The sequence below is a fragment of the Ictalurus furcatus genome, chromosome 28 (assembly GCF_023375685.1).
Source record: "Ictalurus furcatus strain D&B chromosome 28, Billie_1.0, whole genome shotgun sequence".
Taxonomy (NCBI): domain Eukaryota; kingdom Metazoa; phylum Chordata; class Actinopteri; order Siluriformes; family Ictaluridae; genus Ictalurus; species Ictalurus furcatus.
The window spans coordinates 18959012-19030606 of NC_071282.1; the positions used below are offsets into that span (position 1 = coordinate 18959012).

The following is a 71595-nucleotide window of genomic DNA, read 5'->3' on the forward strand; positions in this document are numbered from 1 at the left end:
TTGAGAAAACAGCCCGACACAGATAATATTTAACACCCTCCCTCTATCTCTAGCTCTCTCTCTCTCTCTCTCTCTCTCTCGTTTCTTACCTTTTCTTTTTCTCCGCTGGCGACAGCGTTTCACAGCTTTCTCCGGTTTTAATTGTCTTCCTTATCCGGACAAGGTTGGACTTTTCTTCCTTTTCCTTTTTTTTTACATTTAGTATTTTCCCTTACTTTGTTTCATGTCTCACTTCCATCTTCTTTCATCTCATCAATAAACACACGCTGCAGCCTACCTTCGGAGAGGAGGAGGAGGAGGAGGAGAGAGGGAGAGAGAGAGAGAGGGAGAGAGAGAGAGAAAGAGGGGAGACCTCGGCCACTTTCAGCGCTGCCCTCCCATTATTCCTCCGCCATTGGTCGGAGACGCGATCAGGACACGCCCACTTCTAACTGCGATTGGGACACAGCCGCGGCGGGGTTATGCTAGGCTAACGCCGTGTGCTAAAAGACAGGATCCGACACAAACCACTTTACCCCAGTCGCAGAGTAAGCACGCCCTCCCATTTTTATTGTATTTATTTATTTATTTATTTATTTTGGAGGAGTGTCTTCATTGTGGATCTGAAAACGAAACCTCATTTTAACGTTTTGGTTCTATCTATCTATCTATCTATTTATTTATTTATTTATTCATTCTTTACCTCAGGTCAGAAAGGATGTCACGTCACTCGGTCATTCGTCGCTTTTATTATTATTATTATTACTATTACTATTATTATTATTATTATTATTATTGTTTGTTTGTAATGTTTTTAAATTTGCACACCTTTGTGGGCACGTGACCCGCTTTATTTATAGAAAAGTGTCACGCCTTTTAATAAGACACCTGTGATCATATTTATAAACAATAATATACTAATAAAACTCAAATGGAGTCCCTCTGTCCCGTCGTTGAGGTACACGGGGGCAACGGTCACTCGACTGACACACACACACACACACACACACACACACACACACACATATATATTTATATACATACATATTCACGCGCGCACGCACACGTACGTCATTAACCGTTACTTTAGATTGGGCGCGTGCCGCGTCATTTAAAATTCACCGCGCGCTCTGCGCTCGCGCATTGGGTTACACTGCTGCCTGTCAAATTAAAAACAGGGGTTTTTTTTTATTTTTTTATTTCCACCCAAACCACCAACAAGCTAGTCTGCCCTTCCTTTAAACCGTGCCTCCTCTACTTTCTACGCATTTCTATTTTCTCATTTATTTATTTAATTCTTTTTTTTTTTTCCCTTCTTCCTTCCCTCCCCCCTCGACGTCCCCAGCTGACCTCGAGGCGACGTAAGGGGAACGCTCGCGCTCTGGTCGACCAATCGGAGCGAGAGGACGCGCGCGGAACTTTGTTTTGCGTTCTCCAATGGATTTACAGCGTCGTAATGACGGACACCAAATTAATGCAATAGTGCTGCCCCGATCTAACCACCTACACCCCCCAACACACACACACACACACACACACACACACACTCCCCCCCGTAACCCCCACCCTCTCTTGTCTAGACAGTGACAGGTGTGTGTGTGTGTGTGTGTGTGTGTGTTGAAGTCTCCAGTCTAGACCAGGAATAATTACTCTTTCACACTGTTTTTTTATGTTGTTGTTTTTTTCCGCGTAACTTACACACCACTAATGCATACATATGCTAATTTTTTTTGGAATCGTTTTTTTTTTTTTTTTTTGCACAACATGCTACAAGGAGATCGTGTTTTAGCCACACAAAAATACGGCATTTCAATAAAAACACCATTTCGCGACACGTTATTACAGGTGACAGGCGAATGAGTCGCACATCTGAAAATAAAACACACACCAAACAACTGAACCGTTTTCACCCTGACCTTGACTTCCGGGTTTAGCAATAAAAATAAATAAATAAAAAATCGGTCACATCAAACATTCGCTATTGTTTTCATGCCACCATGATTGTTTTAATAATCTACTACTTAGTACGGAAGTGTGCGACACACACACACACACACACACACACATACAAACATATACATATACATACAGGGTCTGGCCGGTTGTCATGGTAACAGTGATTCCCGTAGTAGCCCCTTAAACGGTTAGCTAGCTAGCCAACGCCTACTAACTACCACAGGTGGGGTATTTTTTATAACCTACTTAGTATGTTTAGCAAACGATTTGGACCGTAACCTATATATTTTGTTGAATCTGCGCTCCCTCTGCCGGATTAAGCCGTGAATAACAGCGGGGTTTTTTCCCAATTATTCTTCTTTATTACCTCTCTCTCTCTCTCTCTCTCTCTCTCTCTCTCTCACACACACACACACACACACACACTCTCTCTCTCTCTCTCTCTCTCTCACACACACACACACACACACACACACTCTCTCTCTCTCTCTCTCTCTCTCACACACACACTCTCTCTCTCTCTCTCTCTCTCTCTCACACACACACACACACACACACACACACTCTCTCTCTCTCTCACTCTCTCTCTCTCTCTCTCTGCCTCGGGTTCACGGAGGGACACGAGCACCGTCTGCCCTACATAACACGCGCGCGCCGTGATGTCATCTGAGGACGACGGTGTAACCTAGAAACGGCGATTTTCTTCTTCTTCTTTGCCTCTGTAATCTTATCACTGTGTTTCATAAAGTGATTTTCACTTCATAAAAAAAAAACATGAACTATTTTTTTTTAAGTATTTTTTTTTAAATATTGAAATATATTGAACTGTACCTCTGCGAGGTTAATCAGATTCCTCAGATCACAACAAAGTAGTCCAAGTCAAGTTTATTTACCATTTACACTATACTTGGTCAAAAGTTTGTGTACCCCTGCCCTAACCATCACACACATATGAGCCTGCTGAACATCCCGTTCCAGATTTATTCCCCTTTTTGCTGTTATACAATAATGCGCTCGACTCTTTCTTCTGGGAAGGTTTTCCACTAGCTTTTGGGGCGTGGCTGTGGAGATTTGTGTTCATTCAGCTACAAGGGTGTTAGCGAGGTTGAGGTCAGGCGCTGATGTTGTGATGGTGAGGAGACTCCAGTTCCAGTTCTTCAGTCGGGTTGAGGTCAGGGCTCTGTGCAGGACCCTCCAGTTCTTCTACCTTCTTCCAACCCTCACACACCACGTCTTCATGGAGCTCGCTTTGTGCACAGGGGCAGTGTTCGGGCCTCTTAGTTCCACTGAGGGGAAACTGTAGCCTACTCTACAGCGTACAAACACGTTCTATAGGCCTACAACTGTGTGCTTCAAACTTTGTGGTAACAGTTTGGGGAAGAACCACATGTGGGTGTGATGGTCTGGGGTTTCCATACTATTGTGTTTACACTGAAATGCTTATAGCAAGGCTCAGGTAATTGTTTACATGCAACAGATTAGAGAAACTAGACACACACACACACACACAAAAGGAAATAAACAAATACACTAAAGTAAGGCGCAAAGTGAGCAATTGACAAAGGAGATGAACTGGCTATATAACTATATAACATTTATATATAATAAAATAATATTAAATTATTTTTCTTTCCTTTTAAAAAAATGTCAAATGTCCATTTTATATGTTAGTAAAAATGAAAGATTATTATTATTATTATTATTATTATTGCACAGATTTTATCATGAGTATAGTTAAACTATTTAATTATTATTTATACGTTTAACTATTAAATACATTAAGCAAGTTAGATGAAAAGTATATATAAATATATATATAATATAATATATATATTTTTAAAGATGAACATTTCACTTATATTCAGTTAAGACTTTATTGACTGATATATGATGTGATATTGTATAATATTATTTTTTTTTCACACTGTTTACTACAGTACTACATGATTTTGAGCTCCACTTTTCTTTATATAAACGCATACTCCAGGCCCTAAATAAAGGGTCTAAATGAGATTCAATCCGGGAATTTTATTTTATTTCCGCATTCCTCGTGCCTAGAGATTTGAAACCGTTGACCGTTAAACACGCACGCGCACGTGTTAGTATGCAAGTGCGCGATTTGAAATTTAAAAAAAAAAAAAAAAACCACCACGTCGGTATCTTGTTACACTAATGACATCATCCAAGTCTCTCGTGCGCGGTTGCCAGGGGTTACAGCCTGACATTTCAGTCGCTATAAACAAACCTGCAGGAAGCCAAACTGTGAAGAACACCGTGTTTCTGTGGTTTTATTTAATTTCGGAATCAACTCGTCGCTTTAAAGCGATCATAATTAGTGTGAAAGGGTAACCTACTTCATTACAATACCTTAACTGAAGACAGAGTGACACATTACGTTAGTTTTATTGAAATAATCCAGTCAGGGTTGAGTATTTAGAAGAAAAGTTCTCAGCTAATCACTTTTGGGGATTTTTTTTTTTTTATGAATTTTTTTTTTACAGTCGGAAAGACTTTTCACCTTTATCATGGCGGATTCAGATGTAGGTACCGCGGAAAAAGCGGACAGCTCTGCAGACCCGTATGAGAGAGCAGTGAAGTATCTGGAGAGCCATAACATTCTGCAGATATTTCAGGTAGGAGAACGAGTGCCGTTATCCTGACGATACGGGTTTATTACAATCCCAAACGTGTGAGGTGGAAACTCTGTCATCGCTGGGAACGCCCGTTTATTATTCAGAAATCGTAGCAGCGTTTTATTGCCCGATAAAGCAGTCCTGCACAAGATTAAAGCGTTCCTGAATTCAAAAATCAGTGTTTAAGAGTTGTTGGGGTTTTTTTTGTAATGGACACTAATATGACAGGATATGTAGAAGAAAAAAAAATGATGTTGGAGATATCACTTTTACAGTTCTAGTTATCACTTCAGGGGAAACAAGCGAAATCTTCCATGACTCATCTCGCACTAGTCTTGTGTTCGTCCAATTACATGCTCTCTAGGACGTGTATGTCCCGCCCGAGGGGGCGTGTCTTGCTCTACAGTAGCAAATTAAACATTAGCATTAAACATTCCCTTTCCCAGCTCAGAATAAACGATTGGAGTTGATTCATTCGGAAGAGGGTGGAGTTTGTGTGAGTGCGTATCTAATGGACACTCCTCGAAAAAATAACCCTAACCCTAATCTCAACCCTCTTTGGGCTGTTTAGTGTCAGAACGTCGCTACTTCAGACTGATGGAGAATTCTGTCCTTGTACAACATCAGGGATTCTCCATCAGTAAGAGTCTCCCGGCGGCGACCCTGCGGCTCTCCGTCACTGTCGGCACCTCTGGCGTCCGACCTCGTCTCGAGCACATCGTCTCGTCTCATTGTCTAGGACAGCGGTTCTCAAAGTGGGGTCTAGGGACCCCAGGGATCCGTGAAACATAGCCAGGCGTCTGTGATTTATTTATTTATTTTTAGTTTTGTTACTGTAGTGGAAATCACAACCACATTATATCAACGTTATTATTTTGATGGGTCCAAGCACCAAAGTCAACTCGGACCTCACGTGTTCTATCAACGAACGTTGGAATAGAAAGCTCTACGGCTCTAATAAATAGAAATAATATTACTCGACAAATTGAAATAATGTTCATGAAATAAATTCGTACGGGGGGGGGGGGGGGGGAGGGGTCTGTGGAAGGATTGTTTTTCAGTTAAAGGGGTCCCTGGCTGCCGAAACATTCAGAACCCCTGGTCTAAGATATTGTCCTGGTTAAAGTGAAAGCAGCTGTGAGAAATCCTCCACAGCTGAGAAAAGACTGCGGTTAGACTCTTCTCCGTATCGAGCTAAACTACCGTCAAGTGTGTTTGAACCGGGCGGGGCTGTGCCGTATCTCGAACACTATTGGCTGTCGTGTGAATCAGTCAACACGCCATCACCCTGACTTCCTGTTTCAAAGGACACACGCTGAATCAGATCACAGTCCTCAAACCGTTTCAGGAGGACTTTAACTGTGGTCTAAATGAAAATGAGAATTTTGTTTCAGCAACGCTTTCGAGGAAATTATCAGGATGCGAGACGTCCTAGTCACACCACAGCCAGAAATCATCGGCGAGATCATAAGCAGGTCTGCTGTACGCCGAGCGAGCCCGGGTTATTACTCATCTCATTTTCTCATTTTCTCTCTTTTTTTCTCTTATCAGGAAATCACAGAGAGCCTGGTTTACGACAGACCTGATGACCCCCTGCAGTTTATGTTAGAGCAGGTACACATGGATGTGTTATGAGTTCCCCAGGCAGCTCAGATATTTGTACATCACAAAGCATTTGCAGTGATGGATGTCCACCGACCCAGTGATTTAGCCCATAATTTACTTCATAATTGCTAAAAAAAAAAAGAAAAAAAAAGAAAAAAGCAGAATTATTTGCCAAAAATCCACAACGCAGACGTGTTCAGTTCCAACCCCAGTCCCATACTTCTTATTTAACCAGATCAGCCGCGTTTCATCCGAATCTGAATTCTGCCAGAAGCAGAAGGCGGATATTTAGGAACACGGTTGGTGATTAATAGCCTAAACTTTCGCGAAACAGTCCCTCAGAAACGTTCAGACGTTTGTTGTCTGACGTTTTTTTTTTTTTTTTTAGTTTTGCACTGGAGCTTCACGATTCATGAATCTGACAAGTAATGGACGTGTATCTCACCGACAATATCCCAAATTCCTCCACAAATCTTCACGTATCTCCATCAAACCGCAGCGTTAGGCTTCGTAATCGTATTTGTTTAGATGGCCTACGGGGCGGAGTGATCCCCAATACAGGATGCTGATATAGGGCTGGGCGATACGACGATACGATACAATATCGTCATAAATTATATCACAATACACTTACGCTGAGATATCGAGGTATCGTGATACACTGAGATATCGAGGTATCGTGAGAGCTTCTTCTTCTAATTTTTCTTAGACGGCATTTTACCAAATCTGACTGGACGCAGCTAATTTGATGGTACACATTTTATACTGAACCTCTTTTAAAAGTTACAATGTTTATAATTTTTTCATCTTTTTCAGTTCAAAGTGACTTATTTTGGTAAACGACTGTAAAAGGTTTTTATTTAGTGACTTACTGTTGTGCTGGCGGTTGGTGAGCAAAGCTATATATCGTGATACTCATGTATCGTAAAAATGTTTTCACGTACCGCGGTACGGTATTCCTGTCATATCGCACAGCCCTAGTGCTAAAGAACAAAGCAGGTGTGGGAAAGCTAGCCTCGGATCCTGAGCTCGGCTTCCTGTCCGTGTGGAGTTTCAGTGCATGTGCGCCCCGTGTCCGTGTGGGTTTCATCCAGGGTTTTTCCAGTTTCCTCTCACCTTCTAAGTAGGTGGATCGGTGATGCTAAATCACCTCTAGGTCTGAATGTGCGTGTCAGTGTCCCACAATACACCGCTGTCTCATCCAGGGCGTATTCCCGCCTCACACTCAGGGACGATCCCGGGATAGACTCCGGATCCGGCACCATCCCGACCAGCCACGGAAGATTAGTGAAGGATAGAAAAAGAGGACGGACGCCCCCGTTAATAAACCTTACGTTAGTGTCGTTCGGCTCCACGCTGAAGTTCGGTTGATGTTTACAGACGACAGGAAGTCCCACTGTGTCATAAACCACATCAGCACATTTGGAGAACTGGATGCGGTTTGAGGCGGATATTAACACCAGAGGTGCCAGCTGTGGCATTTTAAGATTTTTGGCCTGTTGCTATGGCGATACAGGAGACATCTAAAAACTAAGCCTCTCTGCTTTCCCAGACGAAGCAGCAGTCAGATAAAGAAACGGAGATCAAATTTGCACCGCCGATTCAGAGGAGGGGAAAGGACGCACGGCGGACGCGTTCGCTTGCAGCAGCAGTTCGTTTCGCTTCACATCGGTGAACTCTGACGTGTAAATTCACAAGCCAGTAGAAAGCACAAAGACGGGACCGACGACCGTTGTTTTTTTCTGTTTTCTTTAAGGGTTTTTGTGCAAAAATTCCTTTTTTCTTCTTCTTAGTAACGTTGTAAAGTAATTTCTGTTATGTGTGAGCTACATTCATCTCATAGCTCCAGTACGAAATAAATAAATAAATAAATAACAACAACATGGACGCACAGAGCCCAGAAGATTTCAGACAACAAATGTCTCAACTGTCCAACTGCACTGCTTTTTTTGTTTTTTTTTTTAACAGACTAAGCCTTTAAACCAGATTATATTTATTTCTTTCTTTATTCTTTTTTTAATGAAAGCATTAATAGGTTTATTGCAAAGCTTTAGCCTTATAAATGTGAGAACTGGAGTTTTTTATTTGTACACAATTATATTTTTACTCTCTATTTTTTTTTTTTTTTTTTTTTACAGTTGCAGAAGAAGATCCGAGCGCGTGACGAGTCGAACGAAGCTGCAAAAGCTGAATAGTTTTCTCCGAAATGGGGTTGTGCAGCATACAATGAAAAGTGTGTTAGCCACGTATTTGCATACTGGAATTATATTCACTGGGATGCAGACATAATTGCAGCTCCTTTTGTAAAAAAAAAACTAAAAAACAAAAAAACAAAACACACACACACACAACCCCCCCCCCCCCAAAAAAAACAAAAAAAACAACCTGATTTATTCCCTATTTTGCTTTGACAATCCTGTTTAGTTTCTTTTATGAGATATTATTTGTATTCAGACCAGAGCGACTCGTCCGCAGCGTCTTTTGCAAACCTGGCGAGCAGGCCGAAGAGAACTTCCCGAGAGGGAAAATATTCTTTAAAACACCCGAGCAGGATCGGCGAAGTTCTGCAGGTGACGAGGAAAAATCGATCCGTCCGAAGAACATGACGAAAGTAGATTTGTACTAAGAAACTGGCTTTAGGTTTGCAGTGAAAACAAACACTGGCTCACACACTGTATTGAGATTTGCATGAGGGTATTTTGGCTGTAGGAGTAAAGGAAGTCTTTGTTTGTAGTAGGTTTACCTTTCAGTGTATCGCTCTGGTCATCATCCTGCGCTTTGAAGCTGCATCTGCTGTTTCAGCTGCGCCACATAAAGCCCTGTTAAGTACATCCTTTCTATGTGATTTAAGGGGAGCCAGGAGCGCAGGGCTGAAAAACAAGAGACGTGTCTCCGTCCTGGTGGATTAAGCACGAATGAGAATTGGATTTCGGTACGTAAGGTTAGAACAGACCGTTTTCTCTCTCTCTCTTTCTTTTTTTTTTTTTTGGTACTCAGAATAAGCGCTTCTGACAACGTGCTATTACTCAGGAACATCATGAATCTTAATAAGGCCTGCCAGGCACCGTTCATCAATCAGGTTATAGGACTCGACCGAAGTTTATAACGATCGTATCAAAGCTGTCGGATGAACGGAATCCTGAAATGAGTTCGCATTGGTGTTTTACATTGCATCGATTTGTCAGTTTCTACGTAGGCATGCGCTGATAATCAGGAGTATAGTGAGTAAGGAATAAAACATCGTCGACATCGCCAACGTCGTGCTGTTATAGGAAAACAATCAGCGATGAGGTTACTGTTAGCACCCCGACACTGACTGTTGCCCTACACCAGCACGTCCTGAAGTGCTTTATTCCTCTTATACCACAGTACTAACTGTTATACTAAGCAAACGATCATACAACGTTTTACTGATGGAAGAACGACACGTCATACTTTTTATCCATTTGTAGTTACACGTAATGTGAAACAAGCTAGTTCCTGTTATCACCTAGCAGCTATAAACGGTCGTTCTTTCACCAGCCTCTCTCTCTCTCACTCTCTCAATCTCTCTTTCTCTCTCTCTCCGAGTTACCAAGAAAGCGCAAAGAAGTGTAAACGCCTCAGTCCTGAAGATATCACAAAAAACATACAGCGTTACCTTTGAGTGCTGACACTGGAGACTCCTTCCGTGAATGTTAAACAAACCGTCACCGTATCAGCAATTACACACTTTTAAAAAAAAAAAAAAAAAAAAAATCCCGTTTACAGGAAGCGTCCCTGTGAACGAGGGGAACGATAACGTATCGGAACGAGCGCGTCGATATTAATATAAAGCAGCGACTTGCAGCTGCGCTACTGTCAGAGCCGCTGTTACGGAAACTTCATCAACACAAATCAATCCCAGCTGAATTCAGCAGTGCTGTGGGAACACATTGAGTTATTTATCATGAACAATATTGTTATAATAATAATAATAATCAAATAAAAAAAAGAAGCCTCCCTGCAATTGCAGTCTAAAGTTTGTCATTTTGGGCAAATCTTCAAAAGCTCGACTCCTCGGACTTTCACAACAGGTGAATAAGCGTGTGGTAAATTTCATATACAGTACAGTAATAATATCCTAAAGCATGATGGACGTTAACTCTTAACACATTTCTTTAAACACTGTGCGTAGATGTCCTCTACGACGATACTTCCCTATGCAGCTGCTTTTAAATTCCACTACTTAAAATCAAACAGCGTGGAACACATGCACATTTCATACAGTAAATATTAAGTATATTTATTTGTGTTGTTTACAGTGGATACGTATAATAAATCCAGTTTAAGAAATAAAACTTTTTTTTTTTAAATTACACAGTTAGTGTTCTTTGGTTACAGTTATTGACAACATAAACATTTCTTTCTTTTTGTCTCCTTACAGGAACATATAGAATGTACATTTGTGCTTCATGTCTTTCTGTGAAACATCCCATATGTTTAATACTGTATTATCAACACGCCCTCGTCGACTTACAGCACAAGAGAGCACATTTTTAAACACGGCCTCGTCGACTTACAGCACAAGAGAGCACATTTTTAAACACGGCCTCTGCGTTTTCCTCACCAATTTGTACGCTCTGTGCCAATTAGCTGATTCCATAAGATTCGATATTCCCATGCTGACACCAATCTCAACAAACTTTTGGGAGGTCGGACGGTCGGGGGTTCAAGCCACAGCACTGCCAAGCTGCCACTGTTGGGTCCTTGAGCAAGGCCCTTAACCCAGTCTGCTCCAGGGGGCGCTGTTTCATGGCTGACCCTGCGCTCTGACCCCAACTTCCTGACATGCTGGGGTATCCGAATTTCACTGTGCTGTAATGTACACGTGATCAATAAAGACAAATTATCATTAAACTTCACTCGAACTGACAGAGCAATCCAACGACCCTTACGCTACAATCCGTCGTACACGGAAAAGCCCGACCTCCGACACGGAAAAGTGCAACGGAGCAGTCATGCGACTTTCAATTCCCCGACGGGAACTCGGACAACGTCCACCGAGCCCTATCTCCATCAAATTCCGAGACTAACCATACAAATACGATTACGCTCGGCGCATCCGTGGGTTTTTTTTTTTCCCCGAGCCGAAGCACCGGAAGGCGTTTCGATCACGGCTCGTGAGTACGCCGGATTGCAGCGTTAAGCCGTGAAGCAGACGAGAGCGTGTTCAAATCAGCGTCAGAACCTTCACTTTCTTCTGCTTTCCATCATTCTGTTTCTCTCAAACAAAACATCTACTTCCAGATCCCAACCAGCGAATTCAAAGCAAGGCTTATCCCAGCAAAACTCGTATTTTTATACACTGTAACAAAGCAAAATGTGTGTCCTTACTATAAACTACTATAGCAATTTCCCCAGGATCTACATCTGCAGCTGTAACGAGTCGTTTTTATACAACAGTGACGTTCTCAACACTGAGAATATGAGACACAAACTGCATAAATAAATACACACGATGAATTTCCAGGCAATTTCTTTTGTACAATCAATAGCGTTTTTCTTATAGATATTTAGTTCTATGTCTCAGTATGATATTATATCACAATATACCGTAACAATAAGCATACGCAATACTGTTGACCTTCAGAATATCGACTCCTGTGCTCCATTCAGAAGGAGGTGGTTAATGTAGCCAGCATTTATTTATTTATTTATATTTAATTTATTTATATGGGCAGCATTTGAGGTTTATATTTTTCATGGATTTTTTTTTAAAAAAAAAAGAAAAAAAGAAAAAGAAATGAAAAAATGCATCAGAACGGTGCCACCAAGGTTCATGTCTGGTTACGTAAACCTCAGTGAAAAGGAATTTCTCACATTGTGAATAATTAATATGGGCATTCAACATTTATACGCTGTCCTTGATGGTGTCATGATGACAAGCCGTTTGTGTCGGTTAAAGCTAGACTCGAATGTTCCAAGATGAAGATGAAAAGAAAACAAAAATGAAGTATAAAATAACGATTACGAATCGAGACTTCAAGGTTTTAAGGCTGCATGTAAATTTGTGCATATTAATTGCACCATCGTTATAACGCTGCATATTTGATGTATTGCCACATCCCATATTTACTCCACTGCAAACAAAAAGGAAAAAAAAATATATATATATATCTCAATGCCTTTTTCTCCCCGTTTTTCTCTCTTAAAACATCGACATGACAACACTATAAGCAGGATATATATATATATATATATATATATATATATATATATATATATATATATATATATATATATATATACTTTTTTTTCATTCCATTTGATTTCAGTTATCAGGTATCCAATCAGATTTGGGCTCTCATTCCATAATCCCTGAAATGGGTATGCAAGGAAGAATTAAATACACACATCGGACGATGTAATACTATTTAGAAATCTGACCCGAACGACAAAAATCCCCTGAATTATTTGATTGCTTGATCCGTGTAACACTTCTTTGTAATTCGGTGGAACTTCATCTTCACCGTCTTCACCATTTCGAGAGCACGTGAGCCAGAAACGTACAGCAGTTAACACTAAACGTATCTTCAATGCTACTTCACTGAAACAAAATAATAAAATGCTTTTGATTTATCTTCAAGGGCTCCTTGATGTGATAAAGTTCCTTAGCAGCAGCATTTTACAACAACGAAAAAGTCCTACATTTATCGCCTGTAGAATTAAACGGCACCTTGTTAGTCGAGAATGTTTTGGTCAGCAAGTAGAATATGGTGCAGGAAATAAACAGGAACTTCTTACATTCAGCAACTGTTCTCTAGCTATGACGTGAACATTCACGAGTCTAACAGGCGGCTCACTCGATCTGCCGACTGCTCCTGTTGTCGAAAATCATAGACCTCCTCTGGGGCTGGTAAAAGCAGCTTGTAGAGGTTTCCAATCTCTGTCCGCTCTTGGGCAACGTCATCTTGCTTCGTAGGGTGACCCCGTCGGGGGTTTTAAGGTTCTCTGTGAGCTCCTTAGAGAGGACGTCAAGAGGAGATGTTTCAGCAGGACTCTTGATGGGTGACAGGACAAGTTTTCCGTCGTCCACCGCTGGGTGATAGTCCATGATAGGAAAGGGAGGACTGAAGAGAATGAGGCTCTGGGGTCTTGGACGATTCCGGAAGGAAGACCTTTGAAGTAAGGTAGATCTTTCTGGTCTGGGACAGTCCATAAAGGAGTCTCCGTTGGCAGACCGCTTCCTCCTCAGTACGGGAAACTCAGGGGCCGGCGCTGCCTTGCACATGTCGGGTGTTTTTTCCATGGACGCCTGTCTGTGGATCCTTGTGACCGGTTTGCAGTTTTCCCTTTCCTCTTTGGAATCCTTTACTGCCTGGAGAGGAGGTAAAGTATCTGCTTTCTCTACTTTGATCTTCTCAGGTCCACTTTCCCGTTTGTCTTGCTCATGGCCGGCCTTCTCCGGATGAACCGGATGTGGTACGTGGCTGTACTGGACTTTCGGAGGTACAACAGGCACCGCTTTGGCTTGACACGTTTTGATCATGAACGCAGTGCGCACCGAAGACACGCTAACCGGCGCTGAGTTGCGTCGCATGGGTGCTTGTCGGTCCCTTAGGAACATCTCCAGTTCCAGAGACAACCCATCGTGCTTTGTTCCAGAAGGGGTGATTGCCCCCCTCTGCAAAGAGGAATGGTCTGCAAGATCAAAGTTCTGCTGATTTGAGATGTCCCTGATGCACCGGTTTCCCAAATCCAGGTTAAGGGAGTATGGTCTGTGTTTCGGAGCAATGTTTTCCTCGTTCCTCACGGCAACGCAGGGCTCGTGAGAGACCTGTCGTTGAAATCTTTGAGAATAGACCGAAGTCTTTGGTTTTGGTGCACCACTGTTCCTCCTTGGGATTCTGGTAGTCTCCTCTTGGTGGACGGTAGTCTTGGCTTGTGGAGGCTGTGGAAGGTCCTGTTTCATCTCCTCTTTCTCTCCGGGTTCTTCAAAGGTATCACCAGGTAAGAGCTCAGTTATGTTTTCACAACCTGACTCATCTGCTTTTTTGACATTGGAAGAGAGCTCGAGACCAGGTTCACGGGTTATAGCTGTATTTTCTGGTGCTTTCCCTGCTGTAGGTTCTTCATCCACAATCTTCTCGTCTTTTTGTGATTGATTGTGATTGATGCTCGACTCGTGAGATGTTTTGATTTCAGCTCCCGAAGCTGGCGCTGGTGTTTTAAACAGAGAGAAAAGATCTTCCAGTTTTGTTGAGTGGAGCGGGCTTGTGACCCACTGTTTGGCGGTGCTCAAGTCTTCCCAGGGCTCCACTTGATCCAGTCCTGCCAAATGACTCCCCCAAATATCGTCATCATCTTGACTCGGAATTTCTATAGTGAGGCGTTTTTCGTCCGAGCATTTCGAAAGCCTTTCAATCTTACCCTTTACTTTGGATGTTAAATGAACAGTAATACTGCTCGTTTTCTTCTTGTCGTTTTTACCGTCATCATGGTCCTTTGGTAAGTCTACATTCTGGTCTGTAGACGAGTCAGGAATTTTAGCACATGGTTCGTTATCAAGACTAGAACCATAAGCAATGGCGTCATTGTTTCCCGTGGCTGAAGGATCTTCAGGTGAAGAAACTGAAGGCCAGGGATCAGCATCTTGGAGAATATCCGTCTCCTTCAACTGAAGGAAGGGTGAGAGCTGCAACTTGTGTGCCATAACGTCCAGTGACTCAAACGAATCCAAGCTCTTGTGATCCTTTTTATCGGCGACTAGGTAATTCCAGTCAATGACGTGCCTGGATGGCGTTTCCGGCGATAGCCTCGACGTCGTGTTAAAAAGTGTAGCACCTGAACGGTCCACCATGAGACCTTTTATGATGTCTTTGAAGTGTTCCTTCGAGGACACTGGGTGAGTAGGTAAACTGCTTCTTCTTTTAGCTTGAGCAGTAAGATTCAGAGCACCATCATGTCCAGTGATTTCGCTCAAAGAGCCACTTGTTTTCAATTGGTCCTTCGGAACGTTGGTTTCGGCCTCGGTGATCCTGAGCTCTGGATCGATCGACTCTATGGCCTGTACGAGACAATAAAAGTGGTTCGATTAGTCTACGTTGGGATTTAGACACTAATCTAGACTATTTAAAAAATATCTTTAATATAATTCATTCATTAATTGTTTAAGATAATACAGTTACTTAATACAATAGTTCAGGGACGGATTACTGACCGCGCCTACTGGGTACGTTCCGAGGGTGAATTAAAAAATGATCTTAATCCTAGTGAAGGGAATTTAAAAATTTGGGGAAATGAAGTTGGAAATGTTATAGGTGTGTGAGCGGTCAGTTGGTTCCTCACTGTTTTTTTAACCGCAGAGAAGCGGATGAAATAAACATCGATAACCGAAAACCAACGTTATGTGTGTGTGTCGATGAAAATAACACTGGAAAAAAAATAGAAAGAGAAGACAGAAAACATCAATTTTCCTTAACGAAGTCCGATTAAAAGCAAATTAAAACGTGCAGTTCGTAAATGAAGACCTGCCGTGAGGTCACGTTGTTAAAGAGCTGGGTCTTGGTGGATGAGTCTGCGGGCTGAAGAGTAAAAATGAAAATGCTCATAATGGATGTGCGATGTAGTCGTTTGTACGTGTTGGGTTGTGGGGCGATCAGGGCTCGATGGAGAGGAAAGCTCGGTTAAGGTTCCTGCCCTGGGGTCCAGGATTTACTAATCCCTCCCTGATAGTTATGGTAATGAATGTAAGAATATCGCAGAAAACTCATTAAAGTAGACAGCGATTGCAACACTCTTATATTCTTGAAAAGGACGAGGAAGCAATGTGTAAATTGGTACGAGGAAACACTTGGAAATGCTCTTGTTAACTGTGCACTCTCATCGGCTTCACCCTGACTCACGCCAGGCAAACAAGGACCTAAGGACTAGTAGATTCCTGACTAGAAATAATGATATTATTATCACTCTTACCAGTTGGTCCAGTTTTTTTGGCTCAGTGAGCTGCGTTGATGAGGCGTCCAGTTCTTTCCCAGAGGATTGAGGCATTTCTTTGTGGTTTTCTGTTGCTTTAGACTGAGATGGCATTAAGTTCTCTGACATTTCTACAGGAGGCTTTACCTTCACATCACTGCCTGAAAGAGTGAACCGAGAAGAAGGTCTTCGTTAGACAGAGATTTACATTCTTTCCAGGTCATAATGATTTGTTCTTACTGTGGGACGATAACGATTCTTTGCTGCTACTGCTCCCAACAAATGCTTTATTAACATTTAAAAGCAGCTCATTACATGAAACGCGTTATCTGTAAATCTAGGATTATTTGAGCCACATTCATGTGCACATTTGCATGCACAGACACGCACACACACAATATTATCTTACTCTGTGCTGCTGTTTCGGAGGGGACCACCCCGGTGCTCCTCTCATTCATTCGACTCTCCTCTGTGGGGACGGAGCTGCTGTTGCTATAGATACCGTATCCGCCGCTGTTGCCGAGCGGGTTCTCTCTGCCCCCAAATAGTCTCTCCCTGTCTCGGAAATCAAAGCTCCCACTGTTGCCGGGGTGTGGCTCTCTAAAGCTAGCACTTCCCAAGCTTCCCAAACTGCGCTCCCGTTCTTTCCCTGCTACCCTGCAGGGGGTGCTGTTGGAACTGATGACCGCAGAGACGCGCAACGGCACGGACACGGCGAACGGCTCCGAGATGTTCAGCGCCTTACGTTGATGCCTCGGCGAGGACTCCAAGGGGAACAAGCTGCCCGGAAAAGACGGCCTCGACGAGCCGTTGTGCGAGGAACCGGAATACAACATCCGGCGGTTTTTCGGGGACGTGGGCCGGCACGTGGACAACTCGTCCCCTTTGAAGACCTTCAGCTGCTCAGGAAGCGCGCGCTGTAACTGAGACGAAGCTGAAGACGAAGAAGACGGAGAAGATGACGACGAGGCGTTTTGAGTTTTCCCATCCCCGGTTTCGCCGCTAGCTTTTCGCAGTTCAAACTCCCAGTTCGGATCCTGTTCGTCAGGATCGTAGTTGATGTCCGAACCCAGGGTTCGGGATTTCACCACAGGAGCGAAGAATCCGTTTTTTCGTCCTGCCGACGCGGCTTTACCGTCATCTGAGCGGGATTAGAATAACTGGGTTAAAATATTTGCAGTTACACGTGAGATATCGTACAGGTTTTGAGGATTTAAAATGTTTGGGGGTTTTTTTGTTGCATTTAATAAATCGGATGAGTGAATAACGTCCTGAAGTGCGTACAGACGAAAATCTTGGTGCTATATGATTAAAAATATGGCACTGTTTCACTTCAGAATATTACAAAATACTGATTAGAGCACAGGTGTGATGTATGTAAATGAGGCTTTTCACAGGACACCTGATGCTCCGTTGATTGTTTCTGTACCACTTCACACATACAAACGCTAACAGTACACTCTGTACAGTACACTCTGCACTTTTCACAGGGTTTTTTTTTACCCCCACTTGTACAGAATCCAGTATTTAAACATATACACAATGGAGAGTGTGGGTTATTTCGTGCTCATGGGGTTGTGTTGTAGCTCCACCTGTTGGCAGCGAGCAGAGGGAATCCATGCTCTTGGACGGCCGTATCCCGGTCTTTTCTGTGGAAGGAAGGAAGGAAAAAGAATTGTCTCCATTTTATGTTTCAAAAGCACATCTGTTTAACGCCGTGTGAAATTACACATTATGACTCCGATAATGATGTGTGACCGCACATCTTATTAGATTTTTAGACGCCATTAACATTGAGTAATGAAAGTCAAATTCTCTCTTGAAGCTCTCTGATACGGAGAGGGAAGGAAAAGGAAAAGGAAGCAGCGGATAAAAAGGGTTGGGGTTTTTTTTTTTTCAACATCAGATACGTGTCATTTCAAACGTCCAAACACTCCAAAGCAAAGCAAGTCTTTACTCCTTTCCTTTTTACAGAAATTCTTTCGTTCTCAAAATCCCCCAATCCTTCAACCGTAATTAGCGTCCAGTGTTCGCTAGTGATGGACGCAGAAAAATTCATATAATCAGATTACTTACTATTTTCCCCCCCCTTCATTTTCTTGCATCGTAATTTTCTTATTACAGCCAGGAACCAGACAGCAGCCCTACATGTGCGGCTTCAAATCTATTGCTAATGTGAGAAAGAGCACTCTGTCCAAATACGTGCTTAAGATCTGCCATAAAGGATGTGTCCCTATTATGAGATTTTGTTTAATCTTAACATGTTAATCACCTGCGTGTACCTGCAAGACAAATCACCTGCGTGTACTCGTTTCAGCATTCAAGAGTAACAAACTTTTCCCTTCAGTATGTACCTTTCTGAGTACGTTTCTTTTTCCTTTTGTATATATATATATATATATATATATATATATATATATATATATATATATATATATATATATATAAACAGCAGGCTATGAGATTGTTCTACACAAGTGTAATGAAATTAATTAAAGCGGTTAGATTAGATTAGATTAGAAGTAGTCCGATGATCCGATGCGTTTAGTGTTTTAAGTAATATAAAGGATTATATTACCTTTAGATTACGTTAATGCCTTTAGTTGTACCGGATCACATTTCCTCAGTAATTCACCCGACACTACTTGGGTATTAAACCTGAACACTTTATCTTTAGGTATTAATCAAATATCGGAGTGAAATTCAATAATCGCTCCATTATGAGCTAGGCGTTAGCTTAAGATATCTCTCAGCTGGAATCTATAGTGATGAACCCTAACCTTTATTTTCCTCTACACATGTATACGCTTAAACTGACCAATCAGCAACCTGCATTTCATTTGAATTTCAATATTAATTTTATTTGTACAGCACTTTTAACAATAGACATCAGCTTTACGGAAATCCAGGTGTATGTTTAGATCCCTGAAGTGAACCATTCTGAGGTGACAGTGGAGAGGAAAAACTCCCTGAGGCGACATGACAAGACATTTTTCCGTGGCACTTCCCTCCCCTCACCCACCTTTTTTTCTTTCTTAAAATTCCTGTCACTTTCACACAACACACAGACACACACACGCCATACCTGAGGCGTTCTGCGCTCTCATGAACACGCTCCCATTGCGACTCAGCTTCCCCTTGCCGTCAGCGACGGATCGACCCAGACTGAAGATGGACTTCCACTTCTTCGACTTTCCAGAGAATTTCCTCCTGTTGTTGGAGATGAACACATCATTACACCTCCAAAAGACAACCCAGGCATCAAGCTCACGCGTGTACCTCACATGTCTGTGAAAAAAGGTTCTGGATATTTTTGGGTATACGAGGCCTGATCCGAAAATTCGGAGACTTAGAGTTCACTACTGTTCAGTTGGAAAGATGGAGACATTGAGCTCCAGTGAAGTGTGAAAGAAGCTAAATCGTTCGTCTGTCGGAGGTACACGCCATTTCTCCACACGTTTTGGGAAAGAGACCTTACAGGCAGGCATTCTTCTTACTCCTGTCACGATAAGCAGAGAAAGAAATGGAGTGGAAGAGTGGAAAATGGTCAAAGTAGAATGGAAATGCTGTCATCACTTTTGCAGGATTTAATTCACATAAGAATGAAATATATTAGATCAAATGCACATGAGCTGAGATTACTTTTATTGTTGAGCGTGAATGTAAAATATTAAAAACTCAGGAATAGCGTTCCAGAGAACATTAGGAACGCTCTACAGCTCTAAAGATACTTTTAAATTCAGACCAAAACCTTGTTTAGCCTGAGACATTTATATTTCTCAGGGCTTAAAAAAAAACAAAAAACTTCTTTGATATATAATTTGTCATTGTTTAATTATTTTTAAATTGTTTCAGTAAAGTCCTTTGATCATTTACATATTAAGCACCTTGAGATATTGTTCTAAAAATGGAATAGATTGCTATACAAATAAAGATTTAGCGCACCTGGTGGTGCCTTTCTATTATCTGTCAGAGCACATTGTGCAGAGCAGTAAATGGGCCGCAGTCAGTAATTTTACACCTACATAGTGACCTATGTGGCAGGTAGACCTGATAAACATGCAGCTTTGTGTATATAGTGAGTTTGTGTGTATGATGTTTGACAGGTGTGTGTGTACTGTAGGTATATACAAGTGGGTGTAACAAAAGGTTTAAAATAACAATGACATTGAAAGCCAAATTTTTAGTGCACTTATAACGAACAAGATAAGTGGAACCAGTTTGTTTAAGTGTGTGTGTGTGTGTGTGTGTGTGTGTGTGTGTGTACAGTAAATATTCTGACATGTTTATATATGAACATGGTGCTCCCAACACTGTACAGATTATTATCCAACACAGGCCCAAAATAGAAAAGTGGGGACGTTTGAAAGGTCCCTATAAAGAAAAGTGGGGACATTTGAAAGGTCTCGATACAGAAAAGTGGGGACAATTGAAAGGTCTCGATACAGAAAAGTGGGGACAATTGAAAGGTCTCGATGCAGAAAAGTGGGGACAATTGAAAGGTCCCTATAAAGAAAAGTGGGGACATTTGAAAGGTCTCGATACAGAAAAGTGGGGACAATTGAAAGGTCTCGATACAGAAAAGTGGGGACAATTGAAAGGTCTCGATGCAGAAAAGTGGGGACAATTGAAAGGTCCCTATAAAGAAAAGTGGGGACATTTTAAAGGTCCCTATAAAGAAAAGTGGGGACATTTTAAAGGTCCCTATAAAGAAAAGTGGGGACATTTGAAAGGTCTCTATAGAGAAAGGTGGGGTCATTTGAAAGAAAAGTGGGGACATTTGGATTGTCTCCATAAAGAAAAGTGGGGACATTTGAAAGGTCTCTATAGAGAAAAGTGGGAACATTTGAAAGAAAAGTGGGGACATTTGGATTGTCTCCATAAAGAAAAGTGGGGACATTTGAAAGGTCTCTATAGAGAAAAGTGGGAACATTTGAAAGAAAAGTGGGGACATTTGGATTGTCTCCATAAAGAAAAGTGGGGACATTTGAAAGGTCTCTATGAAGAAAAGTGGGGAGAAATGGGGACATATTTGTCCCTTAACATTTTAGTTTACTTATCTTTTGTTTATTTTTTGTGTGTCATTCTACATGTCACTGAAATTGTCTGTTGAACAAAAGTTTACATCTCCCACTGTGTTTTACATGAAAAACAACTTCATCTTCATCCTTCAATCCCATAATGATAAAAACAAAAAGTGCCTTTCAGGGTGTATTCCTGCTTGCTGCCAGTGTTCCCAGGATCCACAAATGTGGTCCCTATATAACAAAATTGTGTGTGTGTGTGTGTGTGTGTGTGTGTGTGTGTGTGTGTGTGTGTGTGTGTGTGTGGGAGGCATACTTGCTCTCACTAAGCTCTATAACAGTGTGGTACATGGCAGCGGTGCTGGTGTCGGGAAGGCTGTTCTCTCTGAGTCGCTCGGTTCTCGCCGGGTGATTGGGAGCGAGCGATCGAGCCTGAGCTTCCTCCAGACTCATCAGCTTCATCGGTGGACACTGACTCACCGCCGGCAGCGTAGCGTACTTCTCCACACACATTACAGCTGCACCTGCACTCACACACACACACACACACGTCAGAGTGAACTGTTGCATATATCACGTAGAGTGTAATGTCTACTCAATAAACATTCTGAGACACATCATTCAGAGCAACGTGATAAAAAAACAAGGTTACTATATAACGATAATGATAATACAACAGGATTGTAGAGTGGAACGCTGCACACATGGGAACCAAGTTCCAGGATATGGGACAAAATATTTAACAAAGCAATGGGAATGGTATGAAAATTTGTATTAACACTGCAGTAATAAAATAACTCATACTTTAGTTATTTGGTTTAAACAGTAATAAGCGTCGTGAATGATGAATCCCGCTCGGCCGACTTTATTAAACAAATCAATAACTCGCAACACAGCGACTTTAGAGCGCTCTGAGAACCGTTTTCAATTTACTGATAAAGATGTTCTGGTAGAATCTGGTAACATGATGGAATCATAATAAATATACATGATTATTCGCACTGTATGTAAATACAACTGAAGAAACACTTTCCATAAATACCGTAGCTCATAAACAGAAAAACAAACGAACAAATAAAGAAGAGCCTGTGCAGATTCCTCTACGTTATTATTGTTAACGCTAGCTTGTCTTTTTATCTTTTTATCCATGTATTTACTTTACATACTTCTTATTCCTGACGTCCATTTTGCATGTAAAGTTGCACGTAAACCATAAAGTTTGCATCCTCTATGGTTTATGATTAAAACATGTTTTTCTTACAAAAATAATATTCCAAAATGTTAACAGTGGAACGTGGGTGCTGCAACACGACAAACATAAGGAGAGAAAATAAGCTAAGGTCACGACCTTCCTGCACGACACTAAATTTCGATAATATTCTATTTGTTTTAAGGGTGTGAAAACTTTTGCACTTCACTGTATTGTAGTTGTTTTACAAACTGTCGAAACTTTAAAGTTCTATTCTGTTATTATTATTATTATTATTATTATTATTATTAATATTATTATGTAGTGTATGTCAGTTTATATGATGAGGCGTAATCTGGTTCATGTCGATTTAAATCTCCACACCATCACGACTCCACATTCATTCGGACTCGTACTCAGACACGGTCGCTACCTGTTTGTGCTGCTGCTGGATCTCAGCCCAGTGTTTTTGTGCTGTATTTTTGGCTCCGAGTCTAATTTCATTGTTTTAAGACCTCCTCCCTTAAGGGCGCTTTTTCTTTTTTGACCGCCATAATCACCGAGGCAGCCGTGGCTCAGCGGTGAGACTCAGACGCTCTGAGGCTCTGCGATATTGGCCTGTAGGTTGTGAGTTTAAATCTGAAAGCCCTGAATCCTGACCTGGTATTTATGAAACTGAGGGGTTTTTACCTTTACATTAAAAAAAGGTGAATAAATGTAAATGTATATAAGATGGAGTCATACTAAACGAGTGAACGAACCTTCTTTCGGGGGTCTCGGTGGATTGGCTCCGGGGTTAAAGATCTGCTCCGTGTGATTCAGGATGAACTCCACCACCGACTGCTGAACCCGAACCTCCAGAAAGGCCTCGTCACCGTTACACGCCGACACCTCGATCTCCTTCGAGCTGCACACATGATTACTCCTATTACATGTGTTACACACGCGTTATAACATCTCACGGCACGTGACTACTATAATATAATGTAATATCATATCAAATATAATATATTTAGAAATAATAATATACAAAGTAATAAAGAATATATAATAAAAGAACATTTCAAATCAAATACAAAAAAATAATTATTCAGAAATATTTTTAAATGTATTATTTCAGAATATGTGGTCAGTTTAAATGTCAAAATAATAATAATAATAATAATAATAATAATAATAATAATAGTTGTTTTTTTGTTGTTATTATTATTATTATTATTTTTATTATGACCTGATATCATATAATAATAGAATATATATTGTATAATAAAATAAAAGCAATGATTGTTGTTCTTTTCTGACCGGAGCAGGTTAGGAGCCCAGACCAGGGCCAGGTTGCGTGTGTGCATGTTGGTCTGGTGGCTGAGGGTGGCCAGGTGAGCCAGGTGCTTCACCAGGTACTCCAGAGTTCTGACAGCACACAGAAGGAAATGTCAGAGATCTCAAGTCCACGCCAGCACTGATCTAAAAGTTTATTATTAATATCTAAAGTGCAGGTGTTCATTGTGTAAGTGAACGACAGTACAAAGACTTGCAGTGTATTACAGGTGTTTTTACCTGAAATGAGTGATGGGAAGCTCCTTGATGACGTGCTGAATGTTCTTGAGCTGCTCATGTTCCTCTTTAACCGACACGGCGTCCTGCATGCACAAAATGTTGTCCCGTAATATTTACAGTCTGACGTGATGCACACGTGTTCGTTTTACTGCCGTTCCATACGCTACCGTCGTACATAACAACTCCATGCTGCTTACATACATTTACATAAATTAGCATATGCGAAATAGTTTGAAAGATAGAAGCTATATAAGCATTAGCAAAGCTTTTTTTTATATAGGAACAAAGGTTACTTATAAACATGCACAGTACGTATCCACAGCTTAATATACATACTGTATAAAATCTCTATAAATATACACAATAATCAACAAAAAGCTTAATAGAGATAAATAGTATAATAATAAGTATACAAAATACACAAACATGAGTAAATTCCTAAATTTGAATTAAAATTATTAGATATCAATATTAACTCGTAATTAAATATTAAACAATATGAATGTAATATTAAAAACCCATTCATGTATTTTTATATGCAAATTTTATGTAAATTATTTGTTATGAACACCTAACGTCTTCCAGAAGCCAAGGAGATACACTAGCAAAACATTTAAAATATTTTTTTTAAATATTATGAATTAAATGTTTTAGAAAAAGGTGAACAAATATACAAGCACTAGCAAAAGATTTTGTATATATAGCGCAAATCTATATATGAGTATTAGTTTTTAAAAAAAGATATAGAATAATAAACAAAAGCAAGATATATTAGCATATTAGCAGTTAAATAAGGTGTAGATCATATAGATATACAGTTAGCATTAGCTTTACAGGATTCACAGATATTAGCAAAGTACACATAAATGGTATATAAGTATATAAATGGTATACAAGTGTGTAGGATGTGATTAATATTAATGGCTGTGAAAGTTCCATCTAAAGTCTAAATGACGCTAATTATGCTATACAGTGTACGATGAGGGTTTTTAAAATTACACTACACTCCTAACACGTTTTATCTGGTTATACCAGGTGTTTTGTTTGTATTTTGTTTGTAACGTAACGTCACACACCTTCGGGGGGGGGATCCCACCCTATAATTATGAGTTAAGCGAAGACAGAAAGCTGTAATTAGCGTAATTCTGACGTGACGTGAGGTGAAGGCTCCGTGGTATCCTGACTCACCGTGAATTTCTGGTAGAGTTCGTAGGTGAGCAGCGGGTTGGGCAGCTCCCTGAAATACAGCTTACACAACGAGCCGACGCAGTGGATGTCCTGTAGATACACTTCCTTAGTGAGGTCGGGACTCTGCTCTGAGCTGAACTCCTGCCTACACACACACAAACACGCACACACAAACACACACATACACACACGTTAGTTCAGTTCAGTTTAACGCAACACAGTGAAACAGTTTTTCAGGTGAAGATCAACATGTACTATAAAACACTGTGTCGTTACACAACTGGAAAATGGCAACATTAACATCTGAGGAAGCTAGCAAACTAAAGCTAACACAGTGAGTGAAAACTAACATCAAACTAAAGCTAACACAGTGAGTGAAAGCTAACGTCAAACTAAAGCTAACACAGTGAGTGAAAGCTAACATCGAACTAAAGCTAACACAGTGAGTGAAAGCTAATGTCAAGCTAAGGTGAAGGTTAACGTCAAACTAAAGCTAACAGGAACTGTTAATCTGTTAAATCTGATTTCTCTCTAATGACTTTTCCCTCCATTTTGATCTAAAGTGGGAGGAGCTAATAAATGCTGACCAATCACTCCAACGTTTAATTGTTAAGTTTTGTTCAAAACTATCCTTTTTAAGCTTAGCAAATAACAGATAACCGAATACATAAACACTAATTTAAAGAGCAAAAGCTAATCCAGTGAGTGAACCACAACTAGCAAACAAAAGCTAATCCACTGAGAGAGAGAAAGCTAACTAGCAGACAAAAGCTATACCAGTGAGAGAAAGCTAACTAGCACAACAAAAGCTAATCCACTGAGAGAGAGAAAGCTAACTAGCAATCAAAAGCTAAACCAGTGAGAGAAAGCTAACTAGCAAACAAAAGCTAATCCACTGAGAGAGAGAAAGCTAACTAGCAAACAAAAGCTATACCAGTGAGAGGAAGCTAACTAGCACAACAAAAGCTAATCCACTGAGAGAAAGCTAACTGGAAAACAAAAGCTATACCAGTGAGAGGAAGCTAACTAGCTTGTGAGTGAAATCTAACTTAACCTCATAAACATGCTAAATGGCAAAAGTATACACAATTAGCGCAACACGAAGCGTTAATATCAGCCCAAGCATAACGATTCAGCGCTTTTGTAGCCCGTGACCTCTGACCTGAGGCGCTGGATGTTGGAGGTGATTCCTGAGAGTCTGTAGATTCCGTCAACGATGCCGTGCTTCTCGATAAACTCTGCACACGTCTTCAGAACCTGAGGAACTGAGACACAAAGATAAATAAAAGAATAAATAAATCATACAGAGACAGCTGCTAGTCCACGTAGCATGACGCAGAGCCTGTACTACCCCAGTTCCCTCTCGCTTCTCCTCCTCACTGACTACTGAGAACATTAAACCCGCCCACGGCTCCATCACCAGCGTTTACTGGCACGTTTTCTGCTCGATTAGCTTCATGACTTTGGGCTGTGTTCTGTATTTAGTGCTACTCACACAAACAGAGGTGTGTCTCAGTGATGCAGAATTCAACCTCAGTGAGTGAAACCTACATAACTAGCGGCTAGTTAGCATTTTAGCACTTCCGGCTCTGATGTCCCAAAGTCAGTGGGTTTTTTTGAAAGGGTTTTGTGGTTAAATGCCTGAAAATAAGGTCTGTGTTTAACACCATTTTTTGTATTTTTCAAAAACAACATGAAGTACATCAGTAATACCTCACTCACCGAACACGCGCAGAACACGTAGCTTTCAAGATGGCTGCGCTCGCTAACAAGTGGCTAAATGAGACTACAGGGGTCTCGTTGTGTTTATTCTCACGCTATCACCAATTCAAACTATTCCAACTTGTAGATCTTATCGAGTTTATAGTAGTTTCCAGCTGTAGCGTTTTGTTTTGTTTTTTAAATAAAGGCTGAAAGAGTTGTTGGAAGCTTAGCGGTGGTGACGTCGGAGTTTAGCTTTTCACATGGAACTGTATTTAGGCTTCAAAATTCATTTGTGAAGATTATCTTGATGAACAAAACGTGTAAGAATCATAAACTGTTGTTGGTCGCGGAGCTTAATATTCTCTGCAGTAGTGCAGGGTCAAGAGTGAAGAACCGTGGCGATGCTAACTTCCGGGTTAGCCTACAAAAAAGTACATCATCCCTCTGCAGAACTCTGTTTACTGCTCAATCACCATGACGATGCTTTTCATCCCTCACACTCAGAACTAGACTGTTTCAAACATTCACGTTTAGCAAATAAACACAAACCCGGTGAGTGAAAGCGAACTAGCAGACCAAAGCTAACCCGGTAAGACAAACGAATTAGCAAACAAAAGCTAATCTAGTGAGGAAATGCTAATTTAAATGTGTTGTTTGACTGCAAATCCGCTCAAGATGTGACGTAGCGTGACGTTCGAGGCGGATATTAAATACATAAACATAACAACATGATCGTATAAATCATCCCAGCACTACATGCTTAAAATGGCGTCTTAATCCGAATTTTAGTGTACGATAACGCCGCCTATTTAGCGTAGCGCTCTGACTCTTTATCCATTAAACAGCGAGCGTGTTTTCTGTAGAGAAAGGCAGAAATGAACTAAAATGTTGGGACACTTTATACATTTTCCATTCAGCTCTGTTCAACTCAATTTGTGTAGCGCTTTTAACAACGAACATGGTCACGAAGCAGCTTCAGAGAAGTATATCGGTTCAAGATATAGATTTTAAATGTATGAATTTATCCCTAATGAGCCACGGAAGAAACCTCGAAAGGAACCAGACTCAAAAGGGAACCCATCCTCATCTGGGTGACACCGGACAGTGCGATTATAAATAAATACACCCCTTCTATAAATGTGCTAATACTACATGGTCAAATAGTGCAGTTGTGTGGCCAGTCCGAAAGCTATCGTAGCTTAACTTTTCATATGAATTGAAAATGATCCAAAGCCATCTTCAGTAATCTGAATGATCTCCAGGCTGCGAGTGACTTCTAATCCGAGCGATTATTCCTTTAAAAACTTGAACGCATGATGAGAAGATGGAGGGAATGTACTGTCGTGTACTGTAGCGTCCGCACACATTACTGTACCGCCGCTTACCTCGGAAAGACTTTTATAGGTCAAGTAATATCCATTTAGAGTAGCAGGTCTGCCATTCACTCCATGAAACTGAACACTAAAGCTGCGAATTAAAAACGTCTTTTGTTGTCACATTAAGTTGTGGAGAAAAAACCCCAGAGTAAATCTTTTTCATGGTCGTTTCATCACGTCTGAGTTTTCATCCCTGATCAAGCCTCACGCTTCTATGCTTCAGGTGACGAAAATGAATTTATATATAAATATATATATTTATAAAAATGTATTTATAAAGCACACTTGTTGGCACTTTGTTAACAAATGTAAATATTTTGTGTGTAAAGTCACAAAAGAATCTGTTACTTCACCTGCTCTTCCTATAGTTTTATAGATTAATATAATAATTTAAAAATATTTTTTTCCCCTCAGTGAAGATTTATTAAAGCAGCTGCGCTCTAAACCATTTTACAAATTTGTTATTTTTTGTGTAAACTCTGATCAAACAAATATGATCCCTTTATCCGCCCCAGCACTCAGAGAACAGGCTCATGGTTAAGCGAAGAGGCACTCAGTTCAACGGCCATAAAGATAGCACACGTGTGTGTGTGTGTGTGTGTGTGTGTGTGTGTGTGTGTGTGAGGGCAGGATGTGTGAGAGCAGCTGGGAAGCAGAAATAGCAGGAGAGGAAGAAGAAGTAAATGTGTGAGGGAATAAAGTAAATGATAGAAAGCACTTAGGCTGCCTGTCTCATAAACCGTGTGTGCGAGTGTGTGTGAGCGAGTGTGTGAGTGTGAGTGCGAGCGTGTGTGCGTGCGAGTGCGAGTGCGAGTGTTTGTGTGTGTGTGGTCTCATTGCATGTCCTTCATTATAACTGTAATGATCGTTTAGCTCATCGCTCTGTCCTTGCCTTTTAAAAAGGTTTTATGATTTACACTGCACTAATTTAATTTGGAAAAAAATATCCAAAGAAACCTGAAAAACGCAAATATTAGGATTTACCTGCTGAATATGACTTTATTAAAATTAGTGGTTACAACAACAACAACAACAATAATAATAATAATAATAATAATAGAAGCCAGATTTCACTAACTCCCTAATGTATTTTTGTCCTTTGCTCATATCAGTATGAAACATACTGATTTCTTTTAAACGTTTATTAGCATATGCAAATGAGCTAAGGGATCGTAACGATATTGTCAGTTCAGGAAATTATGCTAAGTGCATTTTTTTTTTGTTCACATATGAAACATGATGTTAAGAAAACGGAAAGGATAACCATCATGTCCGTCATCATCAAAATCCCAGGAAACAACACGTCACCAATATGGAAGCAAAATTAAACACCATTACAGGAAAAATCAATAAAAAGTCAATTTCATAGTGTAAGTCAGTATAGAGATTTTTTTTTTTTTTTTTTTTTTAAACCTCAAAAATATCTAGGCAAAATATTTGGGTCTCATTTATTTATATTTATTCATTCATATTTCATTCTTTTAATGAACAGATTTTAATATTAATGCACACATTAATAGGTGTGTGTGTGTGTGTGTGTGTGTGTGTGTGTGTGTGTGTGTGTTTTGGTCATGCTGGTCCTGAATGTTTCACATTTCCTCCTTTTTATGATAAATAACATATTAAATATTTTTAATTCACTTAAAACCAACATTTCCTGGCATGTCATTAACTAATCTCAGTACCGTGGTGTATGTTGTGTAGCATAAATGTGCAATAATGTGTCTGCTCATATATTGTGAGGTGATATTTTTGACATATTGGCACATTTAAAGTTCAGTGAATTTATGTTGTTAACGTAAGTTATGATTAAAATCTGCATGCGTCGGTGATGAGTCGAATAAGAAAGTACATATATATATATATACACACAATATACAAATATATCCACATGCAGTAGGTCTTGGATGTTTAAATTGTTGAAGAAATGAAGGTAATGAATGAATTTAATGAAGTGTAAATGTAAATATTGGTAGTTTTTTTTTTTTCTTCTTCTAATAGTTTTAAAAATGGCAAATGTAAATGTAACGTAAAATTCGCAGGGACTGTCGAAGAGTTAAAACATTTGGAGGGAAATTCTGAGTAGAAACTGTGGACGATGACGTGTTGCTTTAAAGCTGATAAAAAGACATAAAACTGCGAACATAAAAGCGTTCTATTTGTTTATTAAACACGAAGCTGAAGAAGAACTTCTTTACAGAGGAGTTTTGATGAGGTTTATTCACATCCAGGTGTGTGGTGATAATGACCTGTAATTTATTTCAGTATTCTTCACACACAATATCGCGTTTGTGAACAGCAAGCATTTCTAAAAACCCTTTCTCTCTCTCTCTCTCTCTCTCTCACCGTGTTCCGGCAAATCTACAGTGTCTACAGACGGACGCAATCATTTTTTGGACCATTTGTGCTCCTGAGTCTCATCAGATTTAGCATATGGTGTGTCCCGCTCGGAGACATGACAACCCCATAAATTACACCAGACGAGGGGTTTGTAGGGAAAAAAAACCCCCGACAACATGGCGGCAACACCGATGTTGTGACGGAGGAATGATCTTTTAGAGATTTTAAAAAAGCAATATTGCAGTTATCCTGTGAGCTGTGATTAAAAAAAAAGGGGGAATTATTATCACTGAAAAAAATATTTAAAGAAAAGAATAAAGGAATAAGCAAAAACACGGTGGCGCAGCTGAGGCTGGGACTGAAGAATAATGCTTTAGTGATGAAGCAATTTTATAAATACAATGCTGTAATTGTCACGAGAGAGTTAGTACAAAGAAGAAATAATTATATTATAATAAAACAATCCGGCAAAAAAAAAAAATACAGCAAAAACAATAACATGGAGGCAGAATCTGACTGATAATGATATGACTGAGGATTAATGTTTGAATGATGTAGCTGTCATTTTAAATGCAATACTGTTTTTATTCAAATGTATTTCCGGTAAAATTGTATTATTATTATTATTATTATTATTATATTTTGCTCATCTTTAAAGATTAAACGTGGTTTTGTGAGTCAGCAACTCATTAATTGCTAGTACACTGCTGGATAATTTACCTGATTGACAATCGCTTCTTTTTATGTGTATGAGGAAATGGAGAAATTGGTATAAATAAATAAATAAATAAATAAATAAATAAATGCAATACTATAATAATCTTCTGAGCTGCAGTTTGGAAATGATACGGAAATGATTATCATTTGAATATCTGATATCGCCGCATGCTTGTTCCCATCTGGCCGTGTGTATTATACTGTAAACTCTCTCAGAGGCTCTCTCACACACTCCGTAAAGTTTAGTGGCGGTATTAAAATGGAGTGCTGGGAGAAATAACGCTGTGTACAAAGCGTCTGGTTTCAGCTCACACACGCTCGTGTTAATGAGGGACGTTCTCTGAAAAAGAGCCAGGATTGGACAGAAAGTATTTTCTCATTACAATATTTACTCTTTTGTAAACAGTGTGCACTACAGCACAGCGTCCCAGCTTTTAGTGCGTGACTGTAGCTGCATGTAGTGTTACGTATTCTAATGTAAAATGCTCTTTAATGAAGCATTCATTTATTGAAATAATGTAGAAAAATATATACGGTCACGTGAAACAATAAGCGCACCCCATGGAAAATGACGGCTTTTTTTTTTTTTACATATTTGGACGAGTAAATATATGATGCTCTTTGAAACGGCGCCTATTAATGAAGTTGATATACTTGAAAACAAAGGAAAATTTACATTTTCAATCATTTATTCAACAGAAAGATCAATAGATGTGATATTATTCTGTGGAAAAAGTAAGTACACCCTTGGCTTCAGAAGCTAGTATTGCCCCCTTTAGCTTGTGTGCTTAGGATCATTATCCTGTTGAAAGGTCCACTTTCGGTTCAGCTTCAACTTTCGGACAGACGGCCTCACGTTATCTTCAAGCGCTCTTTGATATGATGCAGAATACATAGTTCAAAAAATGAATGCAAGCTGTCCAGTCCCTGAGGCAGTGAAGCAACCCCAAACCATAACATTTCCACCACTGTGCTTCACAGTTGGTATGAGGTGCTTCTCCTGAAAAGCTGTCTTTGGTCTGCGCCAAATTCAACCTCTTTTCTGAAGGCCTTATAGAACTCTTTAGATGTTGGTATGATGACTCCACACACCTCAATAGCTAAGGGAACACCAGACACTAGATATTAGAGGGGTATAAACAAGACAGGTTACACCTGCACTCCCTAAGAAGGTTCTAATCGCTAATATATATATTACATATATATTTATAAAGCCAACAATTTCCATGGGATGTACTTATTTTTTCACATGACTGTATTTGTGCTATTTTCACCTGGGAATAATTGTTTGTTTTATAAAGTCAAGGCTTTTCCTTATTGTGGGATATCTCTAGACCTGAATATTGTCATACTGCTAATGTACAACAAATTATCATTTTCTTTATTAAATAAATAGATAAAGCAGAAATTGGTGCAGCAGGCATACGGAAGCGTGAAAGTCTTACAATTCTTGATTTTCTGAAAGTATGAGTTTAAAATGTGTTTAAAATGAAATAAAATTGGAAAATGAAATAAAGTAGAATTCACCCGAGTTCAAAAATACTTCTGTATGAATATGCATGAATCTGTAGCTTGGACACACTGCCATGTCCTTCCACCATCCCATAATATAACATTAGCAAACTTACCTAGCCGGCTAGTCAGCTAGCTGTCACGGAGTGTCACGTCTGGGATTTCAGTCAATTAGTGTCTCAATATTTGTTATTTCCTCAGCAACTTATTTAACTACAGCCAAACCCGTTACCATGACAACATTCATATGTTTTTCATATAAAATTTGACTGTTTATAATTTATTACAATTTTTATTACAATTATTATCTATTTATTACTATAAAAACAACAACAATGTATCAGAATGAGTGCATTAATGTAAACCACTGATTTGCAGCTGCACTACCGTCAGAGCCGACCAATCACAATCCAGAGTTCAGCAGCGCAGTGGGCAAAATAACCATTAATGAATTTCAATCCAACTGTGTGTCTTTGTCGATGTGTAGTTGTAATGCTTTGTGTCTTTGTCGATGTGTAGTTGTAATGCTTTGTGTCTTTGTCGGTGTGTAGTAGTAACACAGTGTGTCTTTGTGCCGTTGGTCCTGCAGAAGGTCAGAGCAGGAAGTTCAGAATGGTTTGTTTGTTTCAGAGGAAGGCCGACACACCCAGAGGCCTTGGTGCTGCTCTTACCGGTGACGCTTCCTCTCATACAATAGTGTATTTGGAAAAATGCCACTGGGCTCTCACTCGCGTCCTACACACTCCTACAGCCGTGACGTCGACTTAAAGTAAAAACAGGTCTACATAAAGTCTACATAAAATGTACATAAACTATACATAGTGAGTGAGTCTATGTAAAATGTAAATAAAGTGTAAATAAAGTCTACATGAAGTGTAAATAAAGTGTACGCTGAGTCTACATAAAATTGTAATTAAAGTCTACATAAAGTATAAATAAAGTGCACATAAAGTGTAAATAAAGTGTAAATAATGTGTAAATAAAGTGTAAATAAAGTCTACATGAAGTGTAAATAAAGTGTACGCTGAGTCTACATAAAATTATAATTAAAGTCTACATAAAGTATAAATAAAGTGCACATAAAGTGTAAATAAAGTGTACAGTGAGTCTACACAGTGTAAATAAAGTCTACATAAAGTGTACATAAAGTCTACATAAAGTGTAAATGAAGTGTACACTGAGTCTACATAAAGTGTAAAAAGTGTTATAGGTTGTGTAGTTGTTATGCTGTGTGTCTTTGTCAGTTGTATAGTTGTAATGCGGTGTGTCTTTGTTGGTGTCTACATAAAGTTTACAACACTACACTGAGTCTACATAAAGTTTACAACACTCTACACTGAGTCTACATAAAGTTTACAACACTCTACACTGAGTCTATATAAAGTTTACAACAACTCTACACTGAGTCTACATAAAGTTTCCAAAACTCGACACTGAGTCTACATAAAGTTTACAACACTCTACACTGAGTCTACATAAAGTTTACAACACTCTACACTGAGTCTATATAAAGTTTACAACAGCTCTACACTGAGTCTATATAAAGTTTACAACAACTCTACACTGAGTCTACATAAAGTTTACAACACTCTACACTGAGTCTACATAAAGTTTACAACACTCTACACTGAGTCTACATAAAGTTTACAACACTCTACACTGAGTCTATATAAAGTTTACAACAACTCTACACTGAGTCTACATAAAGTTTACAACAACTCTACACTGAGTCTACATAAAGTTAAGTTTACAAAACTCTACACTGAGTCTACATAAAGTTTACAACACTCTACACTGAGTCTACATAAAGTTTACAACAACTCTACACTGAGTCTACATAAAGTTTACAACAACTCTACACTGAGTCTACATAAAGTTTACAACAACTCTACACTGAGTCTACATAAAGTTTACAACACTCTACACTGAGTCTACATAAAGTTTACAACAACTCTACACTGAGTCTACATAACGTTTACAACACTCTACACTGAGTCTACATAAAGTTTACATAACATTTACATCAGGTCTACACTGAGAACAGTTTAAACGCATACCCGATCTAGGAGATTGTAAACTTGTAGTTATTCTGAACACAGAAAACTATTTTGAATGATTTGGGATGAGAGAATTCACCGTGCTGTACGCTTTACACATTTTATATTTAATTCTACGTTATATCAGTCATGCTGTACTGTTCATAAGTGTTTATATTCATCTCCCTAACCTCTACATTACATTTAATTGAAAATGTACAATTTTGCTGCAACACCATCTGTATGTATAATCTTTTATCTTTAGTACTCCGTTGTTTGTACTTAATGTTATGTTTCTGCTCAGTTTGTGTAGCTGCAGTGTTGATGTACTGAATGCTGAACACTTACTTACACTTGTATGTGATCACGGAGGTTTCATAACACTTCAGAGATTTTGTTCATATATATTAGGAATAAAGTAAATCACAGTATTTAGCCAGGGTTTGAGTGAAGTGGTCCGTTTACGTTGAAGTAAATTAGAGCTAATTACTGAACATTCACAACACCGGGTTGGAGGAAACGCACAGCTTTTAGGATAGGATCTTTAAATAAAGAGAATGTTTTTTGTTTTTTTTTCGTCATTAAGTCGGCACTAAAACGAGTCTCAGGAGGAGGTGAAGTGTAAATTTTGTACCACAAAAAAAATTTCCAATGTGCAGCTGAGGGGAAAAAAACCCCCACCACGCTTACATCCAAAAAAATTTGCAATACGTCAGCAAAGTTCTGCTTGTGGATAAAAATAAATATACGCCATCATGTGTAAAAAAAAAAATAAAAAAATAAAAAAAGCTTAAATGTGTGTTTTCTAGTTATTATAGCTCATTTGGAATAAATAGCTAACATACTTGCTCATGTTATTTATAATCTGTAGCACTTTGGGTTCCATTTGAGTTCCAGTCATGCATTTAAAGAATAAATTCTGGTTTTGAGGCGAAGAAAAAAAAAAAAAAAAAAAGAGTTCAATTTGAGCTTTAATTCTAATACTGGTGTTCCTGCTGTTGCTTTATACAGCATCTCGTTTCCTCGACAGTACAGAAAAGAAAACTAAAGGTGTGCTGTGAAACAAATGCACACATATATATATATATATATATATAAAAATATAAAAGATATGCAAATACAAACTGTAGAGTTTTAAATGGATTAAAAACACCCACAAGTGTGTGAAAATCCGAGCAGAGCCGTGTTTCTTCGCTGATGTCATACGGAAAGTAATTTCACAACTCGGCACAATCTGCCTTCACCATCACCTCACACTCGCACTGCTTCAGAGGAACTACGGCAAGATGGCTAGACCTCTGTTTTACTGATGTTTTACTTAATTGTCTGGCGATACCTATGACATCATCGACCTTTAATCAGGCTTCGCCGTGCTACAAAAAAAAAGAAACCGAGTATACCGAGTAAGAAGCAACAGAAATGTACACAAGTAAAGAAATAACAGATATTTGGTTGTATTTGATTTTTTTTTTTTTTTGTGGTTAAAATCATTGTTGTAGGATATCAGAACTGTGCGGAAATGTAGAAAACGTCGTTGCTTCGAGATAGTTAGCGGTCGCACGGAATAAAACTCACTTCCTGTCCAGGTTTTCTGCAGCTACGACGTTATGGTCTCATTATTTAATCACATTTTGCTGTTATATGAAAACAAACCCCATGACCCGTCACATGTCAGAGTACAAAATCAGCATTTGTATTCATTTTAGCAATTCCGTTTCTAATGTATAATCTCTAAAATAGACTGATATTCATGGAACATCATTGGAATGAATGACTATTGGCATGAAGAACTGTGCCTTGTTGCAGGATTGATTTGCATATTGTATATGCGTATTTGCATAATAACACTTGAAGGGCGGGGGTTCCTAACGCTACATGACACGTACAGGACCGTTATGTCGATGGGCAAAAACCTAAAGGCTTGATTCAGCAAATAAGCATCATAAAGACTGCCTTGTTCCGTTCTGATGTCAGGTTGACATCACGCTCAAGTCAAGTGACATAAGGTTGTTCTGACACTTCTCAGGCTGAACATTAGAACATCTCGACGGTTCGATTTGTAACGCGGTAAACGTCTGGGAGTCACGTGGTGATGATTTTCTGTCATTTCGGTTCGAAGAAGATATACATAACTTTGTTATTACTGTGTCGTAACACTGACATGCACATTTCTGAAACTTGTATAAGCAGTAGGATGAAATGACCAAGAGATAGCGTAGCGCTACACAGCTGTACATTACAGTCTTATAGAGCAGTTACTCGTTTGTAAGACTATTCATTTTGCAGAATAGCATCTGCTTCATATTTAACCGACATCAAAGTGAAGGAAATGGGGGGAGATTGTGTGTAAATATAAGAATTATAATAAAAATAACAATAGCAGAGGTATTCTTGTAGCCAACTAGCATGTCTTTTTTTTTTTTTTTTTAACAACCAGATTAAATATGTGTGCTCCTTTGCTTATAAGCATGAAACACATTCATATGATTGATACATTAGCCACTGTTGCTAGCTAGCAATTTTAAACTCAGCTGATTTTTATAATACCAGAAGTCATACGTTTATTTATATGGCAGATGTTTGATGTAAATGTAAATATACCTACAGTGTCGATAATTTAATTGAGGCTAACCGCTGGGGACGTAGCTAAACGGACATTCGTGCAGAAACAATCATAAACATACCGTTTAACTACATAGTTACTACAGAGAAGAATTTAATAAAATGACAGATTTATGTATGATTTAAAAAAATAAATAAATAAAACTGGTACAACATCATATTCATCAAATGATCAAATAATATAGTAACAGGCATTAATCTGTGGATAACCTTAGCTATTAGCTATTAGCTAAACAAACGGACCTCAAATCTAAAAATTTAGCATGCTGAACGTGACACACACACACACACACTAAATGTTTCAGCATCAAAACGGTGGCATGGATGATGCAATAGGCATCTAAATGATAAACGGTAAATGGTGCACTTATATAGCGCTTTACACTGTGTCTCATTCACCCATTCACACACTCACACACTCACACACCAGTGGTAGCAGAGCTGCCATGCAAGGCGCTAACTTGCCATCGGGAGCAACTTGAGGTTCAGTGTCTTACCCAAGGACACTTCGGCATGTGGAGTCATGTGGAGTCACGTGGAGTCATGTGGGCTGGGAATCGAACCGCCAACCCTGCGATTAGTGGACGACCCGCTCTACCACCTGAGACACAGGCATGTCACAGCAGTGTACTCACATTAGTGTACTCACACCTGTATACTCACACCAGTATACTCACACCAGAATACTCACACCAGTATACTCACACCAGTATACTCACACCTGTATACTCACACCAGTATACTCACACCAGTATACTCACACCAGTATACTCACACCAGAATACTCACACCTGTATACTCACACCAGTATACTCACACCAGAATACTCACACCTGTATACTCACACCAGTATACTCACACCAGTATACTCACACCAGAATACTCACACCTGTATACTCACACCAGTATACTCACACCAGTATACTCACACCAGAATACTCACACCTGTATACTCACACCTGTATACTCACACCAGTATACTCACACCAGAATACTCACACCAGTATACTCACACCAGTATACTCACACCTGTATACTCACACCAGTATACTCACACCAGTATACTCACACCAGTATACTCACACCAGTATACTCACACCAGTATACTCACACCAGAATACTCACACCAGTATACTCACACCAGTATACTCACACCAGTATACTCACACCAGAATACTCACACCAGTATACTCACACCAGTATACTCACACCTGTATACTCACACCAGTATACTCACACCAGTATACTCACACCAGTATACTCACACCAGAATACTCACACCTGTATACTCACACCAGTATACTCACACCAGAATACTCACACCTGTATACTCACACCAGTATACTCACACCAGTATACTCACACCAGAATACTCACACCAGTATACTCACACCAGTATACTCACACCAGTATACTCACACCAGAATACTCACACCTGTATACTCACACCTGTATACTCACACCAGTATACTCACACCAGAATACTCACACCAGTATACTCACACCAGTATACTCACACCTGTATACTCACACCAGTATACTCACACCAGAATACTCACACCAGTATACTCACACCAGTATACTCACACCAGTATACTCACACCAGAATACTCACACCAGTATACTCACACCAGAATACTCACACCTGTATACTCACACCAGTATACTCACACCAGAATACTCACACCTGTATACTCACACCAGTATACTCACACCAGTATACTCACACCAGAATACTCACACCTGTATACTCACACCAGTATACTCACACCAGTATACTCACACCAGAATACTCACACCTGTATACTCACACCTGTATACTCACACCAGTATACTCACACCAGAATACTCACACCAGTATACTCACACCAGTATACTCACACCAGAATACTCACACCTGTATACTCACACCAGTATACTCACACCAGTATACTCACACCAGAATACTCACACCAGAATACTCACACCAGTATACTCACACCAGTATACTCACACCAGTATACTCACACCAGAATACTCACACCAGTATACTCACACCAGTATACTCACACCTGTATACTCACACCAGTATACTCACACCAGTATACTCACACCAGTATACTCACACCAGAATACTCACACCTGTATACTCACACCAGTATACTCACACCAGTATACTCACACCAGAATACTCACACCTGTATACTCACACCTGTATACTCACACCAGTATACTCACACCAGAATACTCACACCAGTATACTCACACCAGTATACTCACACCTGTATACTCACACCAGTATACTCACACCAGTATACTCACACCAGTATACTCACACCAGTATACTCACACCAGTATACTCACACCAGAATACTCACACCAGTATACTCACACCAGTATACTCACACCAGTATACTCACACCAGAATACTCACACCAGTATACTCACACCAGTATACTCACACCTGTATACTCACACCAGTATACTCACACCAGTATACTCACACCAGTATACTCACACCAGAATACTCACACCTGTATACTCACACCAGTATACTCACACCAGAATACTCACACCTGTATACTCACACCAGTATACTCACACCAGTATACTCACACCAGAATACTCACACCAGTATACTCACACCAGTATACTCACACCAGTATACTCACACCAGAATACTCACACCTGTATACTCACACCTGTATACTCACACCAGTATACTCACACCAGAATACTCACACCAGTATACTCACACCAGTATACTCACACCTGTATACTCACACCAGTATACTCACACCAGAATACTCACACCAGTATACTCACACCAGTATACTCACACCAGTATACTCACACCAGAATACTCACACCAGTATACTCACACCAGAATACTCACACCTGTATACTCACACCAGTATACTCACACCAGAATACTCACACCTGTATACTCACACCAGTATACTCACACCAGTATACTCACACCAGAATACTCACACCTGTATACTCACACCAGTATACTCACACCAGTATACTCACACCAGAATACTCACACCTGTATACTCACACCTGTATACTCACACCAGTATACTCACACCAGAATACTCACACCAGTATACTCACACCAGTATACTCACACCTGTATACTCACACCAGTATACTCACACCAGAATACTCACACCAGTATACTCACACCAGTATACTCACACCAGAATACTCACACCAGTATACTCACACCAGTATACTCACACCAGTATACTCACACCAGTATACTCACACCTGTATACTCACACCAGTATACTCACACCAGTATAATCCCAAATGATTATTTCATTAAACCTAATGAAGTTTTTAAAAATGCTGAAACGGGGAAATGTGAATGTTGTTTATTTGTGAAAGAAAGACACCGTGTTTCTGCCGCAGAGTGACCCACTGTCCTGTGACTGGAAAATCCAAACCACAGTATACACACATGAGGACCTCACAGAGAGAGAGAGAGAGAGAGAGAGACAGAGAGAGAGAGAGAGAGACAGAGAGAGAGAGAGAGAGAGAGAGAGAGAGAGAGAGACAGACAGACAGACAGAAATCTGCTATATTGTGAATATACACCAACACTAAAACCATTCAAATGTCTTAAGCAGGACTTTGTGGTTAATGTGGAACTTAATAAACAGTCAGTGTCGCGTGAGTAAGACCGGCGTAATGAGCTATGAGCTCCATGTCTTCCTGTCTTCCTGTTCCAGTCATCCAGTCGACAGGGTACGGAATTGTGCACTAGTTTAACACAGCAGTAATATGGACGTAATTACAGACATATAGCATGGTAAAGACGTGCCTGTCTTAAATATTGTGTGATTGAAAGGTCACATGACAGACACACACCCTGTCTCACTGATGCCAAGCTTGTTCAGACGGTGAGACAGAACTCGAGTTAACAACTGTACTTACTGCAACAGATCGACTAAAAAAAGGACCAGCGTTATTTTTTGGCACAATCTTTCTGTGCTGAATAAAAAAAAAGTCCTGAGAGGCTGCCAAGATGAACAAAGTGTGTGTGTGTGTGTGTGTGTGTGTGTGTGTGTGTGTGTGTGCGCAAGCAGAATCTAAAACAAATAAAGTCTCAATCACAACCACAATCACGACCACGCCAGTCTGCTCACTGATCTCAGTTCAGCTCGCTGCTTCTGGACTATTTCTCATATAAACATCAAACTATCAGAGATCTGATCTGAGATCAGCCTAAAATGGTGGCTCTGACCCTCTCATCCTTTCCTGCAATTATGATGGCCGTCCCACAATTCAGCGGGGCAGGGAGGACGGCACATGCGGCGCAGAGCTGAAGGGAGGGGACGAGGGCGTCGCCCGCACCGAGATGCCACAAATAGCCAATAACAAGAATAAAAGACAATCAGGGTGAACGACATGCAGTGAAAACACTTCCCCACTCCATCTCTGTCTCCGTCGAACTGCTCGGCTTCTCCTTCCTCCTCCTCCTCCTCCTCCTCCTCGGATTTTCTTTTTTGTTTATTTTTCACTCTCCTTAGGGAGCCTAAGCAGGAATCTTATGTATAAGTGTGTGTGTGTGTGTGTGTGTGTGTGTGTGTGTACAGACACAGGAAGTCTAAAATATCTAAAATAATGTGAATCTGTCATTGTCCATGCCCTAACATTCCAATTTACTCAAAAACAACTCCTGAAACACTTTTTTTTGTTGTTGTCGTTGCCCCAGTCCACTTTATAACGTCTCTGTCATTCCTAAACAGCTGGAAACCATGAAATATATCTTTTAAAAATGTTGATTTAGTGATATAATTGAAAACTTTCATTATATTATGCTAAAAAGCTTACTGACAGAAGGATTTAGTAGTAAATCATAATTCCATATGATCCAACCAAACTTGAAGGAAGACTGAAACCAAAAAAAAAAAAAAAAAAACCCTAGGTGGTGCTTTAAAAAAGAAATAAATAAATAAATCCCAGAAATCATCATCATCATCATCATCATCACAAAGGGAGCAGGAAAGAAAAAGAGCAAGCAGGATGTGTTTTTTTGTGTGTGCCCCCCCTCCCCCCCCCCACCCCCCGTATGATAAGAGTTGAGAAAGGAATAAAGAAAGTAAGAGACAAAATAAAAGTTCTACCGTCATGTCCCGAGTTCTGGAGGTGCTCGGTCAGGTCACAGCCGAACGCATTTTCACTTCCTTTCCTCTTGGACTTCTGCTTGGCAGCTTTATTCTTCATCAGGAGCTCAAGGTTTTATCCAGATCAGAGACGAACGAGCTCTGAAGTCGAGAGGAAATACAGAGCCGAGGAGAAAAGGAAAGGAAACAAGAAAAACAGATTCTGGAACCAAAAAAAAAAAAAAAAAAAAAGTCACATCGGGCTCACATGGTGGCCGAGAGTCCGAAGTGTTGGAGTGGGAGAGGAATTCTGGAGCTCAGAGGCACCAGGCTGACGTCACTCCCCACATCGGACACTTTTTCCTCTCCTCTGTTCAGCCCGAGAGACACAAAAGCGGAGTGAAAAAGTAACTCAGAGACTCGGTGAGTCGGTTTCCTGTAGGCGGTTTTCACTCCTCAGCCCCTCCTGACCCTCGTCTTTCTCCCCTCTCTACGTCTTCCTCTTCAAACTTTCCTCTCAGCCGGACCTCCAGAGCTTCTCGTTTTCTCTCCTCCGCCTCGTCTCTGTTCCTCTCAGCTCGTCCATGTTTCACCGCGACTCATGGTCAAGACACGAGGCTTCAAACTTTTTTTTCTTTTTTTTTTTTCCAGCTCCAGGGAGGGGATAGAAATTACAGCCTGTGTTTTCTCCTCCGTTTAACACATTACTGACCCTCCCTCTCTCATCCCGTCTCTCCTCTCTCGTCCACTCCTTCTCTTGCTCCCTTAAGGTTTTTTCTCTTCTCTTTTTTTTTTTTTTTTTTTTTTTTGAGGTAGGGTCTGAACAGGAAATCTGCTCTCTGCCTTCCTGAACGCTCCCAGAGTCCACAATTTCCTGTACAAGGCTCTTTGTTTGGAAAACAAAAACAGACAGACAGGGGAGAAAGGGAAGTGTGGAGAGGGGGGTGTGAGTGAGAGAGAGCAAGAGAGAGACAGACAGACAGATGGCTGAAGCACACATGGTTCCTGTTAGTCGCCTGCACTTCACTTATAAATCTGACATTTCCTAACTCACAGCTTCCAAAGCCAAAAAGGACTGTGACATGACAGCACCACACACACACACACACACACACACACACACACACATACACACACACACAGAGTTGTCCAGCATCCCTCAAGATCGCACACTAATCATATAAATGAGACCCGAACACAAAACTCCCAAACACACACTCTGGGTTTAACGTGTCTGAGGAACAGATTTATGCTCAGATTCATTTGCTCTGGGTTTTTAAAGCTTTAACAGAACGTTGCGGTCGTATTTGCTAATTGTGCCCAATTTAATAACAGTAAATCAAAAGCTAATAAAAGCCTAGCACTGTGTCCCAGGAGAAACGGACCGGTATAACGCTAGAAAGATAAAAATCACTTCATTGTAGAACCTGGTAATGTTCTACAACGTCATCACAAAGAAAAAACGCAACATTCATGACGTCTTGCTGTTTCAGAGGTCGCTAAACGATTAAAAATATATATATATTTTTTAAAAACGCTCTCAAATGTCTGTTACAGAGGGGCTTATAAAGAGTTGTTTGATTAGTGCTTCATTTAATTTGAAAGAGAACGGCTGCGATTATCATGAACATCTCTGGGAATGGAAGAAAAGTGTGGAAAAAGAAAACAATCGAAAAGTCTACGGTGTTTAATGATTTACAAAAGAGAGAGAGAGAGACAAAGAGACAGAAAGAGACTGAGATAGATAAAGAGGGAAAGACAGCGATAGACAGAGAGTGAGACAGACTGAGAGAGACTGGGAGATAGAGAGACAGAGACAGTCAGAGAGAGAGAGAGAGAGATAGTCAGAGAGCGAGAATCAGAGAGAGTCAGAGAGAGTCAGAGAGCGAGAGAGAGAGTCAGAGAGCGAGAATCAGAGAGAGTCAGAGAGCGAGAGAGTCAGAAAGAGAGAATCAGAGAGTCAGAGAGCGAGAGTCAGAGAGCGAGAGTCAGAGAGCGAGAGAGAGTCAGAGAGCGAGAATCAGAGAGAGTCAGAGAGAGTCAGAGAGCGAGAGAGAGAGTCAGAGAGCGAGAATCAGAGAGAGTCAGAGAGCGAGAATCAGAGAGAGTCAGAGAGAGAGAGAGAGTCAGAGAGCGAGAATCAGAGAGAGTCAGAGAGAGAGTCAGAGAGCAAGAGAGTCAGAGAGCGAGAGAGTCAGAGAGCGAGAATCAGAGAGAGTCAGAGAGAGAGTCAGAGAGCGAGAGAGTCAGAGAGCGAGAGAGAGAGTCAGAGAGCGAGAATCAGAGAGAGTCAGAGAGAGAGAGAGAGAGAGAGAGAGAGAGTGAGTCAGAGAGAGAGAGAGAGAGAGAGAGAGAGAGTCAGAGAGAGAGAGAGACAGTCAGAGAGCAAGAGTGAGTGAGTCAGAGAGAGAGAGAAAGAGAGCAAGTCAGTCAGACAGTGAGACAGAGAGAGAAGGGGAGAGAGAGAGAGAGAGAGAGAGAGAGAGAGAGAGAGAGCTTATTATTTCATGTTCTTGCATGCTGAAATGAGGAATTATCGGATGTCGGAGTAATGTCTCTAAATGTTGCTGTTTTGAACAAAACCCAATCACACTGTAGGGGGCGCTAAATCACTCGCTTTGTGAGAATGTTAATTTGACATAATTACTGTATACATGTTCAAATAAGTACACAAGTTCATCTGCAAAATCTCTGCTTCATTAATTCATTTATTTACACTGCATGCAGTAAGTGATCACAGTTATAGGACTGAATACGTCACGTAAAACCAAAAGGGAACTTTATCACGTTTACAATCCGAACACGCGGACAGGGCCAGGGGGCGGAGCATCGCTAAGAAGTGAGGGTTTGAGTTCTCGCTCGGTGCCGAACAATGAGCGGTTGTTGCTCACAGCAGGATGGAGGATGACCTCATCACGTCATACATACACGAGCACATTTCCCAATTTTCCACACTGATCTAAAAACAGTTACGAGCAGTTATGAGCGGTTATGAGAAGGATTAGAGAGCAGATTAGCATCACATATTCATCTATAAGATCTGATGTGGGCTGCAATGCATTAAATAATAAACACTCCTCAGATAAATCACTTCCATTAGTAATTAATCAGTGTTTTAACTGTACATTAGACATTTATGGTCTGAACTTCTTCCCATCGTCGTAACACACACACACACACACACACACACACACACACACACACACAGAGTCCGAGCACAAACACAGAAAGAACTCTTTCACACAGGAGTAAAAACACACCAGTGTTTACAGAGCGTGAGATGAGAAACGGGTTCCTTCTCTGACCGTCCATCTCCACGTCCAGACCTCGTGATGTGTACCAAAGGTCATGGGTCACATGATCACATGACAAGCTCAACAAAGGGGCGATTCAGGAACGTCAGCCTGTCATGTTGGACGTACAGACAGACACACAGTGCGAAAAGAGCATGTGAAGGTCTCGCATGCCTTCACGCAGTGCTCGCCGTTCCACTGCTTTCGGTGCTCGGAAATGTTTCATTTATTTTGAAGATCAGAACTGAGATCCAGTACTGTTCTTTACAGGACCTGCAATTTCCTTTTGAAAACGTCAGGTGAAGCTGAAAGTGCAAGTACAAGCAATAAAATAAAAAGGATGAGAGATAAAATGAAAAGTTAAAGGGGCAATGTGTAATGTTAAGCTCCCTCTGCTGGCTGTGAGTTGAACTGAAATTACAGTAAAAACTCTGACCGGACCTCTAACCATCCAACACCCAGGAAATGAAAACTACCGATTCTGTGTTCACTGTTTTCAAAAAGTTAAGCGCTGAGCCGGTGTTTAATTTGCAGGTGGAGCCCTAGGCTGGAAAAAAACTAAACAGAATCCTGAAATGAACAAATTATTCAGAAGAATTGTATAGCAATGTTGCAATTCAGTTTTTCTAAACTACTTCATGAAATTATGCGATTATCGACAAACACTTTTAAAAGTGCCAGAATACACCTTTCATATTTTATAACCATGTGACCAGTGATTGAGCCGCAGTATGCCGCATTCGATTAGAGAACTCGTACTTCCCAACCAGGGGCGTAACCTGGCCTGGGCATTTGGGGCACTTTGTCACTACGTGACTGAACGTCAGTAAAAGAAGACGGCAGTAATTATAATTTTCAGTGAACGGAGGCGAGACCAATCAGACAGGGTTTACAGGAAAATACATGGAAATACTCGTCTTATTAGCTGACAGCTCTCGATTCTGCCAAACGCTCCCAAAGCATAACGTACTTTGCATGGCACTGTAGCAGCTAAACCCATACATCCATTCATCCAACCCATACATCCCATACATGGGATGCCTATCCCAGGGAGCATGGGGCACAAGGCAGGGTACACCTGGACAGGGTGCCAATCCATCGCAGGGCACAATCACATACACACTCACACACCCATTCATACACTACGGACACTTTGGACTCGCCAATCAGCCTACCATGCATGTCTTTGGACTGGGGGAGGAAACCGGAGTACCCGGAGGAAACCCCCGCAGCATGGGGAGAACATGCAAACTCCACACACACAGGGCTATCGAACCCATCGAACACGGGAATCTGACCATGGAGGTGTGAGGTGAACGTGCGAACCACTAAGCCACCGTGCGTCCTAAACAATGATAGCTTAACTGTTCCTCCCCTTTCCTAGCGACACCAAACTAGCCTAGTCTCGTGGTAGATAACCAAACAGTTTTAATGTTATCGGTCTGGTAGTACTGCTAACAGTGATCACACACGGCGACAAGTTTTATGATAAGTTCAACTTTTTTGTCCGATTTTCACAAAAAAAGCAATGAGCCCTCATATGCAAGAAAAGTACGTTTTAGAAGTACATCTTTAAAAGTTTTTTGACTGAGAAGAATCTGGGCTCAGCCCCGGATGATGAACAGTTCAGCTAATGCCCATGTCCCCAAACTTCGACCAGGAAAACGCCCCCTCGACTCGGAATTCCTACTCAGGATGGTCTCGACTCCGAGTTCAGCAAGTGAGGTCAAAACAACGTGGCTGCTTACAGCATCAAGAGTAAATGTAAAACAAAAGGCATTAAACTCCATTTAATGAACGTTTGTAATGTTTGTTTTTTTATATTACACCCTCACAAGAACATGATAAATATACACCTTGGTTATATATTTATTCCAGTGCATGTATATGAGCTAGTAGACAGTAAACAGACCGTCGGGAAATGGGTCAGGGAAGACTAATTTTCCGTCTAGTCAATAAAAAAGTCCCAGACATATTCTGTTTTTTGTTAGGGTGTAACTGGTGTTGTTTCAACTAAAAAAGAAAGAAAGAAAGAAAAGCAAAAGAAGTAGTGGTGGGCAGGAAGAAAGTGTGCCTGCTGTTTTATTATTCTCTATATACACACAAAGTACAGGCCTGCTTTTTAATAATAACACAGCTTTCAGTAAAAAAAAACAAAAAAACAAAACAAACACAAATAAAAACAGCTCTGAATCTACAGCTTTCGTCAAGAATTCATCAGAAAAGAAGAACGCGCCTTAGCATTAGCGTTAGCATCAGCTGCAGCACAGTTTTGTTTGTTGTTTTTTTTACTCGCTCAGGTCTGCTAGAAGATTTATGTTTTAGGGATTAAGTGAACAAGGTAAAAGTTTTCACACGGCAGCAGTTCGTGACAAATCCACACCTGACGTTTTTAGTGTATTTGTTGATTTAAAAAAAAATAAATCCCTCAGCGAATTTAAGAGCTAAAGCAACAGAAAAGCGTTAGCTTCGTCTCTCTCACTGCTGAGGTACAGGGTGTGTTTCAGTGTGCGTCTGGGACACACGCTCCATTTCACAGACAGGAGACGCCGAAACGAACAAAAGGGTGTTGTAATAAAAAGTTTACTACACTCTGGGCGCGGGGTTCATTTATATGTTTATACGCTATGTCTCTACGCTATGTCTCAGTTATAAACGCATTATTAACACCCTGCCGCCAGAGGGCGCTGAAGCACCTGAGCCGTGTCTAATGCCGAAGAAAACGTTGAGTGGCGCCACCTGCTGGAGACACACTGTAATTAACGACAAAATAATCATCGACTTATACATGTATTATTATTCATATTTATTATTATTATATATATTATTATATATATATTATTACAACATATATTATGGTAATATTTTATTTAATATTATGTTACTGTTACTTATTATTGTAATACTATACTATTATAATTATTATTATTACCATAATAGTACTATTATAAGATTTCTAAATTCACAAAATGTTTCAATTAAGAATAAAAAAAATCACACATATATATACACTTATTCTTAGTACTAAAATAACACTAGTGATTCATTATTATTTTATGCGATTATTTTTATTATAATGATAAAATAACAAAAACAAACTAGACAGTTTTGAAATATTTAGAGTAAAAATTTTAAAGAACAACATCTAGAGCAATTCATGAAGGTTACTGAAATGATTTTATAAAACGATCACATTTGTAGGCTATCCAGAATCGCATATGTAATTAGAATAAATAAACTGGAATGAATTTAAATAAATAAACTCAGCTATACGATACACTCCATACACCGTCTGAAATCTGGCATTCGGAGCAAAACGCATTCACAAAGCAAAAGAAGGAAGAGGAAAAGAAAAAGAACGAGAGAGAAAGAGAAAGATAGAAAGCTTGAACACCTTCATCTTTTAAAATGATTTATTTGATATACTGAAACCTGAAATCAGTCAGGATTACAGCAGCACACAGAAACTACAGCTTCAGGTGGTTCCCCCCCCCACACCCCACCCCTCCCCCCTTTATAACTTTATAAAATACACATAGAAAAAGGGGGGGGGGGGACAAAAGGTATAAAAGCAAACGAATGCAAAGAAATTCAAAGAAAAAAATACTCTTCAATAATCACCATATTAACGTAAATGTACAGAGAAACTTTCAACAAAAAAAACAGACACGAACGGTGAAATATGATCAAATGAAAAATTTGACTCTAATATGGATTCAGATTTTAAAAAATCAGACAATAAAATAATGCTGTAAACAACAATAAGGCATTTCATCTCATGTTCTCTCATTCGGAGCGTCTCAGCAGCAAATAATATATAATATACTGTACATTTCACACACACACACACACACACACACACACACTTACACTTACACTTACACTTATTTCCTTACATATTTATTCTTCAACATACAGGCAAAATCCCCCTTGACCCCCCCCCCCAATAAAAATACCCCCACATCAGTCCATTCACAGAAAGACTTTCTGAAAGAGAAACAAGTGCACTGCTGTGTCTCATTCAGAAATCTATCCTCTAACACACACACACACACACACACACACAGGATTTGAACTCGCAGCATTTTGAGAGTTGTTGGTTTTTTAAGAGCGCAGTTCACGTAAGAAAACAATGCAAAACCTTCATGCAATTCTGTATTGCAACACCTCTAAATTTAACTACACCCGAACCCATCCAGACTTTTACATTTTCAGAGAGCAGCTTCCTGTTTCGTCTCATAATAATCACAACCTTAATAATTACCATTACAGATTACAGCTGCAGCAATCAGCTGCAGCGATCAGCGGGGTCCAAGCACCCTTCATAAATAATGCTCCTAATCATGGCCAGTTCTTGCCAAGTTACACAGAACAATAACGAGAGACCACAAATGAATAATACTCAAGTTTCATGTCAGTAAATTACAAGCGTCCCGAAATGCCTCCCGAAAGCTGATTGGTTGACGGCGGCCATGTTTTTAAGAAATGTATTCAGCATTAAAGATGCGTTTAGAGAGAAGTTCAGGTCAATCGATTAGATGTACGGTTTCAGAGAAACGGTTTATTTAAGCAGAACTAAACGTCCCTGGAGTATGAAATAATATCTGCTGAGCTATGGTCCTCTGGCCCTCTGGTCTTCCCTTTTTTGCTGAAAATTCACCATCTCAGTGTGCAAAAAAAATAATATTTGAGAAATCGAACTTTATCACCAAGTACATAAAGTTCCAAGTTCCAAGTACAAGTGACGCGTCTTTAACGTCACGAAGGCTCTAAAACCATCCGAGACACCCACTCCTGTCTCTCGTCCCTGCGCAAAACTCTTGGCGCCCCTGAATCAGTCACTGTATCTCCACTTTAGCTTGACTTTAACATGTCTTGCCATTCTGTACAACTAAACATGCGATTCGAGTATTAAATTGAACGCTTATGAAGTTTATATTCCTGTAAGCATGCAGGACAGAGGACGTCTACTTCTTTTATAGCGGACAAGGTGCCTATAGGTTTGCATATCATTATATTTAGTGAATGTGCAACAATTCACCATGACAACAGTCAAACATGGAGGAAAATTTAAATATATATATATATATATAAATCAACTTACAAAACGTACAAAGTATAATGTATGTATGATCAAGAGTTCTGCGATTCTGCAATAGCGGTGTTTTTTTTGGGGGGGGGGGGGGCAGGGAATGAAACATCAGTGCAAGTTGAGGAATAAAATGGTTTAAATGCGACCAATGAACCAGATTATTATTATTAGTGTTATTAATGTAATTCTGGGTTTCTGTGAACACAGGACACACCCCCAATCAACACTGATAATGTCCCCAAGTGTGATCAGTTCCTGTTGGTGCTGATCTCAAGCAGATATCAGAAGCCATCCAACTTGGTACTAGGTATGTGACTGATTAGTTTTGTAGTGCCAAAACTTTTGTTGAAGGCCTCTTCATCTAAATGAGCTTGTTCAGTCTGTCAGAGAGCTGCGCGTTAATAACGAGGTCACGCCGAGTGTGTTTGGCGGTGCGCCGATTATGGGCCGTGACGTTAACGCACAGCGCAGGTCGCTCTCAGTGTATGTTTGGCGGCGTGCCCAAATCGGCCGTGATGTTAACGTACAGCACAGGACGCTCCACTGACAGAATTTTATACGAACACGAGTTCAGACCGTCCTTCCTCCAGGTCTGAGGCGTCTGACCCAGCAAATGCATCCTGCAGGAAACAAGGAAGTCAGGAGGAACGGTTAAACTGATCCGTGTATAAACACGGCGCGGTTGAATTCTCAAATCTGACTGGTCAAAAAAGATGCACACGTTATTTGACACTGTTTTAGTACAAGTACTGGAGAGCAAGCTGTAACATTAAAGACTGGTTTATATTAACGCCCTCATTCGAATACATTATCGTTTCTATAGCAACGGCTCATACACAGGGAACTGTACAGCAGATGCTCCCTGTAAATTAAGACTAATAATATAAATGGATTTCAGAAACGTGTTTAAGAAAGGAAAATGTAAAGTGTCAAACATTTATACGGGAGACCTTTATTTAACATTTATGGAAGGAGTCTCCAGTGTCAATGCTTTTTTTTTTTTTTTTTTTTTTTTTTTTAGAGAAAGAGAGAAAGGGGAGAGAGAGGGAGAAATAGAGGGAGGGGGAGAGAGAGAGAGGGAGGGAGAGAGGGGGAGAGATAAAGAAAGAGAGAGAGAGAGAGAGAGAGAGAGAGAGAGAGAGAGAGAGAGAGAGTGGGGAGAGATAGGGGAGAGGGAGAGAGAGAGAGAGAGAGAGAGAGAGAGAGAGAGAGAGAGAGGGAGAGAGAGAGAGTGGGGAGAGATAGGGGAGAGGGAGAGAGAGGGAGAGAGAGGGAGAGATAAAGAGAGAGAGAGAGAGAGAGAGAGAGAGAGAGAGAGAGAGAGAGGGGGAAGGGTGAGAGAGGGGAGAGAGAGATGCTGGTGAGGTAACGACTGTTTATTGTTGTTTTTGATAAAGATAGACCGATTGATAATTTTTGATGATTAGGTCGCACCCATCATTGATCGCTGGAACTATCAGTTATCTGTAAAAACCGTTGCGGAGCGGCTGAGAAGAATCCACCGTCATTATACGGTACGAGAGCGGCCTCTAGAGGCGGAATAAAAACTATCGCTGACTAATTTTCTCGAGTTATTTGAAGTGTTTTTTGATTCATTTTAGATGTCTCTATTTTTATTTGTTATTTGGAGAGTTACTTTTTGGTCCAGTTTGGATGCATATCTTTTATTTACTTTGGTATTTATCAATATGTATTTCATTTTTTTAAAAAAGTACAGTACATTTTCCTGATACAGTCAGTGCAGTTTATTTTTGTAATGAAGTTCAGCGATATTTTTTTTCTTTGAGTGTTACGTTTTCATTCAGTATAAATGTTAAAAAACGCTCGACTTAGTTATCAGTGAAATCCGATCATTCCACCTCTAGTTCTTCGGGATTCTGGCAGTAGCTGTATAAAACATGAGAATATCTGAATCGTGTGATGCGGTACATAATACTAACACCATGTCACACGGTTATTTCATTGGAAATTACAAATCTGCTAGAAATCCATGTTTTTTAAATAAATATTTATTTGTTTATTTATTTATTTATTTATTTATTTTCGCTGTGCAAAAGTTTAGGCACCTGTCAAAGGGACTCTATAAGGGACTGCATACTTAAAGGAAAGTGCGATTTGTTTGCTGCATGAAGAAGAGAAAAACAATCCTCACCTGTCCTTATTGACCTCGTTGCCGTTGTCTCTTTTGTGAAACACCATGGTGTAGCGAGCGACATCGGCGGGTGGGCGGACGATCTTCATCCTCTGCAGCTGCACCCTGCACGACAAAACCTCATTTTGTGTTGATTTAAGTCAATATTTTGGAGACAGTGACAAATACCCACGTCTGAAAAATGTGATTTAACGTGACTAATCCGAGTTTTCTCTTGCTTAGGGTTATTCTCCACTATGCTGAGGGGAAGAAAGGCCAAAATAGTGCACTATGTAGTGAACATGACACAGCTTCAGACACGGAAAGTGTTTTTGTCTGCGTGTGTAATAAAAGCAATAAAGTCATTCGCATCATATAAACGCGATGTTGCTTTGCGGCACATCAGAATCCAGAATAAATATGCACATTAAGGACATGTCCAATAATTCGTGCTGTTTAGAGGTGTACATTTCCCACACTGTGAACATTTCCTCCCTGAACTGTTTTTCTTTCCATTCTTCCTCACATCCTGTACGTCTGCACGCCATCTCAGCGAGACGACAATCGCTAGCATTAGCACAGCAGCAAGCTGCAAGCTAAAATGTCTGTCCTCAGTTGTAAGCAAAACTCTACAGGATGCGTTTATTATACAGTACAATAATTACCCATTACCCCACAGCACTGACTGAATTCTGGATTCTGATTGGTCAGAAGGGGTTGGTTAATTCTCTAAAACAGCAGCTCTGACAGTAGCGCAGCTGCAAATCACAGGCTTGTAGTAACGCAGTTTATAATAATACATTAATTATATTATACTGTATGCTAAGTGTGTATCAGTATTTACATGTAGTTGCATAGTTATCATATGGTAAAAAAATGCTACTAAATCCTGGTGTGTGTGTGTGTGTGTGTGTATATGTGTGAGTATATGTGTGTTACCGTATGCGGAGGTCGTCGTCTTCCCCTCCCCAGCCCCAGTAGGTGTTCGGAAAACCGTTCACTTTGGAGAACTGCTCCGTGGTCATCGCAGTCACCCCCCCAAAATAACCTTTATATCTCAGTCTGTGCAACACACACACAAACACACACACACACACACCACCTGTTACTTCACCTGACTGTTTACGTTGGCCAAATACTTATTATTGACACAAGCTGGGTGTGTCGTATATTAATTCATTCATTTTGTGATGGAAAAAAAAATCCCTGTGTTGAAGCAGCTTTTGATGTTATTTCAGACCGTGACAGACGCCAGGGTTCACGTATATATATATATATATATATATATATATAGCGGTTTCTGGTAACGGCTCTAGTCTAATACTGGCTGTTTCAGTCCATTTTTCCCTCTAAGTTCACGTGAACCAAATGAACCGAGGCTGCAGGCCTCATGTTCGACACGCTGTCATAACGCTCCCTTCTGATGAGCTTAACTTTCCGGACTGTTAAGTACACATGCTTCGGGGTAGTTACTGTAGGTCCCCACTCGCAAACTTCGTGCTGCGCGTGCCATTTCCTCCAAATGTACACAATGCACGCAGACGCAGCTGATTTCAGACGTCCAATTAAAGAAAGAAATCTCTCTTCAATTAAAGAAATCAGGATAATAATTTGTTTTTAAGTCACGGTACTGGATCTGGGGTGATTTACATCGAATCTTTTCCTAAAAACAGCCTTAAATTGACTCTGCGTAAGTGCTACACTGTGCATGAAAGGGTTCAAAAAAATGTATATATGGATATATTCTGGGATTAGAAACAATAATGTTTGTGACGTACTTGTACCCGGTGGAGTTTCGGCCCACCACTAAGTGTTTCGGTTGTTGTTCACACTTGTATAAGTTGTGGTCGTTTTCTGGGACGAGATCTACGTCGTGAAAGATGAAACAATCCCAGCTGAAGTCTTTCAGAGCCTCCAGATAACCGATGTTCAACAACTTCGCCCTGTTGAACATACCATCACCGGCCTGTAAGAGGGAAATGCACACGAGTTTCCGTCAGCGTTGGCAAACACTGTGTGTGTGTGTGTGTGTGTGTGTGTGTGTGTGTGTGTGTGTGTGTGTGGTCGGTGACCTGGTGGATGATGTAGATGGCGTAGTGGAGCTGCTGCCGCTGCAGGAACGGGTGGAGGTGGTGCAGCAGGTACAGCAGGTGTCTCTCTCGGTTTCGGTGAGGGACGAGAACGGCGACGCTCTGCCTAGCTTTACACTCGCCCGGTTTGTACTGTCCCTCCACCACACCTGTGTTCTCCACCTCCACCTGGCCGAGAGTCAGAGACGGTTCGAACGCCAACCTCACGGCTCCACCTGCGACGACACACACACACATTTTTCCCCTTCTCTGTTTATGTGGTGCTGTTTATTCCTCCACTGTATCGTCTTGCCCAACAATCCCTCCATCACTCTCTCCCCATCTGTCCGTCCCAGGTCTGTTCATCTCTCGATCCATCCATCTCCCTCACTCTCTCTCCATCTGTCCAACTTCCTTCCATCTCTTACTCCTTATCCCTCTATCCATCCATCTCTCTCTCTCCCTTTTCTTTCTCTCTCTTTATCCATCCCTTTCCCTCTGTCTCTCTCTCTGTCCAACTTTCTTCCATCGCTGTCTCTTTATCTGTTTATCCATCCATCCATCCACCCTGTCTCTCTGTCTGTCTGTCCCTCTCTCTACCTCAGTCTATATGTCTCTCTCTTTCTCACACACACACACACAACCTGTCCATCCCCCTCCACATCTGTCTCCTTCTACCCATCCCCCTTTTTCCGTCCATCCAGTTATACCTGTTTCTCTACATCGGCCTGACCATCTCTCTATCCACCCCTTCCCCCTCACACTCACTGTAATCTACCTCTGTTTGTTTCCTCAGCTTTTAATCTGTTCATCCATCTCTCTCTCTCTCTCTCTCTCTCTCTCTCTCTCTCTCTCTCTCTCTCAAATAGCACAAAAAAAATTTAATTTGCAAAGTCAAACATGCAAAAACCTCAGCAGCCACAACACAAACACAGGTAAACACGGCAGGATTTAAAAACACACAGTGAGCGAGTGTGTACAAGTCAGACTCTGAGGAGCTCCACACACTCGAGTGTGATGTCTAAACACTTTCAGTCCCTCAGGAGGAGACGCGAGATTCAGCACCGAGACGGAAAAATACTGCCGTGTTGTAGCGACTGTAATGAACTCATCTTGGGAAAATAAACCATCAACACCATTACATTACTCAATGTGCGATTTCTTTTGATCTGATAGTCATGTGACCTGCGTTTTTTCTTGTTTTTTTCCATTTCATTTTTTAAACTTATATATATATATATATATATATATATATTTTTAACAAAAAGGAATAATTTTTTTTTTTAAACTAGAGATAGAGTTTTATTTTTGCTTATAAACTTAAATTTTTTTCCCTAAAATTCTAAACTCAAAGTTTTTTTTTTTTTTAAAAGATAGTTATTTTTTTAAAATAATGTTTAACTGAACTGTAATTGTAAGTTGCCCGAGAACGACCTGAATTAAAATAAAGGGGGGGGGGATTGCTGATAATGTTGTTTCACAATAAAACTCACGGAGCAGTGGTGATTTTTCGGGGCAGAGGTCTTTCTGCATTCGCTCCTCAGCCACTTCGTCCTGCTGCTCCATCTCCATCTGCCCTTCCTTCCTCTCCTTCTGAATCTGCGCCTCGGTTGAGGTCAGCACCTGCTTGGGCGTCTTCACATAGCCGCTGGCGAGGGACTTGATCCACACGATCATGCACACGCCGAACACCAGCAACAGCAGGTACTTGGTCCTCCACGTGAACCTGTACGCGACGGGACACACGGCCATGGCTGCGTCTCAGAGGGAGCGAGCGTGAGAGAGGACACGCTGAACACGTAAACAAGCCCTGTGGAGGAACATCTGCCTCGCTTTCCTCCAGGAAGCACAGAAAACGCTTTTAACGTCAGGCAGACTGAGACTTCAGTGGGCTGTGCATTCTGAACTGAAACAGAGGCGGAGTTAATCTTTCCATGCCGAAATGGTAGCACAAGAAATGTTACATTCCACATGTCTATTAAAACAAAATCCTTCTGTGAACAGGGCTTTATTTCCTGCTCCGAGCCCCTGGCTGGCCATATCATATCTCGGTCACGTTGATGGAATTCAGCTGAGCGTGTCTTTCATGCAGATTTTCCCAGAACACACTTCGTGACCAGGAACTCTCTACACTTCGGGTTAAACTATAATCATCTATTGTTCATTAACACTACTTATTATAGTACGTACACAGCTCACATTTATTTCTGTTAAAGCACAAGAAACCAAGCACACAGGTACAACTGAGTGCAAAAATTTGCACACCCTTAGAATGAAAATGGACTGTAATTTCAGTGTTAGTTAGGGTATAATCAGTGTTTTAACAAATTTTGCCTTATAACCACATTTTGGATTTTTTTTCCAAAATGTGGAAAGAACATTTGCCAGAACATTTGCCAAATTTTCCCCTAGAAATGAAGCTGATCACAACATTAAAAACAAACACTGTTTATTTATTTATTATTCAGCTATTTTATTTTTGGCTAGTATGTGTTTATTTATGTTTTTACTGCATTTTAAATTACTAGTACTACTGCTGCTAATAATAATAATAATAATAATAATAATAATAATAATAATAAATCTTTTAGGCTTTTATAACTAACCCAAGTAAGTAGTTCACTCATTAAACAGACTAGCAAACTGGACAGGAAATGACATTAAAAATAAATAAATTAATGAATAATTAAAAAAAAAAAACAAGCACTCGATAACACGCTAGCTAGCTGCACGAACAGGCCAGTTAATGAGCTAACTAGCTAATTAAGCGCACACAAGTCAAATTAAAACACTTTCCCTAAAATAATTTGTCTTACCGTTTTCCCAACTTCCCAAAACGTTTTCTGGAGCTGATGATCCTGACACAGTACGTGATTTTATATTCCTCTTCCTTGTATGCACATAAATCCCGCCTTCCGACCCTACGATTGGCTGATACTCGCTACACTTTGTGTCTATTGGACAAAGCGACTGTCCGTTACACAGATCGGCGGGCTCACAATCACCCCTCCTTCGGCGAGTGAACCAATTGGACATCAGCGCAACGGTCGCGTGCAAAAAAGGAACGGTGACGTAGCCAGGAGGTGGAGAGAACCGTTTGAAATAGAGTTAGCTTTTTGCAGACATTACCTGCAAGACTAGATATGAATAACGTTTCAAGAGAGGAAACTTGCATCCGGAAATTACACACCAACAGGCAAAAAAAATAAAAATAAAAATAAAATATTTATACAAAGATTATAGTCATTACAAACACCTCAGACATTACAACTCACACACAAAATACAACACTCCATAATATTTTATTGACTTCAATAATAAAAATAATAAAATAAAATAATTATTTTTAAAAAAATAAATAGCCATCGTGGATAGATATAACCACAAAAAAAAATAAACACAAATTTACCGTATTTACTTTCATGTAGTAAGACTCTTCATAATTAATTGTGAGCCCTGGGATAATAAATCACTGGCTTAGTAACAGAGGGCTGTGAAAAGGCGAAATTTCCCCATGTGCAGTATATACAGTTTAAGCTCTGCTTACCTGCTGAAAGGTAGAGTTGTGGGTCACAGAAAGCATCATCATGAAACACAATCGACAAATCCTTTTTTTCCCCCACAAGATAGCAATATGACTTATAACCAAAATGACCTTTCACTAAAATTAGTATACTGCGTGCTTATTTATACGCTTTAGTTATTTACAGGTGCGGTCGGAAGTTTGCGTACACTCATCACGGACATGAATGTCGTGGCACTATTGGGCTTTTTCTGGGGCAGAACGATCGTACAACATACATCTTTAATAAATAAATGATATCATTTGGTTCACAAGTTTTAATTCATTTGGGGTTTTCTGTAATCCACACAGGGCCAAAGTTATACAAACAGGGTCAAAAATATACATACAAACACTGACTATTAACTCAGCGGTGCCGAAAGTTACAAAATGTCCTGTTATTCATCATGATTGACTGCAGCTGGCAGCTTCTCTGTGCCAACATAAAAAGGGTGTGCTTGAAAGGAGTCGTTGGATTGAACGACACACGGTACTCTGGGAAAGTCCAAGGAGCACAGTGCAGATCTCTGAAAGACGATGGTGGATTTACACAAGTCAGGAATGTCTCTTGGAGGCATTTCTAAACAAGTGCAGATTCCAAGATCATCAGTTCGTACACCTGTACGTAAGTACAAGTTATTGGGAAGTGTAGCCAGTTTGCCGAGGTCTGGACGAAGACCCAAACGGTCATCCTCAGCTGAGAGGAAATTGGTTCGGATGGTCAGGAAAAACCCAGGAACCACCAAGGCACAGGGCTGCCATGAACTGGAAGCTTCTGGAACATCAGTGTCACTGTCGACAGTCAAGCGACAGAAAACCCAAATAAATTAAAACTTGTGAACCAAATTCTTCCTTTTTTATTATAATTAAAAATTGATGTTGTGCAATCATACTGCCCCAGAAAAATCCCAATATTGCCACGACATTCATGCTCATGATGAGTGTATGTAAACTTCCGACCGCAACTGTACATTTCATCCCCTTGAACCAACGTTGGAGTCAGTGTCTTCGAGTCAGTAAACTCACCACCTGTTACTAAACCAGTGATTTATTATCTGGGGGCTCACAATTAATTATGAAGAGTCTAACTGCATGAATGATTATACATATGATGATATCAGCTGGATGGATCGCTGTCTATTAAAATCCCAAAAATGCAAACTGGTAGAACACTTTCTGTCTATAAGCAACTGGTAGGGCTACCCTTATTTGCATACAGTACATTATATTACGTAATGTAGCATGTTGCAAGGGTATCAATCAAAAACGATCAACAAATGACTCGTATGAAGAGAGTCCGTGGATGAAGTCGTGTCTCTCATGAAAGAACGGGTAACTTCCCAAAGGTTCGGCACAGTGGCAGGCGGGCAGTAAGAACCGATTTCTGGGAAAATGAGTTAGCCAATGATATTTGAGGCTACAATCAAGCCAGTTGGGCCCGCCCACTGCTGACAAAAAGTATTGAATTCACGTATGCGAGTTCTTTCCACGTGTGAACATCTATTTTCCTCTCACTGTTGTAATTCACCGCACGTGCGAGCGTTAATAACGCGCCCGGATTTTTAGCATGCATTCGAAATACCCTTTTTGTGCGCTCAAAATATCGTTCTTGCGTGTGCAGAAATTTCACACAAAAATAACGCCATAGGACGGCGCCCCAAATATGGTAACGCCCTAGCCGGCTGCCTGTGACGACTAACGGCTTGACCGGCCCTGCTGTTTATCATTATTTATCTTCCAGGTTTGGCCTCGGGCATGAATACTCCATTAAACACAGACGTAAAGCCATACCGAAGAGACATATTTACATACGAGATGAGGATTCGCTGGGGACCGATGAATTTCATCTTCATCACACAGACGCACATGAAGTCAAGGAGAGTTTATATCGTCCATGAGTCTCGACATTTTAATACACTCTTAACCGAAATTCTGCCCGATAAAAACAAAAAAGTTGTTTCTGACAAAGAAACACCAACACGTCCTATAAATCCTGCATTCATAAAGCATTAAAACTGTGTGTATGATTAAGCATAACTTACCAGCCTAACAAAAGTACCTATTTAACATAATGCCGTGTACTCTGGATGCGTATCCTCCTTCCAACCATCTGTCCAGTTTCCATACCGCCTGTCCCTGCAAACACAAGGCCCGCAAGACGCAATCCAACGCAGCGCACAACCACACACACATTCACACACTACGGACAATTTGGAGATGCCAATCAACCTACAACCCACGTCGCTGGACCGGAGGAGGAAACCCGAGTACCCAGAGGAAACCCCTGAAGCACAGGGAAAAACATGCACACTCGGCAGAGGGGATTCGAACCCCAAACCCGAAGGTGCGAGGCAAACGTGCTAACCACCAAGCCACCGTGCCCCTCGGATCCGTTCCGAAGTTCCATTTAATTCAGTTCCCTGTGATTTAGAGTCGCTTGGACGTGACGTGATTCGATTGATATAATTCATATTTATTTACCAGTTACGTCGAGTTTTATATATCACATTGTATTTTCATTCGAATTGTATTATATGATATTTTTTTAAAAACTGGAACCATTTCTAAAGAAATTCGTTATTAAATTCTAAACAAGAGATAATGAAATATAATGACTTATAAAGTACAGGATTTATAGAAATTGTTGCACACGTTTAAGCACGTCATTTGCATGATCTGGAAACAACACGATGCAGTTAACAATATGAAATGTAGATACGAGACAAAGTCATAAGCATTTGCTTATAACTGTTGTTCTTTAATTATTAGCTTTAATTGTATTGTTTATGTTCATGTTAATCAGAAACTCCCGACTGTCGCCTTTAACGGACGGTTCACCCAAATAATACCTGTTCGGTGGGCGGGGTGCCAATACTTTGTACAGTACGACAGATGAGCTGTAGTTGGTAACTGTATACTTAGTAAGTGATCTGCAGGGTGGACAGACTTGATAAACCAGCTACCGAGTGTAGATATTTCGTCATGATTTGATGTTTTCGTGATTTCAGCAGCGTCTCGCGGGTGCGTTTAGTTTTTTCGCGCCTCCTCAAAAGCGATGGACAGACTCATCGTCCCGCTTTCAAAGCTCACCCTGGGCCTTTGGCTCCGCCTCTGCCCGGAGGGCGTGGCTGTTTCGTTCTCGCTGGCTTTCAGGCAGATTGACGAGGACGGCGAAGAGGCGGTGGACCCGCCCGCGCTGCTGGACCTCTTCCTGAAGGCGGAGCTTCGCCTCATTGTGGCTTTCGCAGCCGCTTTGAAGGCGTGTGCCGCTGTGCTGGAGCGAACTTCCTCGATGGTGTTCCTGGACGGCTTGAACAGGATGATGTAGACCTTATTGAAGAAGATGCACGCGAGCAGGCTGAAGCTGGACGCCAGGATGGCGATGACCTCCACAGCAGAGACGAACTTCCCGTAGGTGCTGAAGTAGGCTGGGACGAAGGAGATCCAGACGATGAAGAAGATGAGCATGCTAAAGGTGATGAACTTGGCCTCCGTGAAGTTCTCCGGCAGCTTCCGCGACTTGAAGGCGAAAAAGAAGCAGACGGCCGCCAGGAGGCAGGTGTAGCCGATCAAGAAGCCCAGAGCCATCATGGAGCCTTCATTGCATGTTATGAAGATGATCTCGTCGATGTCGTAGTTTCTGTAGCTCGCCGGCGGAGCGTTGTACAGCCACACCACGCAGATCATCACCTGCACGAAGGTGAACAGGAAGACCAACAGGAACTGCAGGTTCAGACCCCACCACTTACGATGGAGGCTGGTGGGAATCTTGGCTTCGAACACCAGAAGAACCCGGTTGGTCTTCACCAGGATGCAGGAGATGCACAAGACGAAGCTGATCCCGAACGCGGGCTGACGCAAACGACACGTCCAGTCCTGGGGCTCGCCGATGAACACGAGCGAACTGGAGAAACAGCAGATTAACGAGAACAGCAATAAGTAGGACAGCTCTCGGTTCGAAGCCTTGACTATAGGCGTGTTCCTAAATCGCACAAACACGCCCATCACGAAGGACGTCAGGAGAACGCCGAGCACGGCGAGCAGGGCCAGAGTGATCCCGAACGGCTCCGACCACGCCAGAAACTCGATCTCCTTTAAGAAACAGGAAGTGTGGTTCCCGTTGGACCAAGAATTGTTGGGACATTTGGTACAAACGCTGGCATCTGTAAAGAAAATGAGAATCATTAAGAATAAAAACAAACCATAAAAGGTAATGAAATAACTATTATTATTAATACCCATTGACTTTATTATTTAGATAATTTAATAATAAAAATGTATTATTTAAGTAAATTGATTGCAAAATGCAATTAGAGCATTGTTAATGAATACGCCTTGACGAGAGAGATCGGAGGAGAATGACCAGACTGGTCAGAGTCTATAGTCTACAGGAAGTCTATAGTAACACAAATAAGCACTCTTTACAACCGTGGTGAGCAGAAAAGCATCTCAGAACACACAACACATCAAACCATGCGGAGGTGGATGACCTACAACAGCACTATGGCTACCGTCTATATATATATATATATATATATATATATATATATATATATATATATATATATATATATATATATATAAAAACACAAGCAATTTTTTAGTTTTATTTCTATATAAATATTTATTTGAAAAATGTCTATACATTAGTTATATTGTAGATTTTATAATAAGATATATATATATATATATAAAATTTGTTTTCAGTTATTATTATAAACACAAAGGGGTACTTATGAGTACTTCTCAATCTAGCTGTTGGGGTTAATAACAAAAATCCGTAGTGAAGAGTGAATAAACCTGCACCTTTATACTCGCTGTATTCTCCATCAGAGCAGTCGGTACACTCGAAGCAGCAGGTGGGTTTCCCCTCGATGATGCCCTTCCTGGTGCCGGGCTCGCACTCCTCGCTGCAGTTCGAAAACGGGACCTGGGCACAGACGACGAGGGAAAACCTAACTCGGTTACTGAAGCTTCGGAAATAACGTATTCTTACTAGAAGTTTATAGACGTAAGTTTGCTTCTAAAGCTCTGCTAATGAATGCAGAATGAAGCATGTGAGCAGAGATTAATATAAAAACATGCAAACGATTATATTCCGAGATCATTCACGCACAGATATTCAACAGTGTCTATTTTTTTTTTCAGTAATACAACTCTTTCTTTTCTTTTTTTCTCTTTTGTTTTGAAGTAATGCAAATGGAAGAAGATACGACTGCGCGTCATGTCGGTGAATTCCTGAATGACTGCGTGTGCAGTGGGTGCAGTGTGACTTGAGTGGGAAGCAAATTTGTTAAAAGGGTGGTGATGGGATTATACGAGCTACAAGATCCGGGGAGAAGTGACCTGCTGATGTAAACAGACGGTATTTACACGGGCAGGTTCATATGGTGAGTCAAATGAAAAATAAGACTCGCACAAAACCTCAGTTTCCACACAAATAAATATACTAAAAATCTATCCTGACTGAAAGAATCAAGTGTCTTTACATGTAAACATTTCCAATTTCAAATGAACGTTTTCTATGCGTCACAGGAGCAGATCGGATATAGATCATGTGGCAGGTCGAGAGCTTCAGTTAGTGTTCACGTCAAACATCGGGACGAAGAAAAAGTCTGATCTCTGTGACTTTAACCGTGGCGTGGATGGGCTGGTCTCCGGGAATTTTCACACACAGCAGTGTCTAGAGCTCACACACACCTGCATCTTACCTGCTTTCATGCACTGTGCTGCTGATGCCACGTGATTAGAGAACTGTACAAATGAGGTGGTGTTCGGGCGTTCCTATTAAACTGGACGGTGAGTGTATTTATTTATATATTGCTAATCATTGCATTGAATACTCTTATGATTTCTAAAATAATTTTCTAGTCCTGTAAACGGGCGTCGTGAGGACATACTCGGAGCCTCCGCTTCTCACCTGGGTCAGATAGCCGTTCCACAGTATTTTTGTTTTGTCTATGGAGAGTTTGGCGCCCTTTTTGCCGTTAACGCTGTAGTACCCGACCTCCCTGAACACCACCGAGCCGTCCGCGGGGGAACGGTGCCAGTTCATGATGGTGTAGTTGGCAGAAAGTTCACTGCTCTCGTCGAAACGCACTCGCTCGCCCATGCTGTTCTGGAACTTCAGATGCCTCAGCTGCTTTAAGACCTGGAAGAAAAAAAAAAAAACTACACGTTTATCACAGATCATTGTTAAAGTTCAACGCAGCTAAAGGTCTTACAGCACAGAAAACACAGGACTTCCTGCTCATTTACCTGCCACGCCTCCACTTTTCGAATATCAGCACAGGATCCGTTAGCGAAGAGTCCTCTCCCGGGCGTACAGGTGAGAATGTCCTGCAGCGCCTCGGCTATGGCGTAAACTGCCACGTAGACGTTATAGGAGATTCTCAGGTGAGTGTAGTCCAGGTAAGGCGTCTCGACGCTCGTGATGTCCTCCTCGCCCGTGCAAAGCGGCCTAAAGCCCGCGCTGCTGTTCTCGCTGTCCTCCTTCCTCACACTGTCCGCCAGGTAACAGTTGAACGTCTCTTCCCAAAACTCTCGCACAAACTCGTTATGGAGGGATTTTTTCGGATGGACCTGCTGCAGGAATTCCTTGAATCCGGGGATGTGTCCTGCCTGCAGCGCGAAGCCGATCGTCCCGCCCATGACGTCCAGGTACTCGGGTTTGGCCACCAGGCTCGACAGAGCCCACGCTTCGCTCGCTAACCACACACGATCCGTGATGTTGCGCCTCACCATTTCCTTAACCAGCGGCTCAACGTCGGGCCCGCTAGCAAAAACGACGATGACTTTAGCGGTGGAGTTCTGGATTTGGTCTGCAATGCGGATAATCTCGGCTTCTTCCAGATACTGAGAGATCAGCACGTTGAGGTCGATGCAGATGTCCCTCTCGAACATCTCGTTCTCGAATTTCTCTATCCCGGGACGACCGTATTCATCGTCCGAGGCGATCGCGATGACCCAGTTCCACTGGAAGTGATCGATGATGGCCGCCATCGCGATGGCCTGGTACTCGTCAGTCGGAATTGTCCTCATGAAGGACTTGTACTGGTTCTTGTTGCTCAGAAGGCGACTCGAAGAAGCATAGCTGATCTGATGGAGCAAAATTGAAAGCTCGAAAAAAGTAACACCATTTCTTTCTTAATAAAAAAAACAACCTCTTTACAGAAAAGTCCCCGCTCACCTGTGGGATGTAGAAGAGACCGACGAGGTCGGCCACGGCCGTCGAAACCGCCGATCCGCAAGCCCCGACCACGGCGATGGTGGACGGGATGTTCCCGGTGCAGTTACAAAACCCATCCAAGTTCAGAGAGTCGATCTTATTCTGAGCCACGAAGCTCAGAGACGCCTCCAGGGCTTTGGAGACGGTGTTACAGGTGTCGAATATACTGTACCCCAAAGTGATGTTTGGTAAAAGAGTAGAACTGTTGTTGATTTCCTCGATTGCAAAAATCATAGCCTGGAGCCAACGAAATCCACGGAAATTATACCTGAGAAATCACACAGCACAGAGGAAAGAAATGTTTACGAAGCTGGTCTATCAGCAGAAACCCACATTATTTACAGCTCAAAAGAAAAGTCCATTTTTGATCGGTTTAAGTCATAGACATGAGGGTTTTTTCAAAGTTTCTTTCTTTTGAATTTAAACATCGTCGAACGCTATATTACAACTCGGGTTTGTGCATGCAAGTCTCGGAATGCTTCCGTGTTTATACCACAGCGCTGTCCTGTACCGTTCATTTCCGTTTCTTTCTCCACGTACCTCACGCACTCGGTTGATTCCGGTTTAGCAGCCAAATCCTGGTCGTTGGAAGCGACTCGGAAGTGTATAGGGAACAAGCCCCCCAGCAGGATGTCCCCCGTCTTCTGAGCTCTCTGACGAGGGCCGTATGATAAAACCCCACAGTTCAAAGCCAACAGCACCAAGTAGTGCACATAGAGCTCGAAAGAAAACCTCATAGTCTCAGTGCTTTGAATGTTTTTTGGCCATAGACAGGGGTAGAGCAGCAGCTGAGTGTTTGGCCAGAAGGTCGTGAGCTCAAATCCCAAGCTTTGAATAAAAACTATCCGCCAAATTAATCTACGTTTATGTTTTTCTCAGTATGAATTCAGGAAATCGGAGTCAAACCTAGAAACATGGTCCATTAAAGTACAAGATAGAAAAGCTTGTAATCGTATATATGACATGCTATGACACAGGAACTAAAAGCAAATGCATGGCAGAAACAGTCTGAGCCCTAAACGCATGACAGTCTGTGTTCAGGGTTTTTTTTTTTTTTCTCCCCCTTTCACCAGGGGTCTATCTGAGGAGCGATCGATCTCTTCGTCCTATCCTCCGTCAGTCTCATCTTCATCTCCGATGCACTTTGTGGTCTGTGGGATGCTTTTAAGACAGAATGTTCCATGAAGTTATAAGACGCAGGAATTTGAGAACAGCAGGGGTGAAGGTAAAGCTGTATATCCCTACAAAAAAAAAAAAGAATAAAAAAAGGTAAAAACAAAAAAAGATAGACGTTAAAATAAAAAAGTTTGATCTTCAGTGTATATACCCAAAATTCAGTTTTAAGATGCTGAACTCTAGTCCTCAATAATACAGGCCCTCAATGAATGAACCAATGTACAAGTACTAATGACTGAACTATAAAAGTTATGACAATGACTAGAAGTCATGGAATGATTTTTTTTTTTTTTTTTAATAAAAGAACTACAGGCTAAAATCTAGATCGAATTATTGATTTATAAAGTTTCTAACAATTAAAGCTACATTTTACATAGATGTGCTGCTGAATTTCGCCGAAGCAATAAATATCATCAGTGAGGATGTATTGATACTGACATTCGTATCACGAATCATTCCAATACCGATTTACTCCTAAAAAATGCTCCGATACGAGATGATGATGACGACGACGACGACGATGATGATATGTGGCGTATAATGTCATGCTAATAAACAGACGACGTGACACGACGGCGATCTCTGGACAGATTTCACGATCAACCATGAAAATAAAGCGGACTGCGAATCCGTGCTCTGTGGAAATCGAGAGACGACAGCATCTACAGCATCTTTCTACAATACACGTAACCTTATAAAACATCTTTACGGTGTGTAAAAACAGCGTGCTTGGTAGAGACTGCGACCTGAGCGTGCAGAGCGGTGTTAGCAAGCGTGGTAATAATTAATAAATAAATAAATAAATAAATAAATAAGAGAGCGCTAGTTGCTGTGAATTATGCGCTCGTAAAGGTGCGAGCGTGGAACTGTGAAGTGAGGGAAACTGTTATACGAGAGAGAGAGAGAGAGAGAGAGAGAGAGAGAGCACTTCAGTTCAGCGAGAACCGAGACACGACCGAAATACGTCACAACGTTCATCACTAACAGCAACCAACATAACCAGAGCGACACTGTTCTGTTACACCCCTGACTGATGAACACTCCGTAGGGTTTATCATTTCATTATCAGTGCCTGCATCAACGAGTACCGAAAAACATGACTGAGTGTGTATATATATATATATATATATATATATTTGTTATGTATACATACACAGTAAAGGGAGAACAACAGAGGGCCTGAAACAGAACCCTGAGGAACAACATGCGTTTTTAATATTTGAAAACTCAAAATTAATGCAAACAGTCTGTCAAGTGTGAAAACAGTAAGAACTATTTGTTCTGTTTAAAATCAAGCGTGTCTATTAAAATACGACGATCCGGAGCGAGCCTGTTCCCACGAGAGACGGGAATCAGAGAAGACAACTCAGGACACGACCGACAGAAACGTGAGATATCGAGCTTGACCGAGTTCGGAATAACAATAACTAATATAGGAACACAAATCTCGGGTTGAAAGTAGTGTTGAGCGAATTAAAACATCAAGGGAAATAGTGAGAAGTTAAGATTTTTGTGAATTATTGACTGTTCTTTCAATGCCATGTCAGCGTCGACGGCTACGCTCATGGTGAGCTAGAGGTAGGTAAAACAGGACACTCCATAAATTCTTACAGTATTACAACAATAAGATCTCAACATTTCAACAGACAACAACAGCAGCTATATGAAGCCCTTCATTTTAATATTCCATAATCTAGGACTTTTTCTTGGCAAGACAAAAAAAATACGTCGTCTGGTATTGTTAAGAGCAGGACAGTCCATTAATATATACTTAAGTCAGTGCGTACGCATGAAAACTGCGAGACTGCAAATAGGTTTGAAATGATTTCTCACTGTAAAAAGAGCCGTCATGTCGACCACACGAACACCGAATGACTTTAAACTCGACACAACCCACAAAGAAAAAGCTGCCCGAGTTAAAAGCGAGAAACCCTGTGGTCAAAAGTGGTTTGTTCCAGATCACTGACCTCCTGACTGCGGGTGCTGAGCGCGACAGCGTGGGTCAAAGCAACCTTCTTTCCTCTCTAACTGCGGCGCAATAACGGTCCAACATCACGCTCATTAACCCTGGAAATATGCAGCAGCAGGGCCGAGCCATTCCACTGCAAAGCCCCGGTCAATTCCCTGGAAAAAGATGGAGCGCTGATTATACAGCAGGGAAAAGTTCTGAACGGGGCGTGGATGTTTCATACGGTTAACACCAGAATTAAAAACGATGCTTAAATAAACGCAACGTTGTCCTCACGCTTCAAATCGGTACTGCTATCAATACGAGACAAACTAACTCACAAATATCGCAAAGTAAACAAAGCATTATTAAATAAAATGTTCCGAAACGAGGCCCGTAGGCTTGTGCTAAATTTTAAAGCAAAGTTAGATATCTATAAAAAAAAATAAAAATAAATAAATCATTTTAATTTAAAAACTGCTGAACATGAACATTGTGTGACTTTTAAACAATTTTATGATGTGATCCAAAAGTATAATTATAATTAGCACACATTTAATCTCTTAATCCAAGTGGATTAAATAATCCTAATCCAAGTTTGTAAATATTTAATAGTACTAATGTTTATTGTAAAAGTCCTGCAGAAACAAGGAGCTACATTTATTTATTTATATATATATATAAAAAATATAAAGATATTTAAAAAAAAAGGTGATAATTCACCACATCCTGAAACTATTATTGCATAAATACCCTTAAGGTTTCACATTTATACTCAACGAATTATTTATATTTTAAACAGGTATACCAAAAAAAATATTTATTTTTTTTAAAAATTGTACAGCACTTGTACTCACAAAATATACTGCAGGTATTTGGAGTAAATGTTAGTAATTACAGTCATGTCTATTTCTAATCATTCAAGCAAGTGAAATGAAAGGTTAATAAAGTGGAAATTGTAGCTAGTGTGGATTGTTTACAAGAACAAAAACAATGAAAAACAAGAGACCAAAAAAAAATTTTAAAAAATGAACTCCAAGGCTTACCTGTTCCAACATCCATCAAAATGTGAACAGAAAAAGGGCGGATAAATCAAAACGCATTAGGAAAAAGAATCAATGCAATCAAGAAAAGGAAAGAAAAACACCACAAACCCCACATTTAATCACCACAGTCGCATGCTTGTCCCTTCACTCGTTTCAGTCGGAACAGAAATGTCGACCGTGTCAAGTGATGAATTGTGAGCAGGCCGGACGAGTGCAGAACTCTCTCTTCACGCGTTAGTGAAACATTAACAAGAGGTAGTCAGGTTATTTCCTCTGCTCGCTCCGGTTTCACCTCACCATGTTCCTCACACATCTCCTGCCCAGAGGAAACAGCTCAACTTCCGAACACGGCTCAGAGGGAACGTTTAAAACAAACTCTCAATGTCAAAGGAACCACTAACAGAACCCTGTCTTCAGGAAAAAATGCTGAGAGAACGATGCTATGAAAATGCATCCTGGTCCTGGGTTCTAACGTCATAAAGGGGCTCTACACAGGACGTCTAAGGATTCCTCTAGAAAGGCTGAGCTAAAAGACATGTTAGGGTGGCAGACTGCGTTTTTTCCTCTTCCTAATAGTGATATTTGACTATTCGCTATTTAATACTTACTTAATTACCTTAAATATTTAGCAGCTAAGTTACTTTACATATAGTTGTTTTTTTTTTGTTTAGGGGTTTTGTTCCCCTCCAGATTTATTAATACCACTCATCTCAAGCTTTGTGAAAGGATGACCACGAGTACATCAAGACCAAACATGGGCAAATTTTATTGTGGGAAGGGAAAAAAAATAAAATAAAAAAATGGAAAAGACAAGCAAATGAAGATATCAAGTACCAAAATTAAAAAAAAAAAAATATCATAACTTAAATGTAAACTTCATAGTCCAAATGGTTTCCCCTGGCCAAGTAAACACAAAAGAGAGAGAGGGGGAAAAAGTGCTCAGTGTGAGAACAAGACGCAGAGATGATTCTGTTCAGACGACAAACTTGTTCTTGGCGATGGAGTTGCTCTTGGTGGCCGTGTCGGCGTGGGCCTGATATCCAATCACAAGCTTCACTGGAAGACCAAGACTCTCTTTATACTTCCGGCTTAAAAAACACACACAAACAGGAAAACCAATGATCACTCAAAGCTTGGATCGTTTGTGCTTTCAGTATCTGCACTGCAGCATGAACGCTTTCCGTCATTTTATTACAGAAACTAGCACATTGTTTAAATTGTTGGGGCGGCCATCTTGGAGTTGTTCCTTCACCAGCGCCTCATTTTTCTGGTTCGACGTTAACAAGACGAAATAAAAGTCGCAGCTTGGCATGTTACAGAGAAACTTCTAAACACAAAAAGGAGCATCAACTCCTGTCGGAAAAACTTCCTAAAAGTAACAGCTTTAAGTCTGACTGTTAGAGATGGAGACTCCTTCCAATACAAGTCCCTGTAATGTCCCTGTAAGACTGCTATGGAAACGTTAATGAATTAGAATGAGTGAAACAGACATACTTTAAAAGTAGTATTTTCACTCTTATACAAGTTCTGGTAGCATAACTGACGTACTTTGTCACTCCTAATTGGATTCCATGACACTT

General features: G+C 40.7%; 6 protein-coding genes across 19 annotated transcripts in view; 1 reads left to right on the forward strand and 5 right to left on the reverse strand.

Annotated features, from left to right (window-relative positions):
* Positions 1–230, reverse strand: part of zbtb20 (zinc finger and BTB domain containing 20) — a 95456-nt gene extending 95226 nt beyond the window's left edge. The window contains exon 1 of the mRNA XM_053618113.1: positions 90–230. The gene's annotated coding sequence lies outside the window, so the exon portion shown is untranslated. The remainder of the gene's footprint in view (positions 1–89) is intronic.
* Positions 231–4107: 3877 nt separating this feature from the next.
* Positions 4108–11645, forward strand: tex55 (testis expressed 55). 8 transcript variants are annotated; one of them, XR_008385073.1, is made up of 6 exons: positions 4109–4280; positions 4437–4568; positions 6120–6182; positions 8312–8406; positions 9025–9105; positions 10579–11645. XR_008385073.1 is itself a non-coding variant. In XM_053618485.1 (4 exons), exons 2-4 carry the CDS (start codon positions 4461–4463, stop codon positions 8366–8368), a joined length of 228 nt encoding a protein of 75 aa, XP_053474460.1. In that variant the 5' UTR covers positions 4112–4330; positions 4437–4460; the 3' UTR covers positions 8369–8509. The 8 variants fall into 8 exon arrangements, 2 of the variants coding, with proteins under 2 accessions (XP_053474460.1, XP_053474459.1); XR_008385069.1 differs by having other exon boundaries at positions 4108–4280; positions 8312–10420; XR_008385070.1 differs by having other exon boundaries at positions 4108–4280; positions 8312–9105; positions 9359–11645.
* Positions 11646–12450: 805 nt separating this feature from the next.
* arhgap31 (Rho GTPase activating protein 31) lies at positions 12451–43473 on the reverse strand. The gene is made up of 12 exons (XM_053618111.1): positions 42492–43473; positions 26230–26332; positions 25068–25212; positions 23880–23962; positions 23625–23732; positions 23084–23229; positions 21450–21657; positions 19195–19319; positions 17702–17758; positions 16519–17250; positions 16110–16270; positions 12451–15201 (listed from the first exon to the last, which is right to left on the reverse strand). The coding sequence occupies exons 1-12, from the start codon at positions 42589–42591 to the stop codon at positions 12994–12996; spliced, it is 4176 nt and encodes a 1391-aa protein (XP_053474086.1). The 5' UTR covers positions 42592–43473; the 3' UTR covers positions 12451–12993.
* A 7465-nt stretch (positions 43474–50938) lies between these two features.
* On the reverse strand, positions 50939–59583 carry b4galt4 (UDP-Gal:betaGlcNAc beta 1,4- galactosyltransferase, polypeptide 4). 2 transcript variants are annotated; one of them, XM_053618503.1, is made up of 7 exons: positions 57872–59583; positions 56549–56956; positions 55059–55291; positions 54765–54952; positions 53926–54048; positions 53008–53112; positions 50939–51475 (listed from the first exon to the last, which is right to left on the reverse strand). In XM_053618503.1, the coding sequence occupies exons 2-7, from the start codon at positions 56805–56807 to the stop codon at positions 51334–51336; spliced, it is 1050 nt and encodes a 349-aa protein (XP_053474478.1). In that variant the 5' UTR covers positions 56808–56956; positions 57872–59583; the 3' UTR covers positions 50939–51333. The 2 variants fall into 2 exon arrangements, with proteins under 2 accessions (XP_053474478.1, XP_053474476.1); XM_053618501.1 differs by having other exon boundaries at positions 56549–56961.
* Positions 59584–61644: 2061 nt separating this feature from the next.
* On the reverse strand, positions 61645–67794 carry casr (calcium-sensing receptor). The gene is made up of 6 exons (XM_053618499.1): positions 66386–67794; positions 65807–66113; positions 64876–65715; positions 64538–64768; positions 63424–63547; positions 61645–62780 (listed from the first exon to the last, which is right to left on the reverse strand). The coding sequence occupies exons 1-6, from the start codon at positions 66580–66582 to the stop codon at positions 61645–61647; spliced, it is 2835 nt and encodes a 944-aa protein (XP_053474474.1). The 5' UTR covers positions 66583–67794.
* Positions 67795–70757: 2963 nt separating this feature from the next.
* The window catches only part of eif4e1b (eukaryotic translation initiation factor 4E family member 1B), a 7182-nt gene continuing 6344 nt past the window's right edge, over positions 70758–71595 (reverse strand). For all 6 annotated transcript variants that reach the window (XM_053618496.1, XM_053618492.1, XM_053618498.1 and 3 more), the window contains one exon: positions 70758–71103. In XM_053618496.1, the coding sequence (XP_053474471.1) occupies positions 70989–71103 (115 nt within the window). In that variant the 3' untranslated portion in view covers positions 70758–70988. The remainder of the gene's footprint in view (positions 71104–71595) is intronic.

What these genes read in the sequence shown, in the direction of transcription:
- arhgap31 (XM_053618111.1), bottom strand. Translation starts at nt 42,591, where the DNA reads ATGAAGAATAAAGCTGCCAAGCAGAAGTCCAAGAGGAAAGGAAGTGAA. An exon ending in CCAGAACTCGGGACATGACG is followed by an intron (nt 26,333 to 42,491) that starts GTAGAACTTTTA and finishes TTTGTGTCTCAG; the next exon opens with TTCCTCAGGTTCTGAAGACG. An exon ending in ACCGAGACCCCCGAAAGAAG is followed by an intron (nt 21,658 to 23,083) that starts GTTCGTTCACTC and finishes GTGTGAGTGCAG; the next exon opens with GTGCAGCTGTAATGTGTGTG.
- casr (XM_053618499.1), bottom strand. Translation starts at nt 66,582, where the DNA reads ATGAGGTTTTCTTTCGAGCTCTATGTGCACTACTTGGTGCTGTTGGCT. An exon ending in GTCTCTTCTACATCCCACAG is followed by an intron (nt 65,716 to 65,806) that starts GTGAGCGGGGAC and finishes TTGCTCCATCAG; the next exon opens with ATCAGCTATGCTTCTTCGAG. An exon ending in AGAATACAGCGAGTATAAAG is followed by an intron (nt 62,781 to 63,423) that starts GTGCAGGTTTAT and finishes TTTTCTTTACAG; the next exon opens with ATGCCAGCGTTTGTACCAAA.
- tex55 (XM_053618485.1), top strand. Translation starts at nt 4,461, where the DNA reads ATGGCGGATTCAGATGTAGGTACCGCGGAAAAAGCGGACAGCTCTGCA. An exon ending in ACATTCTGCAGATATTTCAG is followed by an intron (nt 4,569 to 6,119) that starts GTAGGAGAACGA and finishes TTCTCTTATCAG; the next exon opens with GAAATCACAGAGAGCCTGGT. An exon ending in TGCAGTTTATGTTAGAGCAG is followed by an intron (nt 6,183 to 8,311) that starts GTACACATGGAT and finishes TTTTTTTTACAG; the next exon opens with TTGCAGAAGAAGATCCGAGC.
- b4galt4 (XM_053618503.1), bottom strand. Translation starts at nt 56,807, where the DNA reads ATGGCCGTGTGTCCCGTCGCGTACAGGTTCACGTGGAGGACCAAGTAC. An exon ending in CGAAAAATCACCACTGCTCC is followed by an intron (nt 55,292 to 56,548) that starts GTGAGTTTTATT and finishes GTGTCGTCGCAG; the next exon opens with GTGGAGCCGTGAGGTTGGCG. An exon ending in AACGAGGTCAATAAGGACAG is followed by an intron (nt 51,476 to 53,007) that starts GTGAGGATTGTT and finishes TGTTTCCTGCAG; the next exon opens with GATGCATTTGCTGGGTCAGA.